Source organism: Fundulus heteroclitus, chromosome 16, assembly GCF_011125445.2.
Source record: "Fundulus heteroclitus isolate FHET01 chromosome 16, MU-UCD_Fhet_4.1, whole genome shotgun sequence".
In the NCBI taxonomy this organism is placed as follows: Eukaryota; Metazoa; Chordata; class Actinopteri; order Cyprinodontiformes; family Fundulidae; genus Fundulus; species Fundulus heteroclitus.
The window spans coordinates 27,529,961-27,594,256 of NC_046376.1; the positions used below are offsets into that span (position 1 = coordinate 27,529,961).

The window sequence follows — 64,296 nt, forward strand, 5'->3', positions numbered from 1 at the left end:
AAGGACAAAAGCTTTGTTTTGTACAGAATTTCTATATGTTGAGGAGACGTAACGTTTCAGGGAAAACCTCACTCACACAAAATCCCTTGAACAGGAAAGGCCCCCGAGCCACACTTTGGACCCCTGTTCTACAAAGTACTGGGACAAGGGGGCTGAATAGCAGATTTTTATTTGCAAAGACTTTTAAGCATGCGTTGTTTTCCTTCCACTTTGCAATGATGTATTGTTATAAACAATTATATTTTCAACAAGAAAGAATGTGGAAAAGCCTAAATACTTATAAACTCCTTCAAACTGTGTTTTCCTGCAAAATAAAAATCGATTGAACTATTTTACTACTTTCTCTCTCTTCACCTCAGAGACCTCCATCAAACAGGAAGGTCGGGAGAAAGCTGATCTTCTACCTTCCTCCAGCCAGTCGGCTGAGAGACCTCAAGCTCCAGCAAAACCTGCCCCGGACAGGACCTCCTCGCTCCCGAAAACTCCTCAGGAAAAGCCTCGTCCTGCGTCCCGGCCAACAATGAGCACGCAGGCGAAATCGGACCGCAAGAACTCTGGAGCTTCCCCCGCAAGCAGCCCCACACTCCCCAGTCCCGTGCCTCGAAAGAGCAGCTCTGCCCAGTCTCCTGTTTCTAAGGCGTCCCGAGCCCTCCCCTCCTCTCTCTATCCATCCACTTATGGGAAGGTTCTGACTGTGGATCTGTACAGCGAGCCCAACCTGAACTCCTACAACAGCCAGCGCAGAGACAGGGAGAGCAGCAGCTCCATCAGTCCCACCGCCAACAGGCCTGTGCCGAGGCCTGCGCTCACCGTCTCATCCTCCTCGCCCAAACCCAACGCTACATCCACACCCAGGCCTGCTTCCGTCTCCTCGTCCAGGATGAAGTCCTCCTCGGATCATCAGAGCAGCTCCAGATCCGGCCTCGGCTCCGGACTGCTCCCCAGCCCCATCTCCAGGCTGGCGACTGGCAAACCCGCCTCTTCTCTGGCACCCAGACCGTCGTCGTCACTTTCACCCACGACCAACTCCAAGCCGAAGCTGAAGATCCCATCAGACCAGATGAGCAGACCCATCTCCAGGCCCAAGTCCATCTCTGGGCAGAGAAAGTCCTCGTCCGCCGAGCCCCTCGTCAAGCTCGACCACGAAGGCGTCACCTCCCCGAAGACTAAAAAGACCAAAGCTTTGATGTTGCTGGAGGGGCAGGGCATCAGGAGAGACCACGCCCCTATCACCACTTCCACAGCCAATCAGAAGCTGCTGAAGGCGAAGATGAGAGCTCCCGAGAGGGTGACCAGTCTGCCTGCCAAGGAGCCTGCCTACAAGAGCCAGATCCTGGCTAAGGACAAGCCGGAGAGTCGAGGAAGCGGAGGCAGAGGACATGAGATGGACACTAGAGACAAGGCAGGAAAAGAGGAACAGAAGGAGTTGTTGGAGAAGAAGGAGGAGAGGAAGATGAAAGAGGAATCTCAGAGTAGCAGCAGCTCAGAGTCAGAGGAAGAGGCGGGAAATGGGAAGGTAAAGAAGAAGAAGAAATGCACCTCTAGCTGCTCCTCCTCTTCGTCATCCTGCTCCGGGTCCTCCTCCTCATCATCTTCTTCGTCATCCTCATCGTCCTCATCCTCGACGGATGACTCCTCCTGCAGTTCAGATGAGGAGAGGACCCATACGCCTCCGCCTGTCCCCATCCAGAAAACCCCAACACAGGACAAACCCAAAGAGGACGTGAAGGAGGAGGAGGAAGCGGAGGAGGAGAAGGAAGCGGAGGAGGAGAAGGATGTGAAGAAGGAGGTAGACGTTAAAGTAGAGGAGGAAGAATTTTCCCCTCGCTCGAGCTCTCCCTCCCCATCAACTCCTCCAGTCACCGCCGCTCCTGCTCCCAGTAAACCAGCAAAACCCACCAGTGGGAAGGGCTCCGGGCAGAGGGGCCGTCCTCCCAAACCAAAACCAAGCGGAGGAGAGGGGAAGGCTGGGAGGCCCAAGAGGAGAGAGGGAGTCCACCTCCCCACGACTAAGGAGCTGGCCAAACGTCAGAGGCTTCCCAGCGTGGAGAACCGGCCCAAGATCTCTGCTTTCCTCCCAGCCAGACAGCTCTGGAAGTGGTTCGGTAAACCCACTCAGGTGAGAAGGAGAACCTCTCAGAAACGAATTAAAGCCCCTCAATCCTCCCTCTTGTATCGATCCGTTTTTCTGTCCTCTGCTGTCGTCCTCCAGAGACGTGGCATGAAGGGGAAGGCTAAGAAACTCTTCTACAAGGCCATCATGCGTGGCCGGGAGATGATCCGCATCGGGGACTGCGCCGTGTTCCTGTCTGCCGGGCGGCCCAACCTGCCCTTCATCGGCCGCATCCAGAGCATGTGGGAGTCCTGGGGCAGCAACATGGTGGTCCGGGTCAACTGGTTCTACCATCCGGAGGAGACCAACCCCGGCAAGAAACTCACCGATAAGAAGGTCAGAATATGCAGAAAACCTGTTTTCTTTCAATCGAAACGAGTGTGACGGATCAGATTTACCGGAAAGTGCTGCGTTTTTAAGAGTTTCATTAAGTGTGGGTTTGTTTTTCCCCAAAGAACTGGGATCAGATGTGCGGTCAGTCTTTACCAGCGGCTCTGCACTCGTCCATCCAGAGGAAAGACTTCATGGAGGTGAGAGGAGGTCAACCCCACTAACTCTTGCAGCGGTATTACTCGTGCCATCATTGTAAAGAAAGCAGAGGAAAAAACCAAACTTCTGACCAGCAGAGCAGGAGAGAGGAGGAGGCAGAGGGTAAAGGGAGCTAAAATAAGAGCAGCGATGGTAGGGCTGGAGCTAATTTCAAGCTAGCGGCTTTAAAAACCCCATAGAGAAATGGTGCAATATTCGCAGGATGGTCAAACTCTGCTTTGTCAGTGAAGAAGACCAGAGATGCTTTGTCTCCCTTCCAAGGAGTAACATGATCTGGTTGATGTTCCAAGAAACCAAAAATGTTACCTATTGCTACATCAGGACAGCAAAGGACATCTGATCAAATTATTATTTCTATATGTGGGAATTTTTCCCCCTCCACTAAATATTCTCAAATTAAAGAATGGATTTTCTATGTTTAGCCTGCAATTAAAGATGCTTTTACTTTAAGACCTTTTTAAAAATCTTTTCCTCAGCTGTTTTATTAACGTGGTGACTGAGCAGCAGGTGAACGCCTCATGTTTTGCCGTCTGTGTCGCAGCGTGCCCTCTACCAGTCGTCCCACAGCGACGAGAACGACGTGCAGACCATCAGTCACAAGTGTCTGGTGGTGAGCGTGGAGGAGTACGAGCAGATGATCCACACCCGCCGCTACGCCGACAGCGAGGACCTGTACTACCTGGCCGGCACCTACGAACCCACGACCGGAATGATCTTCAACACGGACGGCGTCCCGGTCATCTGCTAGAAGAGCTACTGAAACCAAATCACGGCACGACCTCGGCGAGGACCTCGGCCCGGTCTGTGGTCTGATCACTGATCTTGATTGTTTTGAATGCGGACCGTGACTCCATGAACTGAACAGCTCCCACACCACCATACACTTCAGAGAGAGACTGTCGACGACAGCGCTAACTACGGAGACGGGGAGACACTACAGACAGTATTAAGACAGAACCGGTCTCCTGAAGCATTTGCACACACAGACTTCACTATCCCACTCTATTCACGGGGGAAAAAAGGTATAAATACTTCCTATTGTGTGTAAATATCTCCCCAGCGGAAACAGACACATACCGTATGTATGCTCACACGTGCACAAACACGCTGTAAATACTCCCCCCTTATGTAAGAGACGGCGGTATCTATAGGAAAAATCTAAGTGTTTTATTTTCATGTGATAGATTTATGTCAGAGTACTTTTTTTTTTCCGAAGAGGTAAACAGTAAAGAAGCTTTAACAAACTGTGAATGATGAAACAGGAGAGGCACATGCCTGTTCGCCCTACAGGGGGAAAGCTGGTGTGATGTTGTGATTATGATGTTCCCGTGGTGATGTTACAGTCCCGTTACAGTCCTATAAATGTGTGTACAGAACAGCAGGAGCAACAGACGCAAAGAAAGGAACGCACCGAAGAGACAGAGGTAGAATCCTACCGCCGCAATCCAACAGAAAGCACTTAGAAACACTCCCGTTATTTAACCCCCGCCATCCTGACAATCGCAAGTCAGGGCAAAGTGTCCCTGCACTGTTGAAATTTGACTCCCTCGTTAACTCAGGCTAAAGAGAGAGGATGTAATGTCGCATCTTCGGAAGCACTTCTTATTTTGGGATAAATGGGCACCCAAACGCACTATGACAGAAAAACCAGCTGCAGTCGGAGGGACTTCTGTCACCTTCTCCCCGGTTTAGCGCCCAGATTCAGCAACACTTTGCTGTACAGCCATGAGACAGTAGGCATGGGCCGGTATCAGAGTCTCCTGGTTTAACCTTTTTAGTAAAAACACCCAGGGTTTAATTTTATTTACCCAGGAACATGAGCAAAAACCTATTGAACACAATCAAACTGCTTTTATTTAAAGCAGAAAAGCAACAATTATTGCTGCTGTTGCTTAAATAGTCTAATATATATAATAAAACAACGACTTTTCTATGACTTTCATTATTTTGATTTTAAGCAAAAATATAGAATAGGTACCCTCTAAATGTAGCTTTTTAATTGTTATTGCATGCCATTCAGTTCTTTGTAGAGTAAAACAAGTATAAGAATCTGATATTAATGGTTAATAAGTCAGACTGGGTCACTAGCCTGCAGTCTGCTGCTTTACAGGAGCAGCTTGCCAACTGTTGCAGGACCTGTTTAAGAGACACTCCTTTAGTTTCCACACCAGCACTACGTGTTTTTATTACAGGAAATGCTTTTTGTCCTGTTTTCAGACTGGACCCTAATTTGGCAACCATCGTAAACTGTGCGCGTTCTTTTAATCTGACAAATAAGTCCCATCTGCACCCATATTCTGATTTATTGCAAATGACCATACTTGAACTAAGTTGAGGCTTAGGGTGTACCTGAAAATGGGGCACATTTTTTCCATTTCTTTTTGTCGTTAAAAAGTGAAACTAAACATAAATGGAAATTTGTCTACTTGGACAAAAATAAAAAAATAATGTTTTTTTCTTTTCCTTATGAAGAAATCCAAGTACCAAAACAAAATGTCCTCCTTGATGCTGGTAACCGGCCGATGCCTACATGGTGCGGGTGCCTGGAGGCTGTGACAAAGAATTTCTTATTTTCTTTTACGAAGAAGAAAACAGGGCAACATCTTGATCTCAGTGTCTGTGTGGGAACGTTGGGATCAGAAATCCCAGTCAGTGGGAATATTTTAGTTTAATGGTTGCAAACACTGCAGTCAGTCCAAGATTCATCAAGGTCACGGCGCTGATATTCACCACGCAGCTGTTGAAAGTGATCCAATCAGCGTAATTCAATTTTAAACACTCATTTTCCACAGCTTGGCTTCCTTCGTTCTCTCATTGTGTGTGTGCCACCTTCAAATGTCCTGTGGGTTCAGTGTTTTCTCGCTTTCAGCTTCTGCTGTTTTGTGGGAAAGTTTCTTGGCCCTCTTTAATCACATGCTTCCCTCCAAACAATCACAGTTTCCACATGAGTGCACTTTGAACAAGGAGACTCTGAGCCTGGGAGTCTTGTATTGTGTCTTCCTTGAGTATTTACTCCCATCGGACACCCCCCACCCTCCCATTTTACCCCATTGATGCAGGTGAACTAACAAGCGCAGCCACGTCCATCACAACACATTCTGATCGCTGGTTCTTTTAGCTGCCTGAGACTTTTCTTTATCTATGTGCCTCATTCAAGATTTTCCCTCTCTTGTTCTTTTCAGTAAGGCTGCTGAATGTCGTGCTCAGGAACGTGAGTGCTTTAAGCGGCCTTACTTCCCTAGGCCTTATGATGTTTTGCCAAACTCTCGTCTCCCTCTAGTGTCCACACTGTCTTCAGGTCCAGAGGAATAATCCCAAAATTCTTTCCCCAGTCTTTTTGCCTTCTTTGCTATACCGTTTTCTAAAGACTGTCAGATAAATAAATATATATACAGCACGTTACTGGTATGTAACTGCGTTACTTTTTACTGGCCTATCATGACCTGGTATTAGATTCTCACGGTGAGATTAACTTCAGTAAAGAATAAAAAATACACGGTTTCACAATTATTAACACAAAAATTGAAAGACAAAATGTTTAACCCATTTAATTTCAAATGGAAAAGCACAAAACAGTCGGCCAAATTTGTCTTTAATGTCCATGAGAGAAAAGTGTCCGTTTTCTTTCAGCCACCTGACTGGCAGTGCGCAGCAACAGGCAGGGGTGGGATAGATGACGCTCCTTTAGCTTCTACACACAGACTAACCATGATTTTGGTGACTGGAAATATTTCCAGGCTGCCGTGTGTGTGTGTGTGGTAGCCTTCTTTCAGCCAGCTGACCAGTAGTGTGCAGCTGGATTATTTAATGCTACGTGCAGTCAGAGAAACTCCCAGTCACACCAGCACTATTCTTCTCATTTTAAAAGACTCCAAACCTCCTGGATGTCGGAAATCTTGAGCGGATTTGAACCGTAACTTTTTGAAACCTTTGTATACGTTGTTACAGTGAACTGACCCATGCCTACTCGTTCCTTTCTCTCTGCACTGCTGCAGAGTTTGAAGACTGTCTTGTTGATATTCAATAGGTTTTAATATTTTCTACTCTCTTGAGACTTCCTGTTTTTTTTTTTTTGTTTTTTTTTCTCCACATTCGTCTGTTTTTATTTGCCGTTGCTGGCTGCAGAATGTTTTTTCAGGGAAGAACCAATATGCTTTTCTGGCATCTTCCTGTTAAATGAGGCAATTCGGTGCACATTCATGGCTAACCCAGACACGACAGCCTCCCAGTAAAGTTTTTTTTTTTTTTTTTTTTAAACGTGCTGCTAATCTATTCGTATTTAAAACGGTTTAAGCCAGGTACAGAGTTGACTCTATTTGCTGTTTTTTTCCTTTCTTTTGACTTGCTAAAATAATGTATCTGCTAAAGCCACCCCATTTTCCCCGATTATGCTGCTCTTAAGTCCGTTTGAGCGACAGACGGCTCAGATGGATCTCGGTTTGGTATCTGAGCGGCCGGCGTTTGCGGAGTGAACAAGTTTAAAGTGCCCGTTATGAATGTTTGTTTACCCCTGGAGCTGCTGAAGCACTTTTCTCCGTATGTCTGCGTGTGTGTAAGGAGGCTGATAAGACATCACAGTCCTATCTCCTGATAACACACACGTGCACCTACACACCCTGAAAGCCCCTCTTACAGGTGGTCATAATTGCCTTTTTTTTTTTTTTTTTTTTTTTTTTTTTTTTGCCCCCTTATCTCCATTAAAAGCCCAGTCTCCAACCTAAACAGGGTCCGACACTTACACGTTTTTTTACCCTCCACTACGCCTTGATAAATGTGTTTTGTTTCACATGTTGTTTTTAATGTAATGTTTGTTTTGTAATGTTTATTATCAAATTATTTTTGCTGTGCTTATTTTTTGCTTTTTTTTTTTTTTTTAATGTTTGCTTTGCCATTCACCCCCTTCTTCCCCTTTCTGAACAATCGTCCACGCCTCTCAAGCAATACTGCTGACGGGCACTGGGAGCTAGCTGCTAGAAAGAGAGAGAGAGAGAGAAATGGAAGAGCGAGCAAACAAGAGTATGAGAGAGAGAGAGAGAGAGAGAGAGAGAGAGGTGGACTGGAGGCTGGTTCTTCGTCTGCTGTTCCTTCAGTATCGTTATTGTCCTGTTACAGAGAAAAGATTATTTTGAGAATAAACAGAAGAATCATCTAAGTTTTGTAAATGATCCTTCGCTGTCGAGGGAAGAAAACTATCAGAATTTACTTTGTCTAATCTTGTAAAAAAAAAAAATGCAAAATGAATACATTTTAGAGAAATCTGAAGCTACATAGATTCTGTCACCCTATATTAAATGTGTAAGGAACTCTGTTTTTTCCTTTTTTTTACAGAAAGCAACCACGTTTATCAGTGTTTCTTTGAAATTGTTTTAGTAAGTAAATATTTTATAGTTGATCAATAAACAGATGGAACTGTACGTATTTTGTCTTCTGAGTTGTTTCATATATATTCTTTCCATCAGATCTTTCATCTCAAAGGCCTCTGATTTAGACAAGTTATCCATATTTATCCTATCATGCACGACATTTGTTAATAGTTTGTAATATCTTAAAAATTTCTTTTAGACTGTTGTTTTGAACAAAGAACAAGTTAACCAATAAGAAACATAAATTTGCCTATCTTATTGTTATTTCTCATTTATGGGGAAAAAAGGCTTTCCAAGAGGGAACTATCTTTCCATCCATGTCTTGTGTCTTGCTCATCTGAGACAGAGTCACAGACGTATTGGTGATGTGAGACCATGTGACACCACATCTAATTCTGCTGGATCTCAAGGTGCCCAAAAAGGGACATATAGCCCCTCCACTGACTTCTGGATATAGTCTTCTGGTGGGACGTGCCCAGGAATCCTCTAAAAGGAGGCACCAACATTGTATTCTGATCAGAAGGCTGAACCACTTGAAGGACAGTGACTCTCTGGACTCCTCATCTTCACTGATTGAGTCAACTCTACAAAAGAAACTGGTTTCAGTCTTTTGTGTCTGGGTCTCTCTTGTCATGATCCTTTGTCTCTTCACCACAGGTGAAGGTTGGAATGTATACAAACCAGTAAACCAAGAGCGAAATACACAACAACAACAAAATAGTAAAACAAGAAGTGTGTGAAAGGCCAGTAGGTGGCCGTCAAATTGGCATTGCCTTGGTAATGAGTCTGCTTTTTTTCCTCCCTAGTTAATAGTTAAACAGAGACAGTATATTGATTGAAGCTAGACCTGGAAGAAGAAAATTCAATTTCATGAAGAAGGAATCAAGGAATCCCTAAGTAGAAACCTAAGTGACAACGTGACACAGGCTTAAAGATCTCAGAGTGAAACGTCCAGAGCTAAAGAAAGTCAGGAGCAGATCTTAGTCAACAAAGGGTCACAAAGCCATTCTTAAGGCTTTGGGACTCGATCATACCACAGTGAAGCAGTTTCAAGTGAAGACCATCAGAGCAACAGTCTTGGTGCTTTTTTTTTTTGTTTGGTTGTTTTTTTTAGAATCCAGGAAAATTTCTATTATTGATTGAACCATAAATTCTGGATTCTGTGTGGAGTCTGGTCATTGGGACAACGATCCTGCTGTGTTAGTGGGCCAACATTCCTCCACAGTGATGTAAAAGACTCATTTCCAGTTTTCACAAACGCTTGACAGCAGCTGTTCTTGCTGAGGGTGGGGCCTCAGTGATTTTGTTCATGGTTTTTAATGCTTTTATTAGTTATAAAGCTGTTGCCCTACTTATATTATTGTGCGGTTTAAGTCTTTGTGTTGGATGGATTGGATGATTTCTGCCAGATGTCAAACACATACCTCCATCTCAAAGGTGATGGACAATAAAGTTTTCTCATCTTATGGTATTTGGGGCCAAATACTCATTTCAAAACTGCATTTTGTGTTTACGTTCATTTTGTCTCTTAAAATGTCTTGGATCTGAATTTTGTGAAAAAAGCTAAACTGGAGCAAATCTATTAAGGACTATTTTACTGCACTACAGTAGAAACTGAATGACTGGAATGCAAGCCAGAATCTAGTTCATAACTCCACTGATACATAATGGCAGCCATTTATGGATTATGAGGTCAGTTTTTGTGATAGACCTGATTTTTGATATTGGATTTTAAATCTGAAGAGGTTTTAGTTAATTTCTTAATCTTGGGCCTTTAAAGTTCTGACTTTAAAGGGTATAAATGGAGCATTCCAAAGGAAGAATGCTGCTAATGAATACTCAAAATCAGGGTTCCCCTGTCCACTAAACATAGACTTAAATGTGACATAAAATTTGTTTTTATAAGTTCCATCTGTGTTTGCCTCAGATTTCTGGAGGCATGTCATGCGTCCAAATCAACATAGCGATACAGCTCCAAGTCAAAATGGCGCTAAATGGGTACCAAACAGGAAGGGAAAGTGGCACAAAGACTCGAGGGCTCAATCTGAATACATCTAATTATAGTTCTTAGCTCCTGTTCCTTGACCTTCCATGGGGTCAACAGTAAGAACACTATCAGGGGGAAGAATGGAGTTTCTGACTGCTGTGCTGATTTCGGACAGCCTTTAGCTTTGATGTCATTACACGATACAACGCACATGGACGATGCGGGTCAAATCTGGGCCTACAGCCCTCCGAAGAACAACTACAAAGCACACGCTCTCTTCTCTCTGGACATTTTTGTTAATTTCCACGAGGTTAGTTGTGTGGATATGTCACGCAGGCGATTGTGGGATTTCTTATGGCTCCTTAGTGCCGCTAAGATATAATGTGATCTCTCTGTGCTAATGGAACTATGAGAGGAAACATGCAGGCTCCTTTCCCTACATCCTTCTTTACTTACTGCACTATTCGGACAACACTTCTAATGGCAACTGCTGATGCACTTCCACTTTGGCTGAAAAGTCCTTACCAATTAGACCCTTACGAATGCAGCCTTCAGAAAACAACAGCGTGAAGAGATCACTGGTACCAAGAGTTTGGTCATTTATCACCCACACGCCATAAATCAACTGATTTCCATCAAATGCTGTATTCTGTTTGGACCTAAATGTCAGATTTTCTAAGTTCCCATTTCAGAAACAAAAGTTCTCGAGTAGCTTTAGGGTTCAAAATCCAATATGGTTGCAGCGTATGTAGAAAGCAGAAAAAGGGTCCATTCCAATACCCTTATGGAGTGAGGACCCTTTAGCCAAAGCGGAAGTGTCAGCAGTCGCCATAAGTGCTGTCCGAATAGTGCAGTCAGTAAGGAAGGAGGTAGGAAAAGGAGCCTGTATGCTTCCTCTAATGGCTAGTTTAGCATGGGGACCTCATGATGTTCCTTACTGGCGCTAAGGAGCTATAAGGAATCCCACAATCCTTTGCGTAAAATGACATATAAGAACAGCCCACCTCATGGAAATTAACAAAAATGTCTGGAGAAAAGAGATTGTGCACTTTGCAGTTCATTTTCCGAAGGCTGTAGGCTCAGATTTCACTCCCATCATCTATGTGTGTTTCTGTCATGTAATAGTGTTGGAGTTAAAGGCTGTCTGAAATCAGCGCAGTGGTCCAAAACGACTTCCCTCCCCCCTTGATAGAGTTCTTACTGTTGACCCTGTGAAAGGTCAAGGATTAGGAGCTAGGAGCTATAATTAAGGGTATTTGGATGGAGCCAAAGTTACAGGTATAAAATGTTTGTTGTTCTTTGTATCTCATTAAATTTGTGGAATATGCTGTTCTATAAAAATCAATTTGTTAAGATGTCCCTTTAAGATTGACATTACCATTGGAGAGAATTGTTATCAACATGCAAAGTTGGATCAATAACAATCAGCTAAGCCCTCTAGGTTTCTGACCCCGAACTAGAAACAGTGGGCCTCATCAGAGACGACAACGACCAGGACTACAGAGAGGAGGTGGAGCAGCTGGTGGGCTGGTGCAGAGACAACGGCCTGATCCTGAACGTGGAGAAAATGAAGGAGATCATCGTCGACTTCAGGAAGAACCAACCTCACCACGCTCCACTGCTCATCAACATTTCAGCTGTGGAGGTGGTCAGCAGCACCAAGTTCCTGGGGGTGCACATCACGGACAACCTCACCTGGTCTATGAACACCACGTCACTGGTCAAGAGGGCACAGAAGCGCTTGTACTTCCTGCGGAGGATGAGAACAGCACACCTGCCCCCGCCCATCCTCACGACCTTCTACAGAAGCACCATAGAGAGCATTGTGACCAGCTGTCTCTCTGTGTGGCATGGAGGCTGCAGCGCCTCTGACTGGAGGAACGTGAGGAGAGTGGTGAGGACAGCAGAAGGGATCATGGGGGCTCCTCTTCCCTCCATTAAGGACATTTCATCTCAGCACTTCGTGTCCCAAGCCCGTAACATTATCAGAGACCCCTCACACCTCCACCATGGACTGTTCTCCCTGCTGCCCACTGGGAGAACAGGTCCACCAAGTTCTCCAACAGCTTTTTCCCCATTGCCTTCAGACTGTTGAACTATTGAACTCTAAACTGGACTCTGAATCACACATGCACAGAACTGAACTTTATGGCCATTTTGCATCATTAGTTTGAACTGCCAACGTTGCTGAACTTTTATAATCAATTTAAATTTAAAAGTACACAACTGAACGTTTACTGCATTTTTGCACTGCTATTATTTTGCACTGCCGACATTGAACTTTTCAAATTAATGCCTTTTTTCCCCAAATTTTTTCTTTGCACTATAAAACGTGGTTGAACATTCCTCTGCACACTTTTTTAAAAACAGTTTTTCTCCTGCACTGTTACATTCTCATCACTGCTTCACTCTATACTGTCATGTTATTTTATTTCCAGTTGCAATCTCATTACATTGTCGTAAGCTGTATGCAACAAAATTTCATTTTGCACAAAGTGCATAGAAAATTACAATAACGTTTGTTTTACGTCTAAGTTTGTCTAAGAAAACGTGCTGCTCGAGTGTGAATCCAAAGTTTGACCTTTGAAGAAAACTGGGCACCTCAAATTTCTTAGTGAGAAACAACAGTTATTTAGTTTACTTTTTAAAAAATATGACTATGCAGTTAACTAATCTGTGTAATTTTGCCACCTGTCAGAACGTGCATAAAACATAGTGCTCCGAGCCAAAACCTGTGAAGTTGCAGCTCCAAAAACAAGACATTGATATACCAAAATTATCCCATAAGAATCTGCAACAACATGCACAAATAGCTTAATGTCAAAAAACAACCGTTCTGCTGACTCTAAATAACCTGATTTCCTGCAGTTGTCAGTTCCACTGACTGCTCCTTTAATCAGCAGTGGACTCCATCAGACCTCCATTTTGGCAGCCCAATAATGAAGCTGGAGGCTGTGATAAAATGGAGGGAAGTTCAGCTTCCTTTGCAGCTTCCTGTGCGCAACTCACACTGAGAGACCCGATTTCCGCCTCTGACCGTTCATGACTCTGCTCTGTGCTTTCTGAGATGTCCCAAGAGATGCGAGTGTCTTTGGAGCTTTTGTGTGGTCGTGTGTAATTAAATCTGTGCTGACATGAACTAAAGACGTGTTCCTGCAGCAGTCAGGGGTTTGGACACCTCTCAATTTCCTCGAAAGGTTCGCCATCAGCATAACATCTGAGCCTACTGGGAAGCTGCTCTGACACACACAACATACAAATATGCTCGCACACTCCGCCTCCATCATGCCTCAGCATCGCTCCACACATCCTCCTGAGGGTGTGTCAGCCTGCCACACTCTGATTGGATGGTATCCCATGAGCAGAGGCACTCCATTGGCTGAGACTTTATTGCATCCTATATACACAGAAGCCTCAAATGGAAAAAATGTGTGAATGTGTGGGAAGACACGTGTGTATTGGAGCTCGTGTCTTCTGAATTCCCCCAGGTGTGTGTATGTGTGTGTGTGTGTGTGAGAGAAAGAGAGAGAGAGAGAGAGAGAGAGAGAGCACAGTTGGTTTCCTGGGAGACAGGTATCTAGAGTTAGAGGCCGTTTAAATGCATACAGAGCAGCATGAAAGGCTCGTTATTCACCATTTAAGAGCTGTGTTTGTCCTTCAGCTCTCTTTTGTAAGAAAAAAAACACACTTTTCTCTTTCAATCTCTGCTTCTTTCATTCTCAGCTCCTTTCCTCCTAGATTCCTCTCTGAGATATTTCCTGGGGATTCAAGTTAGGCTCACCTCAGAGCTTGTACATAACTGTATTATTTCTAAACGATGCCATACTTTAGCGCTGTATATCAAGTGTTTGCATCCTAAGAAATTAATATTTCAAGCATATGTTTAAAAAAATATAACGAAAGCTATAAAATTCAATGACCCTATTCTGTATATAACTGAGGTCAAACGTTTGTTTTGTGAAACATCAAGTCCTGTCTATGTGTGTGTTATATTTAGCTTGATGTATTGATCTTGAATTGAATTGAATCTTGTTTTGTTTCCATATTTATCACCACACCATCTAGAGCTGAAAGTCTAAATGTCTACATGAATGTCCTCAAATGGTTATATAATTGTTGTTGAATCAAAAAGAAAATAGGTAGGATTGCCCTCCGTTAAAATGGGTTCAAGCATTCGATATGCTGAGGTGAGTGTTTCTTCATTAGTGCTGACAGAGCGTCGGCATAGCTTGGTATTAGACTGAGTATAATTATCAACTTGCCATTTCTCTGGAATTTGAGTTGCATTTAACAAATATTTGTAGCTGTATGGCCCCCGGCTGTACCGATGCCACAGTTTGTTGTAGCTAGAGATCAGATTTTGCTTCAGAAGAAGATATGTAAACAGGCAATGCTGGAGATGTTATTTACTTGCTGCACATCTTTCAACATCAATGCAAAGCAATGCAGATAAGCTAACTTGTGACGGGATAAAACTTGTGTTGTAACAATTTTTACTGTTGGAGGTTTTGGTGTTTAACTTTTTGGTGACTGATTCTTGATTGGCAAGGTAAATACGGTTGGAAAACAAATATGCTGTATAAAAGGAAAGATGTCTAAATATATTTCTTCAGTATTTAGTACAATTGTCTTTTGAACTGTATGACTTGGATCAAATGTTTTGGATTTCCCACTTAGTGGTCACTGAGCGCAGGGATATTAGAATAACTTGTAAACATAAACAGTGAAATACGCTGATGTGAAATAGAAAGTTTCTGTCTCTGAGACTCCGATAAATACTTTTCTCCACCCGCTGTGTCACACTGCCTGCTGAATAGTCTTTCTTTTGCTTACCATCTGATCTGTCCTCGCCCATCGTGCTGTCTCTTTTTCTTTTGAAAGAATTTGAAAGTGAAATGACTGCTGAGCCATACAAATATTAGTTCAGACTGTGATCGCTCATGGAAGTGTGCGTGCTCATGCGGATGAGGTGGTGCATATCAATTAGCCATATATTATTCATGCTGACAACGTAATGAATGAAACATCACTGTCTTTGTGTTTCAGGGATGTTCACTTGCCTCTCTCTCTCTTTCACACACGCACGCACGCACGCACGCACACACTCACACACGCACACACACACACACATATATCCTTGTTTATTGTAGTAGGACCGTAACCTATGGCTTCATCCTAGCACTAGCACTAACCTAAACCTAAATGACACCATAATGCTAAATCCAACCCCTAGACCAGAATGAAAGTGAGGACTGGCAAAAGGTCCTCACTTTACATGAAAGTGCTCAATTTACTAGTAAAATTAGTTAAATGTTCTCACTCTGCTGCAAATACAGGAACACACACACGTTTGTATTTATATGCATATTAGAGCTTTGTATTGACTTCCTTTCTCTTTAGTTCCTTCATTTGTCCCTAACATAAAAAATTATAGCCTGAACAGGGATTTGGTCCTCATAAGGTCTATTAGTCTTCGCAAGGTTTTTAATCACACTGGAAAAGGTCCTAAAAAAACAAGAGAAACCAATAAAACACACACACACACACACACACACACACACAGCTGCTGTGGTGATTATTTAGGCTCTAGAAACAGCGTGAATGAAATCCCATTGTGGATGTGAGGACCTGATGCCCACTGAATATCTGACAGTTGAATACAGCTGAGGACCACCAGCCCCTGCTAATTATGGAGCAAGGGCATAATTTATACTAAGAATAATGAGGACAGGCTCTGAAACCTCTATTAACTGTGTCCTCTATCTGTCCGGGCACAAAAACCCATATAAGAGATGAGCTCTTAAAAGTGTTGATGCACTGGTTCACTCCCATTTGTTATTATGTGCCCATATTTGGAGCAACAGCAGGTGCTTCATGGGTATTTACCCCCTGGGTTTTGCCTAAGAGGCTGTGCATTTTTTTCAGGCTGATGGGCTCTGCTGCTGAGTGCAGATAAAAGTAACTATATGCAATATGAGCTTAAAAGGATTTTACATAAGGCAGTTATGCAATTACAAATATTCTGTGGAGATTAATGCAGTATGGTTGTAACAAGATACTTACATACTTTGCCCCAAAAGTCAAAAAAATATTTTTCCCTCAATGTCTTACATTAAGTCTGAATAAACGTTTACTGTTTTAGGTCAGTAATGGTTACAGAAATGATGTCTGTATAGATTAGATGTAATGTTTTGAAGCGCATAAACTGGGTCCATATACAATTTGAGAGTAATTATTTTATTAGCTGATTCTAGAGAAATTTCAGAATACATTGTAAATTTGATGTATACAAAATGAAGAAAATGTACTGGGGGGATATATGTTTTCCCATTTAAGTCCAATCAGAACACCAAAAATAAAGAATTACTCATTTTCAGTGACATTCCTAAACAGTATGTCGCAAAGTTTGGGAAGATTACATCTGTTATTGTAAGAAACACAACACAAATTTGTGTTAAATGATACCCTGTTCCAAAAAATACCACTAAGTTTCCTCACCTAAAGGATATCTTATTGTTTTATCTAATATGAAAAGATAGATAAGATGTGGAGGGCTTGCAGAATAAATGTGACCAAGAAATATCTTATCTGAAACATGAGGAAGCAGCACTTAATTTATATGCTCCTCAGCTCTGGAACAAACTCCCTGAAAATCTGAGAAGTGCAGAAACTGTTGGCTCTTATAAATCAAGGCAGAGAACTATTTTATTTACTGCAGCTTTTGATCAAAGATTCTGACTAATGAAGTGTTTGTCTGATTAACCGATGGAAGCTTGATTTGATGGATTTGCATATAAAGTGAAAATTAGGTTTAAATCTGCCTTTTAAATCTGCACATTAACACTTGTTTATTTTATTATTTTTTTCTAAGTGTTTTCTAATATATTGAGCTGTTTAGTAAGCAAAGTTTTGAGGTTTTGATGTTCTGTAAAACCCTTTAGATTGTATTATGTTGGCATAATCCTATATAAATAAACTTGCCTTGCCCACAGTCAGGAAAACTGTATAAGTAGCACGTGATTTTATTGGTGTTAGAGAGAATCTGGATTTTCCGCAAAAAGGTTTTTGTGGAAATGACTTTTAAATCGAAAATGAGGGTTATTGGCTGCTGTAGCTCCCTGTAACATTTGACCTGCTCTGTGTGCTGTGCTCAGATATCACAACTGTTTTGTGGAGCAGAACTGAAACACTGGCCAGTTTATTTTACAACTTTCAAAGCAAAGTGTTGTGTTTAGAAGAACCCCCTCCCCCCACCCCAAAAAAATAAAAAATTGGTTTTGTGAAACTTCTATGTGTTGTATTTTTTGATTTCAGCAAAAAATTGGAACTGAGCATCAAAACCTGCAGTGTGAACTTAGCCAATGAGTCATATCAAAACATTGAAGAAACATGCTAATGTTAGCCTAGCACTTGAGCTGACTTCTCCACAGATAAACATTGTCAGTCGCTGCAAGATGTACATTGATTGAAGACTATAGCTACATGTGCTGAATAAGATGCATTGCTTTTCCTTAATTCTTTTTTTGTAAAGACTTCAGCACAAAATAGTATACATAATTCAGAATAAGGTGTGTTTTTTTTTTTTTTTTTTACAAACAAATGATAAAGCTACCAAGTGTTCTAACAGTTTTAATAAAAGACTCTGTAATCAGCATGCCTTGTCCTAACTGAGTCTAAAAGGCATCAGGGACAAAACAATCCTAAAATAAAAAGATAATAAAGATTTTCACCTTGGGCTGATTTAACATAAACAAGTTGAAACAGTGTTTTTTTCATTTGCATATTTTGTATTTGTTAGCAGGGAGTGTTCATAATGGAAAAACTTAATCTTCAACATTTTACTTTCTTTCTAAATAAAGATACTTAATACATATCAGAACATAATGAACTAGGTTATGTGACCCATGCTATTTAGGTGATCAGCCATCCAGTTATAATGAAAAATGTACCTGGATGATAGATCAGAGAGCTCACATACTAACTTCAAATAACATTTAAAAGTCCTCACTTCCATCAGTCTCCCACTTCCTCTTCTATTCTCCGCCACACAAACTGGAAAGTGATGTGAAAGTGCAATTTATGCTTTTTGAAAAAAATAAAAAAAGACGAGAAAGATAATGTCTTGTTGTGTCTGCGTGCTGTGTGTAATTGGCTAAATGTGCATTCGGAGCCAGTGTCTGCCTGAACAAAAATGTCATTATGGTAACACATAATGACATTAGAGATTCTTGATTCTTCAAAGCAATAGAAGGGCAGTTAGTTTATGAAAAGGGCCACACTTATCTAGGAGACTATTGACTTTGATGTCTCCCAGTCCAGAGTGGTCAGTCTAATATTCATTTTATCCATGAGAAGGAGGATTATGTTTATTATCAAACTCAAAACAGCTTTTATTGTGACTCATCCTAGGTGTGTTTATCTTCAGATCTAGATAAGCACAGTGGACGGCAACAACCAAATCCCCTTTTCAGTCTCAGATTTTGTCTCTCTGTCTTCCATCTTGTTTTGCCTCCTCGTCCTCCTCTTTTCATACCTAGATAATGTGGAGCAGAAGGACTAATGACTAGATACTCCATCATTTTCCAGTCTTTCTTTGCCTGCAGCGTCATCCAAAATTAGCACATGGCCACACAAACACATGCACATACGCAAGCCTTATACGCGCATGCGCAGTCGGATACTCTGAGGCGCGCACACACACACACACACGCACACACGCACGCGCGCGCGCGCACGCACGCACACACACACACACACACACACGCGCGCGCGCGCGCACGCACGCACACACACACAGCGTCAGCCTCACTGAAATACTCGGCAGATAATAAAATACATTCAATTCATCCTTACATTCAAGAAATGTGAGACCCTTTATGTTTTTGTTTCCTATTTTAGTTCCCATCTGGGATGGAAACTTTAAAAATAGGATGCATTCCTTTTGATTGAGCATCTTCCTCTCCGCCTCTCACAAACTTCTAGAAATGTGACGATCTTCTCTTCAAGCTTTTTGTTTTCCGAGCTGGAGCTCCCTCTGGTGGATAGAATAGGGAGAGGCAAAATTGGTCTTGGATCTGCGCTATTTCATCCCTTGATCGCGACAGGATCACCACAAACCAGTACATATATTTTAAATTAATAGGTACATATGTGATAGCTGAAATAAAATTGTAAACTATATATAAACTCACACATACATATGTCTGTATGACTCTACATGATATATAGAGTGTTTAATTGTTCAATATTTGTGTAAATATTTAATATTTCACATTCTACAGATCATTACATTTCTGAAGCTCCCAATAAGGCAAGCCTCAACATCTGATTGGTTTAAACTGCACAGCATCTTATTGCAGATCAATCACCTTGTTTTTGCCTGTGTAAGTACCTACTACTGACTTCTACAGGTAAGGCTAACAGAAAAGAAAATCCACGATAAGCAGCAACATAGAACTATGGAATAGTCCTACCTAAAGAAAATAAATACTGAAACATATCCTTTCTACATATAATGCACACAACCTTTGGCTTTCATATTTATTTGTTTAAGAGATATTTATTATTCAAAGTAGGACTTTTATTTAAATGATATGTTTTCAGCAGACAAAAGGAGGGAACCAAATGTTAATTTTCTCTCTCCTAACAAATCCATGTCAACAGCTGAATTGATGTCTACACACGGAGGCAGAGACACATGTAAACAACTTTTATTTTGCGTCACTGATGATACAATCTTAAGCGTAAACACAATGTTATGGGACAGAATCATTAAAAGCAGCATGAGAGAAAACAGCTCAGGTTAGTTGGGTGTTTGCTCAATTACTCATAAAAAAACATGATTTTGTTGAATTAGTCGATGGGCAATTTGACAGGTCGGGCACTAAATAACATAAACAATGAGCCAAACGGACACAATGTGCATCCACATTCACAAGACTTTCTTCAAGTGCTGTAATCAAACAGAACACAATTGTTAGTGTGTGAATATTTTGGTTTTTAACAAAACGGCTGTTTAGACAATGAAACGTCATGCAAATATGGCACCAAGAAACGGGTCACACTGGTACTTGGCACATTCGTCTTTATTTATTCCTTACAGAGAATTTGTAAAACTCTTACATAATTCTTTGTCACAAATATTATCTCTCAAAAATGTTACAGTCCGTCTTTGTACAGTATTTACAGAATATCTGTGTGCGCCACCCTATTAAACCCATTGCTCACAGTGTGCAGTCACATGTTTAGCAGATTTCTGGAGAAACCGCCAGTTCGAGGTGAATAAATCAAAATAGGCCAAATACAATGTTTTACAGACAGGAAACTAAAGGCATAAAATATAAACGATGCGCATTTTTCTTTTGCTTTTCAAAGCAGATAAATGCTGTTTATACACGCTTCCTGGACACAAAAGGAAAGTTTGGAGCCACGGCCCTTAAAAACAGGAAAGAACTGCCACATATGGATGAGGATGGGCCTGGTGGAACTGCAGAGCATTGTACCAACAGTGGTTTATATTCTTGACCAAAAATATCTTTCTCATACAAATACGTCAGATTTTTGTGTGACTTTTCAACAGCAACAAAGTAAATCATGGTGTGAGCACCCTTATGTTGCCCAAAGATCCATATATCAGGGTAAAATGTGTTTTTGTCCTATGATTAAAAAAAAAAAAAATTATTAGAATGTTGGCTTCAGGGACAGAAAACACTTCAAGTGTCAAGAAGACGACACAACACAGTTAATGTTGTGGCTTGGAGAGATAGCTCTGGCAAAATCAGCAGGCAGACTACAGAGGTTGTTGTTTGTGAGCATAACGTCTCTCGGGTCAGAAAATGCATTGTCTTACTTAGTTTTTAGCTTTTTCCCACTATGCTAGTACTAAATGTCTGCTGACATCAACAGATGCATTATTATAGAAATCAATAACTGCACTCTGTTAATGTTTCCTCTGCATGTTGAACCCACGGTAATTAGCTGCAGCCATTATTTTTAATGTCTGAGCCAAAGGACAGATTCTAACTCAGCATTTTGTCCAGCCAACACATGTGCAGCATTAGCTTGCAGTGACTTTTTAGGGCCAAAGACATGGCTCAGTGGGAAAACTGTCATGTGAATGGTAACCTTTGAAGGCCATTTTGACAGCTATGTCATTGTTCTTCAGTTTAATGCTCAAAGTGATGTAGCTAGTGATTATGTGTAGAAAAGTCTGTCATACTTCCATTGACTGATGCTCTGTTTTACACAGCCTTTGATGGCTCGCTAATGTGTGTCTTGGTCATGCAGTTCTTCATATTAAATGGGGGAAACAATGCTGGTCAGAACTGGAGCAGAAGGGATTTTTTATCTTCCACAATTCCTGCTCCTGCACAAAACCCACCAGAATTTCAGTTTTTTTTTCTTTAAAGTTGTCTTAAACTACATGATAAATTATAGGAAAACTGAGCTTATCGGAAAATTGTAAACAAAGTTTTTAACTCTCAGGGCATGATGCCAGTTTGTTGTGTCTTCAAGCTACAACTCTCCGTTAACATTTGTCTTAACTTGCTTGTCCTCACTGACAAAAATAATTAATAAATCTTAAAAGCTTCCTTTCAAGCTGGAGATTTTTCCCTCACTTCTTTGTTCTTTGGAGGCTAAATCGTTCCATGGGGAACAACGTAACTCTTCAGCAACTGTTGGCTGTGTTCTTGGCAGTTCTTCTTACTTTCTTTTATGCTTTTTTTAAATGTATTTGTCAACTTCAGACATGGAAAAAATATTAAAATGAGCGAAAATCCTGAAAACAACTGCAAAGCAAAAGGTATAAAAATTGTGATATATGCCTTTCCAGAACAGACCTAAAACTTATTCTTATGTCATCGCACAAAAGGGTGTAAAAATGAATAAAATCATGCTGGGTCTACAGTTTCAGTTTGCTTGTTTTCTGACTTTCAAATGAAGATTATTTCTTCAGTTTCACACATTTTTTTTGAGAATTTATAAATCTTCTCTACCTGAAGGTTCTTTTTAAATTCACTGTATCCGTTCAATGAGGACAAGTATTTCGGATATGGACATCGCTGCTGACTAGAAGCAAAAGGTATTTCCTTCCAGCATCTTTAAAACTGAAAAGACTGTTTATGTGTTGTTACATCGACTGTGTCCGTTCCCTACAATCTTAGCTTCCTTTCTGGCTTTACAAACAGAAAAATTTTCTTATCCATCTCCTAGCAAGAAATTCACAGTCCTCGAACCGTCGCTGTTAAATCAGTTGAGGTCTTTGTAAAAAATGCTTTTACAACAAAAAGGATTTCCCCTCGCACTCGGTTCTCATTTTCTTTCTCGCGTGAAAGAGACTTTTCATGCCCCTCAACAACACATCTCACTAAAAATAACTAAAGACACCCTGAAACTCAGTTAGAGTAATGAGGTTAGCTCCCAAATGACTACAAACTGTTCTTTAAACCGTGCAGATAATAGGCCAGGTAACACAGTGCACTGATAAGGATTAACTTAAATTTGAGCAAAAGTTGCATTTGAAACAAACAAACAAACAAACAATAGCTATTTATTGTATTGAGTGCATTTCATGTTGTATGATAATAGCTTTACATTCAGGCATATTTTTTTTGGCACCAACTTTTTCCCCCCGCCTTGCTTGTAGAACACATTTTTACGCTGACAACCACAGATAATGTTTCAGGGTCAACGAGGTCACAAACATTAGTCCAGAAAAACAATAACATAATTTACACTCTACCCTGTTTCAAAAGCACAATGGCATATATCTTTTAGTTAGAAGAAAATATCTCGAAAAGACAAACACTTAAAGGTGAACCATTATTTTAACGTGGAGCCGTTCTGCTTTCAGCTCCTTTTTTGGACCTGTGCCTCGGGGGGAATCTACCCCTAGCAGTGATATAAGGGGATTCATTAAAACCAGAGATTCAAAAGGTAATCGGTGCACAGTGAAACGGAGAAAAAATGTGAAAAATGCTAAATTACATCTGTAAATCCGAAAAGTTTGAGCTGAGGGATCTCAGTGTTTCAATGTTAATGGCATCAAGTTGTCTGAAATTCACAGAAGTGAATTAATACTTCTCACAGGGGGGGGGGGGGGTTAATGATAATGCACCTATAAGGTCAGCCACATTTATCCGCATCCCTGGTAAGCATGTGTACAAGCCTTAACATCAATCCAACCCTTACTGAATGAACTCACTCTCAATATTTTTGAAAGTTTCAAATCTGAAAACATTTATTTGGAATAGGAAAAAAAAAATCCTGCCCCCTTTTACTTGCGCAGCAATTTAAACCGCTATATAAGAGAAGCTGTTTGCATGCTAGTGTAAGCACATGTACAGACTTTTCTCTTCTTTTCTGCTCTAAAATATGTCCAGCTGTAGAAACTCTGGGAAGATAAGTATATGATGTTTTTATCTACCTTCTCTTCTGATACACACTCGTTGTGCAGCTCTAATGAGGTAAGTCACTGCCTTAATGGGCTGCAATGTGAAAACAAGCAAAAACAACTCGCTTTTATAAATCAGTTAGAAATATGGATATTTTTACATTTTCCTGTCGTTGATCACTCTTATCAAATCTTTAAGGATGAATGAGAATGAATCATATATGAAGAATGATTCTGGACAACATGCTAACTACATACATTAGAGACACATCCAGGGAGTTTTAGTGGTTAGTTGTAATTATGATGGCTCAAAGTGCCTTCAGTTGTTTAATTTATGCTGACACAAACCTTATAATAGTGTCCACTTCTCATATTAAATCATGTATTATTGTAGAACAAGGACAAATAATGTCAAGTAGTTATTTTACTGCCAATATTTAATACATTTTTGGAAGGATTAAGGAAATTATTCACTATGATTGATCTCCCTGTTTTAAAAGAAGGACCCCCTTAACTCCTGAACTCATTAAAAACAACAAATATAACTGTGACACAAACTCTGCTTTGCTCCTTGCAGTGAAACACAACTTGCCTTTCCACCTTACAAATGTCAGACAATCTGTTCGCTGTCATGCAGACGGTAATTTCATCGAGTGATTCTCAAAGGTCATCCGTGTCGGCCTCAGCCCGCTGCTGGGGGGGGGGGGGGGGGGGGGGGGGGTCTCCAGCTCTGCTCCTCTCTGACAGTTCATCACGCAGGATGAAAATGTTGCTACAACTTTAAATGCTTGCCTCTGCTGCAGATGGGTACGTATATACTTTTGTGTGTATGTGTCGGTGCGTTTGTAGTGTATGTGGACATTCAGTACCCTGTAGCATTGAAAGGTGCGTGTGTGGGGAAGCGCGTGCCGGCAGCCGTGGGGGTGAAGCTGTACGTTGCGTACGCCACAGAGGAGCCCACCATTAAACCCGTCATGTAGGAGACCGTCATCGTGTTTCCTGCAGGGAGAGACAGAGACAGAACAGGAAGTTACCGGGGGAGCTACTGGACGAGAGGGGAAACCAGCTAGTATGCAGGTTAAGCAGTACTTTTACGAATTTTACTAGTGCTCCTCTTTTTTCCCAAATTACATCTGTTGAATATTTTTGAAATTAATGTTTATCAAACATGTACCTTTGTTTTTATGATAAAACAAGGTCAGTCTCCTGATACTTTCAAGAATGATTTTGTTAAGAACTGCCAAGTGCATTCTTATAATACTAGACAAGCTTTGTCTTTTCATTTACCGTTAAGTATTAAAACTCAAGTGCAATTTTCTTTTCGGCATCGTGGTGCAAAATTATGGAATGAATATGGAAAATATTTGGAATCTTCAGAAATAAATGGTAGAAAGTCTTTGAAAAAAATACCGTTATCCAAAAAAGACAGTGATGTATGATTTTACAAATATTGACTCCCTGAAATCTGAAAGCTAAAATGTAAAAATAATGTTACTGTACATGTCTATTCTGTTTTCTCTCTTGAATGAAAGGACTTTCATAATGTGAGCTGCCTGATGTTTTGTTGGTTTAGGGGTGTGGCCTTTGGTATAAGCCCTGAGGGGTTTCTGTCACACTCCATCACATTTTTATTTTTTATTCTATTGATGTATTCTGAGTTTCTATTTTGATCTGTGAAAATAGATAAAATAAATAAATAAATAAAATAAATAAGTGACTAATGAGCAGTGGGTGGAGATAAAAGCGAGATGGTGTATAAAATATTTATGAAATATGTATAGGCTGTGAGATGGACCTGCAGTTTATCTACACTATAGCTTAGTTTAAGGCAGAATTTAACTATATTATTTTTTTTGTTTGTTTTGGGATGATTTGTCATTTTCCTACAAGGCAAGTTTTTAAAGCCACAAAGTTCTAGTTTCAGTCTGCGCTATCAACCTGGAGCCTGGATCTGTAGTCATTGGAGGGGTTTCTAAGATTGGATGAAACTGAAACAAAGACTGATCAGTTGTTGTGCTCCGCTCCGAGTGGAAATGGAAAATTGCTCCAATACTGCAACAAGTTCCTGATTACTTTTGTAAATTCACGAGCATCAAAGTTAGTGCGTCCAATCAGGTGAGATGCTGCAGAGCCTGTGATAAGCAAAGATTTATTTCATGGGAGGAAATAAAAAATAAATTGAATAGATCTTTTAAACACATTTTGGCCAGATGGTGAAAACCCTCTTTCTTACCATTTATGGAGAATCTTGTTAAAGAAGAACAAAACCTACTTTGCCAGCAGCGTGTCATGTATGGCCATGATGCACATAAAATTGTGTTTTTTTGTTAGCTGGCTGTTTGCTTTGCTGGAAATATAACAAAATGTTTCGCTGTTGGTTTTTTTTTCCGGAACCTTAAAGAATAGTGTGAAAATAGACAAACCCATCAGTCTGTCTTATCTCCTGACGACAAAGCCAAACCCTTCTACTTTCTGTGTCAATAAAAGTTTTATTTTAGAGATTCTTCATAAATCAGGGTTAAGCAGGCATGAATGCCGATGGCATGTTTTCAGGCGAAAACAGTTTGTCCTCTAAACAAGCATTAAGGTATAACTCACCCCGACGTAAAAGCTTAACCCCACCCCAGAACCATTTTTAAAAAATTTCACCAAAGTGGGCGGTGCCAAGAGACCCTGAGGGGGCGGGGCTAAGCGTGGTGATGGGTGGTGGGGGTTAAGCGGTCAGGATGAAGGAAAGTGACATGCTGAAACATGAAGAGTGACCAGGCGACATCTGGGAGTTTAGCTACAGATCTGTCTTTTGAGATGTCAAAATCTTATTCTGGGGTCAAAAAAGCACAAAGTACGTAAAAGGTGTGCGTAATAGTGAATTAAAGAGTTAAAGGGGTGCTGCTGCCTATCTCCAGCGGTCATTGTGGAGGAGGGGTCCACCCTGGACAGGTTGCCAGCAGGGCCGCAGTGGTTCACAGAATCTGAAATCTGACACTTTGTGACATTTCCGTCTTTTTCTGAGACTATTTACTTTCTCCCTACTGTTTTGAAATGAAGAATATGAAAAACTATCTAAGCATTCACAGGTCTTAACACAGGTTTCAGTGTGTGTGTTTTGTAATCTCGTTTGTAATTCGATCTAAAAGATTCCTGATTACAACTTCTTCCAAATGTTTCAAAATGATACAGGATGACACGCATCACTAGTTCAACTAAAAAGAAACGATGAGAAATATTTCATTTCGTCAGCTTTAACATCAGACCAAATGGAGACCAAAAAGACAGGAAGCATATCTACTCAACAACGCTCACCTGCCAGCTCCCTCTGCTCGGGCGGCACTTTCCCAGCGGCCTGGATCATCGGCACAGACCCAAAGTAGCCGTTGGTGACTCCCATGAGGAGGGAGAAGAGGCACGGCCAGGCAGGGTGGGACAGCATGGGCGCGCTGACCGGGTACACGCACAGGACAAACAGAGGGATGAAGACCACCCTCAGACAGGAGAAGAAGAGCAGACGGCCCCCAGACCAGTCATAGGGCAGCGCTGCCAGGATCTAAGAAGAAGAGGGGGGGGGGGGACTGATCTGAATGAATCATGGGAGATTAAATGTCTGAAAATACTGAGCTCGAATTATCCAGAACAGCAGGAAAACGTCAAAGGGAGGAAATATTTTCTCCCGCCTAATTTCCTTTATCAAGACTATCGAGGACACGAAATAATCATATCTAAAACAACTTTAGTCAAGCTAAATTTTGTATGGCTTTAAAGCCGCAACTGGAATCTATTGATGTCAATTATGCTTTCATTTCTTTCTAGTTAAAGTATATATTTAAGTGAACCATTTCCACAGTGAATATCTGGTTTTAAGATAGGAAGTGAAATTCTCCGATCCTTTTAACGCTTATGGTTTATTGTAACTTTGTCATTTGACAAGTTGCTCACGTTTTCTTTTTATGAAAAATTCTGCAATACGGAACAATTTGCATACATGTGCTTAGAACTGAAAGTAAGGACATTTGTGATGGTTGGGTGTTTTATCTTTGTTGTAACAGCACCTCTCGGCAGTAAGTCTCATACCGTTAGAAGGTCTGTTTATTTCCCCTTGAGTGGAGCCACATTTGTGAGGAAAATGCATTTGCGGGTTGCACTCATAAAAAAAATAAATAAAAACTCCCAAATCTTGTCAGCTGTGGTGGTGTGGGGTGGTTCCTCCCTCATTGGATAAACAGGGCCGGTCGTCTTCAGAGGCGACCTCAATGCAGAGAGATCTCGAGTTGAGATTTAACAAAAAGTAGCGCCTCCATATCTCCACCCAAACCGAAGCCTATCCTCTAAGGACGACACATGAATGACTGACTGCGGTGATCATAAAACGAACAGAACTTCCAGCTGCTGCTTAAGGTTTAGCAGCCTGCGAAAGCTTTATTGGGATCAAAACAGGAGATTACTCTAGCAAAGGACACCGGAGTTGCTCAGAACTGACTTTCAGAGTTTTGGATCAAAGTTACTGAAACCAACAACAGCTTTAAAAGCTAAATGCAACGTGTACATGGTGTCCATTCTGTTACAGACTTTTAATGCCTGAAACTGTTATTCCAATCACAGTAAAATGGCTATTCTTTTAAACAGATTAATTCAATCTGAAACAACAATTTCTGGGTACCTGCAGCAGATGTACAACCGATCATTTTGGTAAGGTCAGTTTTCTGGCCATGTACTACATACAGGGTCATATCTTCTAAATATGAACATGGAAAAAAGCCTTTTTCACTGCGTCCAACGCCTACTTTTAGAAAGGAGCGCAGGTTCTAAAAGTAGTTTTATTATCAGAGATGTTTGCAGGTAGTTTAACTGATTACAGCTCTGGTCAAACTTAAGCAATAAGCTGCAGATCTTTCTGACAACTTTAAGCGTTTCACTAAAATTGAGCCAATGGCTCAATTTTAGTGAAATGAGCCAGTCAGAGACTGGCTCATGAATGAGCCAGTCTCTGACTCTCTGACTCCCTGCAGCCAAATACATGTAGTTGTTACAGATAAGTAATAATGGAAGATGCAGTTGCTTGATAATTATTTTGTTTTGTTTTGTAAAAAAATCATCAGTTTTGTGGAAATTGGTGGTTAAGGTGTTCTGGTGTGATTTACCTGGACTGTCCAAACCTCATTTGAGCGAACAGTGATATTTCTCTCTAGGGCACCTTTTAGATTAATAAGATAAAACACCTGCATGGTTTCACTGCAACAAATGCCACCCTGCAGAATACTCTACCAGTCAAAGGTTTGGGCTCACCTTTGTCATTCAGTGGCTTCTCCTTATTTTTACGACTTTCTACATTGCAGATACATAATTAAGACATCTGAAGCACACAACTCAAAAGTATATAGAATTAGGTGTCAAACACAAAATTGTAAATTAACTCTAAACATCTTGTATATTTTAGCTTGTTCTAAATACTCCCTCTTTGTTTTTTTCACTGCTTTGGTCATTATTGGCCCTCTCTCCATGAGCTTTATGAGGGTTAGTCACCTGAAACGGTTTTCCAGCTGTCTTGAAAGAGTTCCCCAAGGTAGGAATAAAAAATAAGACAAACCATTGAATGAGAAGGCGAGTCCAAACTTCTGACTCGTGATGTACATGCGATCTGTTTATACTGCTTACAAGTTCCAGAAATTAGAATATTGTGAAAAAATTGAAAGTTTCATAAAGTGAACCCCATTCATTACACAGAGAGTGAAATATTTCTAGTCTTTGTTTCTTGTGACTTTGATGATTATGGCTCACAGATGATGAAAACGTAAAATCCAGTGTCTCTGACCTCTTCTACCAGTACCAGTTCAGAACAGTTCACTACGGGTTGACCCGCTTTTTTGCCTTTTCCATTGGTAATGGTACCATAGAGCAGTTGTTTTAAGCTCTTGCTTTGACGTGGATTCTGTGCCTCTCCTCTCGTCCTCCAGACTCTGGGACCTTTGATTTCCAAATGAAAGGCAGAATTTACTTTCATCTGTAAACAGGACTTTAGACCTGCTTCAGTCTGCTCCTTTTGAAGCTCCCCCAAATTCTTGAATGGATTTTGGTCAACAGTCCTCTCAAGGCTGCAGTGCTGGTGCACCTTTTCCAACCACACTTTTCCCTTCCACTCAACTGTCTATGAATATGCATTGATACAGCGCTATGTGAACAAGCAGCCGTTTTAAAAATCACCATCTCTGCAGCTCTATGGCTTCCCAGCAGCTTAAAGCTATCACTGACCAGAGCTCTGCCTAGCTCCCAATAAAATTAGAGGCTTTATTTCTGAGTTTGCTAACAATCCCTAACACCTCAGCAGCCACTAACCTATTCTCCCTCTCTGCTGTGATCCCAGCCTCAGCAGCTCAGTTTAAAATACGCCTTTAAACCACTTCCTGTGTCTGGCTGAAATCTTGGGTCCTGTCTGGCTCATTACATAAGCAGTCTGTAACCGTGCAGCCTACTGACCCAGACGAAGAGACCATTTGCTGGTGTTTTTTACGTCAATCTGATTAGGACGTGGCCCAGTGACTTTCCGATATTCAACTTTGAATGGAGATTGAATTTTGACTTTTCATTATCTGTAAGCCACAATGAATAAATACACCTTATGAGTGAGTTTCACGTTTTGAAATGAGTGACAAAACCTTTTCACAATATTCAGATGTTTTTAGATTTACCTGTATTGCTGTTTGTTTGTCTCTCACTTGATGCTAAAAAACAGTGGAAATGTCTTGTATTTAACAAACAGAAATATTTTAGATATCTGAATTTCTGCTGTACTCTTCTTCATTGACTATTGAGAAAAAAATTTAAATTTAAATGTAAAAAAATAAACTTCCCCCCCCAAATGTACACTCCTTTTGCATTATTTTATAAACTTTTAAGAGATACCTTGTAATTGCCGACCACTAATTTTTCAGATGAATTAAAATCATTCATCTAAATCTGCCAGGGGTATAATTATTCCTGGCCTTAACTGTACACATTATACGGTTACAGTTTTATAAACCTAAAAGGGCTGCTGACCTTGCCAACAAAGTCGGACATGTTGAAGGTGGCCATGATGAGGATGGGCAGCCATTCGCCTAAGGTGGGGTCCCTTATCTCTGACTCCAGCCCGGGGAAGAGACACAGAGTGATGCTGTAGGTCACAGCGATGGACAGCATGTAGGCCCAGATCACACGTGACACCACGTAACGATGGAAGATCATGTCTGATAGGGGAAACACACACACACACACACATATGCACCAGTAATTAAAAATCAGATGACTCATGGTTTGCTTGTAATGCTCTTCACAAATCCAGCCAGGGGATGGATTTGTCAGAGGGTAATTGGAAAGTGAGCGAGCGAGATTAAAGCAGGAAGTACCGCGAACACCGGGCCAGCTCTTCCTTATCTTGGCTTTCGGAGCGTCAAATCTCACATATGTACCGCCCACAAAGTCCTCATGGCCTTCTTCCGTAGAGGCCGGTGCGGTTCCTCCATTTCCCTGAAGAAACGCACAGCAAGACTTTATCCACACACGTAAAAAACATTTAAATCATCACCAGTTTGCTGCTTATTACTGTAACTAAACACTAGAGGTAGCCAGATCACTGAATTAAAATCATTCTCTATAAGGCAGTGAAGTTTTGTTTTTATTTTTTCGGGATTTTTCTCTTCTAGGTTTTAAATTAGTAATGGTATTTTAGATGCATGAAATCAGCTTTTTATTGCAGCGACTTTTAATGAAGACCGCTGGAAGTGCAACCTCATGTAATGATGTCGGAAAGTATGACTGGACTACAAATTAGCAGAGGAGCAACACGCATATTGGCTTCTTTTCAAGCTTTTTAAAATTTTGCACACATGCACGCACATACAACGTTGTTTAAAATACAAAGTGAGAACCATGCCTTTAGTTCTATTCATTACCCTGAGCCTAATCATTACTAGTATAAACCTAACCCTAACCTAATTGACACCCTAAACCTAACCCCTAACCCAGGAAAACAGTGAGGACCAAAAAGGTCCCCTCTTTACATCAAAATCCTCACTTTACTAGTAAAATGGGGAAAATTTTTTTCTCACTCAGCTACAAGTACAAGTACACACACACGGGCGCGCGCAATAGGACACACAGTTGGACACACTCAGACACAGATCCATTTGCTGATTAGAGAGACATCCAGGCCAAAAGGCATGAGCACTCCTGGTTATCCCATGATGCATAGCATTCGTTTCCCTCGGCAACCTAAATGAAGCGCTGCCAGAACCAGCAACCAACCTAATCAAACTCCCACCCCACAGTGAAACACCAGGAGTTGTCTATTAGATGCTTGACACAGGCTTAATGGCATGCAGGGATTAAAAGACAGTTGGAGGAGCATCAGCTCTGTGCGCTGCTTTAAGCGTGACCGCAGAAGGAATTTGGCTTCTCCTTACTCATTTTCTCTCTTTTTTCTTCATCTTACCATCTTGGCTGCTTTTCTTGGCCTCTCGCCTCACCTTATCTTCATCCTATCCTGTGCAGTGATTTTCAGAAATATTGTCTTTTCTGTGCTGTGCTCGTTCTCTGTCGTTCACAGAAGGCCTAAGTCTCTTTCTCTTTCTCCCTGTTTTCCTTTCATGAACCCAAGTCACGTTCTGTCCTTCATATCACAATCCTAATAATGCAGCTCTCTCTCTCTCTCTTTCTCTCTCTCTCTCGCTCGAAGGTTTGTCTTTTTGAATGGCAGCCAAAAAAGCCGCCCATGAATGACTGTATTTTTAAACCAAGCCAGGGCTCACTGCCTGTACCCAACCGCGCTGATGCGAAAGTCTCCCAGCAGAAATCAACAAGGACGTGACACCATAGTTCAAGTTCCTGGCGTTTCCTCCTGAAATAGCTTTTGCTGTTACATTTATGGAGGGTTTTAGTATTTAAATGTGGTAGCTGGACACTAAAAACGGTCCCTGCTGCTCCACACAGAGAGGAAAATCGACTGTGCCTTGCAAAAGTATTAATTCCCCTGTAACTTTCTCAGTTTGTCACATATCAGCAGCAAACTTTGTTGTGTTGTACAGGGACCTTATGTGTAGACCAACATAGTTGTGAAAAGGAAGGAAAATTATGTTTTTTTAAATTTTTTACCTTTGTAATGTCTATGGTCTGCCTGGTTTTAGAAGTGATCACAGTACTATCACTGCTGCCATGGCTGTGACTAATAATGTCGTTTGATCCCTGGACAGAAAACAGCATTGTGGCCCATTAGTTATAGATCGTTCAAAAGTATTTCATTTAGTTGATCATCAATAACTTCTTTACAACTTCATAAACTCTTTAATGGTTTGAAAACTGTTTTAAAGGTAGGACTCAGTGTGTCCAATCAGAAGCCCATGAATCTGACTTCCTTGAGATAACTAGAGGTGTACCCCAAGGCTCCATCTTGGTCCCCATCCTATTTTCTATATTTATAAATAAAGTAGATAACAATATTTGGGCTAAACTGCATTTATCTGACGACATAATCATCTATACCTCTGCTTACTATGCAGTACAGGTAATAAGGGAACGTCAAACACCATTTCAGGTTTTTACAAGACTTTGAAAAGTCTAAAACTTGCTTAAGTGCACAGAAAACAAAATTTATGATTTTATAAATGGCTCAATCGCAAAATCTTGACAATCTAGGAATCCTCATACAAATAATGGGCAAATGGATTGATGAAAAGCTCACATTTAATGTATATTCTATAAAATTTAGTTAGAAATCTTAAGTAAAGATTGTTTTTTTATTTTAGAAATAAATCATGTTTCAGATTTTCTGCAAAGAAAAAGCTTGTGGAAGCCACCTTCCTGTCTGTTATAGATTGCAGCGATTAAAAAGACTTGTTGCAGTCTATGATGCTCCTATACGTCTTGTTTCGGATGCAAAATCTCTCATTCATCACTGAATTCTTTATGAGTTGGTTGGCTGTTCTTCAAAGATTCCAAATAAGGGCCGCTAAATTGCATGGGCAGAAAAAAAACTGTGCAAGCAATAAGTGGGCGTCTGTAATGGATAAGATGTCCAAAGCGGATCTGGTGCGCCACATTTAAATGAGTAAATTGTGTGCAGTATTGGCAGTTTGGGAGCTGCTGCGAAAGAAAGATGAAGATCAAATCCTTCACATAATCTACCCAGACACCCAGGATGCACAAAATAGTTTTTTATTGAATGAAGAAATCTGCTGTTAAACTTTTTTTTAGAGACAATACTAATTATTATTAAAATATAAAGAAAAAAACTTGTTTTGTCAGCAGAAGTTCCATCTGAAAATCTTTCATTTTATGTCTGAGTGTAATAAGATAATATTACATCTGATTAAGTCAGATTTATCCCTGTTAATCATTATTCCTGTATCAGTCATGGTGGCCATGTCAAACCTGAAGCTTCTCCAGCCCCTGTTGACTGAAACCTCCCTCCAGTCGTTAGAAGTAATGATGACAATAACTATTTAAAAAAATAACAAACAGATCTGTCCAAGGTTTACCCTGCATTAATACAATTATGAATGTTAGTTATTGTGCTCTTTAAGTAAAATAATAAAAAATAACAAAAGTTCAATTCAAAAGATTATATATCAATCATAAAACTCGGAAAAGTTGACTCTGTCTGCTGTCAGCTCCACCCCGACCCCCCTCTGAATCTGGGAAGGAGCGGTATGGTCAGACTTAGAGCGATATTAATCTCTAAACATCTGGATTTACCTCCACCAACACTTCACAGCAACCACTTAAGGCCAAAATATTGAAAACCAAGGTAACCGCAAAATATATTTTAATACAAAATAACTGTGCTTCGATCGCAAATCCATGCAAACCTGCGCGGTATAGATAATGGATGGATGGATAAGGTACATAGCCTGCACTGGAATAATGACAAGAAAAAAAAAAAAAACCCATGCAAGTTATGGATAATTTGTGGACCCGCTATTCTAGAATGACCACAGGTCGCCGTTCTGGGTCATCTGTACCTGTTTAAAAAGTATCCAGATAACTGATTTCACAGTTTTATAAATGAAAGCTACGCCTGAAGTTGCACAACAACAGCAGTAATGGGAGCTTGTTGTTCTGCTGTCAGTGTTAAGCCTGGTTTAAGCTTGTCGCATCTGCAAGGTCTGAACGGCCAAAATACGTCATTGTGGCTGCCACACCCCTCCGTACCGCTAAAAGTTTCTGATCCGCACACCTCGGAAAATTCCTAACTACGCAAACGGTCCCATGTGGAGAAACATGCCGGATGAGCAAGAGCTCCTTCTGGTGGAGGTTCGTAAATATAGACATCTTTATGATTCGGCCCGTAAATGGTAAATGGATTGAACTGATAGAGCGCTTTTCCAGTCATAATCCCCACTCATAAAGATCACCATGATTAACAAATTGTTAACAATTCCTGGACAGAAATCGCCTTCACTTTTAGAAGAAATTAAGAGGCTTTAAAATGTTGGAAACAACAACAAGCATAAACCAGCCTTTACAAACAGAGCAGGAGTAAAATAGACGGCACTGCCCCCCCCCCCCCCCCCCCACACACACACACACACACGTACACATCCTTGTTTAAATAGTTACTGAGGACCATACCTCAACTACCATTGGCTTCCATTCATTTTCAACCATTTCTATGTCTTATATACCTAACCTAAACCTAATTGACACTCTAGTCCTAAAGCTAGCCCAGCCAAAAAAAGTGAGGACCAAAGAAATGTTCCCATGTTACATCAAAGTCCTAAATTTACTAGTAAAATGTGCAAAAAATGCTCTCGCTCAGCTGAAAATACAAGTACAAGCACACAAACCCTGTCAGACCTGCGTAAGCCCTGTCTGTAAATATATTCAGACCACTTAAACTGTGAGGCCTTAATAGGAAAAGATTAATTAACAAAGCGGGGAGGGGTCAGGGGTGGGAGAATCTGTCAACAGCACAGCTAATCAAAGAGTGGCAAGATGAGAACCATTCTTCAAAGAAAGCCTTGTGGGGGATAGAGCAAACACGTGGAAGAAGGTGGTCAGATGAGAACAAAATTGAACTTCGTGGCCTCCCTCCAAAATGTTATGAAAAACCAGTGAAAGGCTTGAGCCTGGGGTGAAGGTTTACCTTCCAGCAGGACAAAGACTCTATATTTACTGCCAGAAAAACAATTGCACGGTTTAGATCAAAGCATATGTAAATGTGTGTGTATCTGTTAGAATGGCCTAGTCAAAGTCCAGACCTAAATCCATTTGAACAACAGGGCATAAAAATGTATGTTTACCAAACCCTCACTCCATCCAGTCTCAGTGATCTTGTGCTATTTTTCAAAATAGACTGGGTAAAAACGTCAGCTCTAGATGTTCATGGCTAGTGGCATACCCCTAAAATCTTTGCTGCTGTAAGTAGACTAAAAGTTGACTCTACAAAGTTATGATTGAGGGAGCGTGAATACAAATGTGCAACACACTGATCAGATTATTTGTGAAAAAAACAATTCAACACCTTTTTTTATTTTCCCTCCACTTCACAATTATCTGTTTTATGTTGGCCTATGACATGAAATCCCAGACAAAGTTCAAGTTAAATCAATATCTTCACAATGCTGTTAACAGACTTACAAAAATGACTTCCTCTGCTGTGACATCGTGATGGACCCTGTACCCGGTGCCGGTGTCTCGTGGATCATGACACTTGACCGGACCTTTGCCCTGGGTGTGGCTGGTGTAGTAGCGGACGAAGCGCGAGCGCCGGACGACAAGGTGGAGCAGAAAGCACAGCATCTCCATGCTGATGGAGATGAGGAAGAAGATCAGGGTGTTCTTCTTCTCGTCAGGGATCAGCAGCTTGGTGAAGATGCGAGACAGCGAGATGATCACGCCGGCCGTGCCTGAAGGGTTTGCATAGAGAAAAGGTCACAAAAAAGATGAACATAAGTGTATATGCAAATATTTTTATCTTTGTGAGAGCACTTACTTTCTCCAGTCATGACTCCCTGGGTATACCGCTTGGGCAGCATCCCCATGTAACCATAGAAACTGGACTGCTGCACTGGGGGAGGGAAGGGGAAGTGGTTATCAATGCAAACAGAGACCTAACGCTGTGACAACACAATTTAAGGAGCCATTTTTCTTCCTGAACCTCTAGAGACCACTTTGGAGAAGATCTTCAGTAATTAAACTGTGACCAGATCAGGTGGAAAGCTCAGCACTCACAATAGGTAAAATGGAGGGAGCTATTTCTAGAGATCCTATGTCTCCTATTTTAGCTTCCCGTCATTGGCTCTTTCTTAAATCCAGAATGGATTTTAAATTTCTCCTCCTCACGTTTAAAGCCCTTTAATGAAGCTCCATCATATATCAGAGCTCTGATTGCCTCATATGTTCCTAACAGAGCACTTCGCTCTCAGACTGCAGGTCTGCTGGTGGTTCCCAGAGTTTTTAAAAGTTAAAATGGGAGGCAGATCTTTCCTTATTAGGCTTCTCTCCTGTGGTTCCAGTCCCTGTCTGCTTTCAAGGTTTAAAATGTCCCTTTAAAAAAAAGCTGACAGTTATCTTTATCTTCGTAATTGTTCTGCTATAGCCACAGGCTGCGGGAACAAAGTCTTATTGGACACTTTTTCTCATTCTCTACTTTCTCCTCCGGCTGTCCAATTCTGCTTCATCTGTGTTTTTTTTTCTGCTATTAATTTTATGTTCTCTCCTGTTTTTTGCTTTTCATATAAGTAACGCTCAGCCTCGCACTTCCATCTTTAGCCGTGACGCTTCTTTGAAGTATGTCCGTTGCTCATGTTTAGCCCTGGTTCCATGTAAGCCAGGTGTATTAGGATAAAGTGTGTAAGATTGACAGGATGCTCCACATGTGGTTATTTTAACTGTGACATCTTTTTATCTTCCATTCTTAATAATCATCTAACCATCTCTGGTTCAACAATATGATCCAATTAGTACGCCAAAAGGGTCAAATCATGTCTAATAAGTATGAATTGAATTATTCAAGAAATAGTTGGGGCTGCCCTACAGTATTAGGCACCCCCAGCATTTGGCATGACAAGGTCAGTATATCATCGTTGGTGCAGAGGGAGCTTCAGCATGGTGTAGCATGAGAATGCTGTGTCTGTTGTGTCTCTAAAGCTGCAGCCACTCTGTGTGATTTTTTTGTCTTTTTTGCCAGATTTTAATCCTGATTACCAGTCAGGGAAAGTCTGTTCACAGAATATTCACCCATCCAAATTCTGACAATATCTTCTAATACCGCCTCTATTGGTATAGTCACATCTTCAAACTGGTACTCATGAGATTTTCCATGAGAGTTAGGTGCCCTAAGTTTAGTTGGTCTGATCAATCCGGGTGTCTGTGATCCAGAAGCAGGCGATGTTATAATGTGTGCTGTTAAGTGTTATATGTTGTTTTCAGAAGTGAAATAAAACCAGGCTGACAGTGTGAGAACTAGTCCTTTGATAATCTATGACAACTGTGAATGTTGTGTGGTGTGTCCCCAGTTTAAGTTGTTACATTTAAACAGTGAACATTTTGTTCAAAATAAATGAATCAGAGGCACCCTGGCTTAGCTGGAGATCAAAATACATCATGCTACTGCATGAAATCTGTAGATATTTGGAGTTGGAGAGTTATTTATTCAAAAATCTATTTGAAAAAACTTTTGTACACACATGCAACAGTGTGATGTGATTATTACAAATGGGTGTTTTACCTCCAAACGTCTGTTTGCCTGTTTCTCTCAGTCAGTCTAGCTTTCTGCTCGGTGCTTTAGATATGACCGATGTGTACTTTTTAATAAAATAAACTTAGTAGAAATAACTTACCTGTGCATCCGAAGGCCACCACACCCACTGACAACAGGTTGATGACGTAAGCCTGCTTGGTGGTGAACTTTTCCAACCAGACGTCAAACACACTGACAAAGATGAGCGGCCCCAGCGCCAAGACGTAACCTGCGGAGGATGGGAAAGGCGGATGGCTGATGCAAACGTGTCACTGCCCTGCATGGTCTATGGTGTGACTCTATCATCATCCATGACAAGTCCAACACAAGCAACATTATCACCTTTCCTTGAGGTAACATCTAATTGTAGAGCTATCGATTTATTAACTCCAGAGCAAAGCTCCCAAGCAAACAGCACACTTCAAAAAGTACTCCCTCATGGGTGCAAGCACAGCTATTTTAGGTTACAAAGAGTGCAGTGGTGAAAATCAGCATGGAGACTCCAAACTCCTCAGATATGCTTTCTAAAGAACTCCTACTTAAAGAAGGTTTTCCTTTCATTTCTGGCCCTGGGGAGCCTTCACAGACCTGTACGTATCTCCAAAATCACAGCTATGAAGTAACTTTTGCACATTATAGACATGAAGGAGTTTTTTTTAAGGCATTTTGATAAATAATTTTGCACCACTGGATAATGTCTTTAGCCCCTTTAAATGGCAAAGTCGCTTGAGAGTTTTCTAAAGAGACATTAATAAATAATCTCTTCTGCAGAAGAGATGGCAAACAGTATTATCTTTTTATAGCTACTCTGTGTGTCTCACCCTGATAACCCCTCGGGAACCTTTCGCTAACAGCTCCAGTCATCCTTACCCACTGTAATCCTGGTGTGCATGCTGAGCCTCTCCACCAGCACGTTGTTGAGGATCACAGCCAGCAGAGCAACCACTATATACGTCAAACTCATGTCAAACACTATGGACGTTCCTGAAACACACAAGAAAGGTGGAAATCCTGAGGCTGTAGGCGCCAAGCGTGTGTATGTGCGCTCTTCAGGGGGATCCAGGCTTGTGTGCGGTTTCTCGTGCACACTCATACCCTGAAACTTGTGATGCAGGTAGTCGACATCAGTGATGAAGCTGTTGTAGGGAAGCAGGAAGCCCACTCCAGCCAGCAGCATCGCAAAGTAGATGCCATGGTAACGGTCATCAGGGATAGGCTGCTCAAAGTCTGACGAGAGAAATGAGAGAGTCAGGGGCTGCAAAATTAAAACAGTGGTGGTAAGATGGACCATGATGAGATTTTACATCTTCTGTACAATTCAACTAAACAGACAGATTTACTAGGGAGGGATAAAGCATTAAAAGATGCAATAACCTGGCTGCACGAGTGTGCAAACTTTTAAAGCGTTGATTCAGTTTCACCATCCATTCTTCTTTCTTTATTTTATTTTTTTCAATTTCTTTGAGCAAAAATGCAAGTAAGATTTACATTGAGATGTCAAGACATTTTAGTAGTTCTCCAAAGGAGTAGGTAGAAGTTCAAGAGCTTATAAGAACCTACCCCCAATTACAATATTCATGTCATGTAACATATGCAGTCTTTTGATAAAAGGAGGCATTACAAATCAAAGCACAGTTACATGAATACAGCGTCTTATTTTGAAAGCAATTGTACAGAAGAAGATATCTAGTAGTACTTATTGAAAATGGTACAAATTATCACATTTAAATGTTTGGGTTACATGCACATTTTTTTAAAGATGACATATTTATACCTGCTTTTAAATTGTCTTAGCGTAATACTCCTTTTTATTTCTATATCTAACCCATTTCCCACCGACCATCAGCTATAGTCTGCCTGATTAACAAATCTAAAAAAAAATTCAGCTGTCCAATATGATTTTACTGATTTTTGTTTGCTTGTATCCCTCAACGAAAGCCATAACGTGCAGAGAGTGTACTAAGAATCACAAGGATCTCCTTGTACAAAGGCATCAGTGACGATTATGAAAAACAATCCACCCTTCAAAATGTACACTATGGCAGAGTGAAGACAGTCATAGATACCTGGAGAAAATATGGGACAAGAGGGACATTAGAAAAGCTGGACATTTCTCATAAAAGGACAACACAGAAACTGGTGAGAAAAATGCAGCTAGGGGGCACCTCTGGAGGACCTGCAGGGATTTCTGCCAAGTACTGCTTGCCTTGTAGGAAGGCATGTCACAGATCTGATAAAAATCTAAATTTCTTTTGTAGCTACAATCCCCAAAGGTCTGTTTGGTACAGAAACAAGAATGAAATTTGCCAAAATCTCACCGTTGCCTAGAGTGAAGCATGGTGGTAGCCGTATCATGATCTGGGCTTACTTTTCCTTATATAAAACTGTTTTGTCCTAATCTTTAACATTACAAATAATTCCTAAAGCTCGGCAGTTCTGACCAAAAATGTTTAGCTTTTGTGAAGAAGAAGGAAAACAACAACTCTGGACTGCAGAGTTTATTTTCCACAACCATGGTGTGTAAAAGCACCAACAAAACAATCTTTGCCGGTGTGAAACATTCTGTTTGCCTTCCAGCTTAATTGCACAGGATAAATGTGACATTAGGGGAGGACACAAAGTTTTGAAATGCTTTATCATGGTCATTATGTCTGGGGTGTGTACACTACTGAGAGCCAGTGGGACTGAAGCCAATGAAGGCAATGTTCAGAGGAGCTAATGAGGATGAAGAGGCTGCTGCGGCAGACAGAGCAACCGGTGCAGTAGAGGTCTGTTCTCCTTTTGTTGGCGAGAGACAGATCAGAGGGGTTGTTGGTCGAGAACTCGCTGTCAGACGGGGGTTCATTTGAAGACTGTTTTGCAGCAGAATTATTTTCATGCATAAAGTGTGATGTGCAGGATCTTTATGGAAGTGCCCATAATCCTTCTCTAATCCTGTAAGCTCACTTTAACCAGCTTTGAATGATTTGGAAGGGAGTAGATTTTACGGCAGACTGAGGAGGGAAAGAACTTCTCACTGTCTAAAGAGATGACTTCAGTATGAGTTAACAGCAGTTGATCTTCTGGAGGACAATTTGCCCTTGGATCGTTGATATTTGACCCCCTTTTACTCGAAAATATTGTTCAGACAACGTCATGGTATTTCTGAGACAGAAAACGTTAAACTGTATTTAGGCTTTCCATGTTCTCCGATTTAAAAAGCATATGTAAACACATTTACCCGACACACAAAGAGACTCAAGAGCTACACCTCTCTAACACAGAAACACATTTGCCATGTCTGGGTAATGATGTGCTATATTGAACTGCAAAGCGCAACCACCTTTTACTGCAAAATTAAACAAAAAAAAAACCCTTTCCAGTAGGAATATTTTGAATGAATGTGTCTCTGCTCTAACACAAAAAGGGGACTACAGAAAACAGAGAAATATCTCTGTTCAAAAGCCTTTTTGCCCATGAAATATAAAACAGATTGCCTGAGGCTAAGACATGAGAGTTAATGGCACATGACAACAGATAGCTTGAGCAGAGTCAGCAGCCAGACCATGGAGGTAACTGCAGTGCTGTTTGAGACAGAAATATATCTCATTCAGCAAAATGTTATTTTTATGTTATCTGTCCAGGCAATATGTCTGTTGACATCCTCAGATTAGTTCATTAAATCTCTCTCTCTCCAAACATTCCTCCTACATGTTTACCCATGATAATTAGCAACAGCTGGCAGATGTTTTTCTCTTTGTGTTACAGCTAAATGTATGACAGGTCGTACATCTGTATTTCCCTTCCCTTCCATCTACAGCATGTGCAGTAGTAGCTGGAGGTGTGGTTTTTAGGACTAGACATATTGATGTAATAAAGCCATTTATATAAATAGTTGTAAATGTGTGACTAACTGTAAAACATTTTAAGGTCTACATTATTGTAGTGTGGTTAAATCTTGTCAAGTAAAACAGGGACATATCAGGTGTAGTAGAGGGAGACTTTTGGCAGCTTCCATTCACTGTTGCTGTTTTTGCAACAACCACTGCATTGTTTGCTCACATAAAGTACTCTGGTGACACAGTTTGGGAGAAATGTGCTGCCACACACATCTGAACACTGGAGAGAAATCAACCGGTTGGAAGGAGCGCAGAATTTGCATTTTGAATTTTTGCATTGGGGGTCGTCCAGCATTGCTGTGTACTACAGAGAAGTTTGAAATTCCTGAGGAGGTTTGATGGTTTAGATTCTGAAAGTGTGCTGAAGTGTACTTTAATTGCTACCAAACATGCAGTTGTGTTCTCACTGGACACGTTTTAACGCATGGCATTACAGATTACCTAACAGACAACCCCTCACGCTTACACCTTCTGCCGATGGAAACTAACAACCATAACCAATTATTCCTGTCTTGTGACTGTGAAAGAAACACTCAGACACAAACACCAGCTGGTTTAAACTCTGAATCCCCAATGGTGAGACTCACTTTGTCACCTTCAAAACATCCCTAGTCACATTTAATCATAGCAACTGATGCATTCATGTTTAGAGTGGGTCTCTTTCAAAGCGAACATTAGTGCCAGGGACTTTTTAATGAGAGAGCCAAGTATGTAGGAGGTAGTTTGGCATCAGGTTGCCAAAATAAGCAACGTCTTATTTGTGACAGCGAGAAATGTTTCTCAAGCTTTATATATTTATCTTTCTGCATTCATAATGTGCTCACAGAACATTTCCTGCACTTGTGCAGATGATGGCTTCTGAATTACAAATAGGCTAAAAGTAGGATATAACGTTTTTAAAGCAGGGCTGCACAGTGGCGCAGTTGGTGCTTCTCTCCAGCGGTCATTGGGCGAGAAACATGGTGCACCCTGGACCGATCGCCGGTCCATCACAGGGAGACACAGAAACACACAGGACAAGCAACCACGGCCCACGCTTACACCTAAAGGGATTTCTAGAAACCAGTTAATCCATCAGTCATGCTTTTGGACTGTAGGAGGAAGCAGGAGAACCTGGAGAAGAACCCACGCATGCACATGGAGAACATGTAAATGCCATGCAGAAAGACCCCAGGCCAGGATTCAAACCCAGGACCTTCTTGCTGAAAGTCAGCAGTGTTTATTGTGACGACACCAGAAAATAGTATGTTTCGAAAATTAAAATATCTGGGCAATCTGTTTTCTGTTTTTGACTTTCAAAGGAAGCTGAAGGTGAATACGGGGAGAGCACAGGAGCCAGCACCGGGAAACAAGAAACAGATGAGTGTCTGGGAGCACAGAAAGGCTATCCAGGGCCCTCGTTGTGAGTCCTTCACTCATGATCTAATTAGTGGCCTTTGTACCACCTGTGTAACCAGGCAACAAAGCAATTATGTGTTAACAGGACTGCCCTCCTTCTTTTACACAATTCACGCTCGTCTCCTCCTCCTGCTCCGGTATCTGGACATGCTCATCAGTCACCTGTATTTGACCCAGACTCATTTCACACAAGAACAAGAAATACTTTTTATATTTTTAAAGTACCATGGGGGTAACCCAGTGACGTAATAATAATAAAAAAAATAACGAGGAAGAATCGATCTGTCCTAACGGCGAGGGAATACCTACAGCACATGTATTGGAGCCTGTGTGGCTCATTTTTTCATCTTAGCACAAGACCAAGGCGGATTTAATTCCCTTGGAAATGCTCATAATTAAAGCCCCAGCCAGTCCCAGGATTACAACAGGGCCTCCAGCCGTGAGTGTGGTTGTTACACGCTGTTCTTTCACGTTTCTAATATCCTGCACCTCCAACTCCTGATATACTACTACATTAAAACCACTTTGTTCCTCTGCCGACTTTTCTGTAAATAGTAACACAGAGAGAGAGAGAGAGAGAGAGAGAGAGAGAGAGAGAGAGAGAGAGTCAGAAGTACTCACCAGGCTCAGACAGAGCTAGCACTCCTCGCTCTGGGGCATCCTTACTGATCTCCTCTTCCTCCAGCTGGTACGAATCGAAGCTGTAGCTCTGCACCACGCCGCTCTCCCTTCCCTCTCTCCAGCCTTCCCTCCCCGCATCCCTCCATCCAGCCGTTCCCCGCTCCCTCCACCCGTCCCATTCCTCGGGCGTCTGGGCCGGCGTGGGCCTTCGGCGCTCCGCTCCCACCGAGCCCACCTCTGCCCTCGAAGAATGCATGGAGACGAAAAGCACGCGAAAGACTCCTCTGAGCTGAAAGGGTGCTACACGCACTCCAGAGCGCGCATGTTAATCAGAATCCCAGTGACACGCCCTGGAAGAGATTCAGGAGACCTTCGGGGGGATGGAGGCTCTGTAGGGAGAAACAAGAGGAGACAGGGCTGAGATGAGAAAGGAACGGCAGAGACTGAAACGGATGATCCGTCAGAGCTTTGCTGAAAATAACTTTAGTGACTCATTAAAAAGCTGTTTGCTTTGGTGTATGTTGACGTGTGAGAGGCATACTCAATGAGGAAGTGACTACGGATGGCTGACAGGAGGGCTAGCCGGGTGAGGGGGAACACAACACGGTAAACGAAGACAACACAAAGCAGGGGGGAGCGGAAACGGAAAAACAAAGTCAATTAATGATTAAGTTGAAAGCAACCAGCTTCTGCGCTCTAAATTAAAGGTTTCCTGTGTTTTTAGGTGAGGGGTTTTAAAAGTGTAATAAGAGAGGTCATCATCAAGTTCCCTCCAAAGGTTCTGCTTAAGACGACAAAAATTATTCACAACCTTTGAACATCTTTACATTTTTTCGAAATTACAGCCACAAATTACGTTATTTTATTTGTATTTTATGACATGCGCTAATGCGAAATAGTAATGAAATGCTTCTCATACATTTGTTGCAAATAGAAAGAAATAGAAAGGTGCGGCATGCGTTTTTATTCAGCCTCCTTTTCTCTGATGCTCATAAATAAAATCCAGTGCCACCAAAGATCTACAGAAGTCACCTAATTAGTAAAAGGAGTCTAGCTGTGTGTCTCAGTCTCAGTCTTTTATCATTTAATAATAATAACGAGGACTGTCATTACTGAAATACTAATGTCCAAAGAATTCACTTTTTGCAGACAAAATCAAAAAGCACAAACCAGACCCGGACCTTCAAACAGCGACAGAATGGCTGACATTTACTGTTTATTTTTATTTATTTTTTATTAAACTCATGTTATCTTTGGTGTCTGTACTTACACCTTTTCTCTTTTACTTTTCATCATAAAAGAATAAACAACATTTAAAAAGAGCTGCAAAACTTATATGGCTTTTAGAAAAAAAATATTTATTATACATAATATCTGTTATATACAACACAAGTCCAAGATAGAAAGATAGAAAGATCTTTTTATTCAGCACTGCCTCAGATACACACTTCAGTGTCACCTACTTGTGCTGCGCAGCAATGCTTTAGCTTTGTTGTCCACAACACAGGAGGTGTGCATTCCCACCGACTGCTCAAACAATTAAAGGAACACTTTAAAAACCAATCAGATTTCAGCTGGAAAAAAATCCTGCTGGATATTCGTACTGATATGAAACGGGTGATGTGTTAGGAACAAAAGTATGTAACATAATTAGTTGAAAATGATCAACCCACAGAGGGCTTAATCCGAAGTCACAGACAAAGCACGCATACTCATCGTACTTATCCGTGAAAGTGCTCGTGAAACGTACTCGTACTTATGTGGGACCAGACAGCAGACTCATGAGGGACACCCAGACTTCCTTCTCCCCAGACACCTCCTGCTCTTCTGGGGGAGGCCTGACTTGATCTCAGGCCTGGAATACTTCCCGAGGGAGAAGTCCAGAGGACATTCGCAACAAATCCCCTAAGCAGTGGCTCTACCCTGAGCCCCTCCTGAATGGCTGGCTCCTCAGCCCATTTCTAAGGGAGTGCCTGGCTACCCGTCCCACTCCATTCTCCCCTCATATGTGAACAAGACCCCAAGAAACTAAAACACACTTTTCATAGGCGAGATGAAAAGGAAATACTAAAGCAGCCGGCTGGTACAATTTGCTGAAATGTGATTGCAGCAACTTGAAATGGTATTCAGTGGGTAGTATGGCCCCACGTGCCTGTATGTGTGCCTGGCAATGTCAGGGCATGCTCCAAATCAGATGAATGGACATCTCCTTGATCCAGAGCAGGGCATCAGAGCTCCTGGACAGTCTAAGGTGCAACCTGGCATTGGATGGACCTGAACAGGATGTCCCAGAGATGTTCTGTTGGATTTAGGCCAGGGAGGCAGAGAGGCCAGTCAACAATACAAATTCCTTCATCCTCCAGGAAATGCCTGCACACTCTTTCCACATGAGGCTTACCATTATCGTGCACCAGGAGGAACCAGGACCCACTACACCAGCGAAGGGTTTAACAATGGGTTTACGGACGTCATCCTGATACCTAATGGCAGTCAGGGCGCCATTGTTAATCCTGCATGTCTCTCCAGGGATGTGCCTCACCAGACCAACATTGACCCACCACCAAACCAATCAAGCTGAGCAATGTTACAGGCAGCATAACGTTCACCACAGCTTCTCCCTTCATGTCTATGAGCGCAGAGCGAACGTGCCCTCAGCTGGGAAAAGGATGCCAACGCCGAACCAGACGATTCTAGTGCTCTCTGGGAAATGCCAGTCACGCTCCACGGCACCAAGCAATGAGCACAGAGCCTATTGAGGATGTCAGGCGCTGAGGCCACCCTCATGAAGTCTTGTTTCCAATGGTTTGGTCAGACACATTCACGCCAGAGGCCCACTGGAGGTCACTCTGCAGGGCTCTGGCAGTATCCTGTTCCTCCTTGCACATACAGACACCGGTCCTGATGATGGGTTAAGGACCTCCAACAGCCCTGCCCAGCTAGAGCAACAGTCTCCTGGAATCTCCTCCATGCTCTTGAGACCATACTGGGAGACACAGCAAACCTTTTGGCAATGATGTTCCACCATGGTGGACTTGGACTGCCTGTGCAACCACTGGTCCGGGTATCGCGTCTTGCTACCAGTAGTGAAGCTAACGCTGGTTCTTTGCAAAACTGCTGAAAAGCAGTAGCTAAAACTGAGGAGGGTAAAATGTCTGTGGCCTCCACATGAAGACCATTCCTTTTTGGAGACTCGTCTCACTCTTGCCCATTTAGTGCACCTGGTGTTGATTACGTTCATTAAAACCAGAAAAGTCAAGGCTGATTAACAGCCAACCTCTACAGCTCCACTGACCAGATTAATAATCCACAAGATTTACTGACTTGTAATTATTCTCTGATTAAAAACTTTGCCTTTGTTTGTTTATGTCAGCAGTTTATCTTTTGCCTCAGGTGGCCCTGGTTTGTCCCCTGAAGGGAAAGCGACATCTGCCAAAAACCATCACTGGGGTGAAGCTTAGTTTAAAATAAATATGCATGTATTGACTCAAATCAACAGGGAATTGGGAGGGATAACCTTGTTATTCAAAGCTTGAACCACTGAAAACAGCTTTCCTTGCAAGCACTGCAAAAAAAAATAAAAAAAAATGAAATGAATAAACAGGGACGCATGCATGCACAGAGGCTAATCTCGCTGTGTGAGCGCACACCACCACCTGTCTGCTAACCTCTAATGCCCTGGTGTGAAGCAAGGATTCATTTGCGCGAAAATCCTATTTTAACCCCCGGGAAAGACAGATGACGTGGGCAGGTGACATCTAAACAGCCCCTGGCTGCAGGATGAATGCATCCAGTGGGAGAAGTGATGTTTGAGTACAGGCTGGCAGTGATGGGTTGAATCCAGCCCGTCCGCTGGTGTGTCACAGCCATGTTCTGCAGAGTTCCCACGTCCGGACTTGGGGCGGCGCTCGCAACCCCTCCTCGGCTAAGTGAAAAGGCTCCAGCCAAAGATAGTAATTGAATTGCAGTTCGTCGCCGCTATTATGCTGCAGCCAGGGGCGGATCCAGGATTTTTCAAAGGGGGGTGCGCACCTCAGGGTCATGGGGTCAAGGGTCATGGGGTCGAGACAATGTGAGGCTAAACGACCAAAGAATGCCATCTTTATTCTTTCACACTACCCTAATTATTCATCTAAGGATTTTTTAATTGATAATAATTTTAATGGATGAACATAAGTGGAATTAGCATGATTACCTTATTGTAATTGAAAATGGGTTTTTAAGTCAAAATCTCGTGCTTTTTACAGCATGCACAAGGTTAAAAAGTAGTTTGAAGAAAAAATTATCCTTATCAACAATTAATCAAACAAAGATTTTCTTTATTTCCAGAAATGATATGTATACAGAAAATGAAATAAAAAGACCCAAGGACTAAAGAACAGTTTGGTATGGTTCAAGTGACAAAAGAGTTTTAAAAATATACATGTATTTTAACAATATATTTTAACCATATAAACTATATTAAGAAAAAAAATACTTAGAAAGACCCAAGGACTTAAGAACAGTTTGGTATAGTTCAAGTGACAAAGGATTTTTTAACACATTTTAACAAGATAAACCATGTTGAGAATTTTTTTTTAAAGTAAGTTAAACCAATGAACATGTACGGTGAAGTTAAGCCATAAGCCTATAATAGAACTGTGAGACTTGACAAAGAATATTGCTCTCTTCTACAACACCTTCAACTTTATGATGATGATGATAATGGGTTTATGAATGTCAACCCTCTAGGATGCTTCTGGGCAAATGTGTGTATGATTTTGTTGATGTCTAAATGAATGTCCTTGTGGACATACATAAGTAGCAAAGCCACAAACCTTTCCTGTCCCATTGTTGACCTCAGCATGTTTTTCAAGGAAAAGGGTTAATCCAACAGTAGATCTTATATTATATGGGCATAAATTGAAACAGGTAAATATCGTAAGGTACCTCGGCGTATGGTTTGATGAAAAACTTTCATTTAAGATACATATACAGAAGATCATTGATAAATGTAAAAAAGGTATTAATATTTTGAGATGTTTGTCAGGGAATGACTGGGGGGCAACTAGTACATCTTTGAAAAGAATATATGATGTTTTAATTCGATATGTGTTGGACTATGGATGTATCGTTTATAAGTCAGCTGCAAATTCTTTGTTATTAGATTTAGATAGAATCCAAGCCAAAGCGCTTAGAATATGTTGTGGTGCTTTTAGAACATCTCTAATTCCTGCTCTTCAGGTGATTACTAGAGTAATTCCACTGGACTTAAGGAGAATGAAACTGTCAATACATTACTGGTTAAATTTATAAGGACATGAGGAAAATCACCCTACTAAACAGATATTCAGAGAATGTTGGGAATATGGCCATCACATAAGGAGTTTTGGATGGGAAGGAAATATTTATGCAGAGTATTCTGGTATAAGTAATATAGCATACTGTAATTACATCTAAAATTGCTCCATGGTTTTTTTGAAATGTCAACAGTAAATTTAGAAACCAAAAAAATAGAACAGTCCTGTGGAGGTTTGTATCAAATTATGCAGCAGTATTTAGTTATAAGGTATAAAAATATGACACAAATATATACAGATGCATCAAAACAGGAAAATGGTAAAACAGGAGTAGCAGTATATATTCTGAAAGAAAAAATTTCTATAAAAAGAAGAACAACAGATAATTTATCAATTTTTTCAGCAGAGATGTTGGCAATTATTATGGCATTACAATGGGTGCTGGAGGTGAAGCATAGAAATGTAGTTATCTGTTCAGATTCATTGTCTTGCCTGACTAGTTTTAAAAGTGGAAAATCTGAAAGCCGTCAAGATCTTCTAGATGAAGTCAGTTATTTAATATATGGTATAAAGCAACAAAAAATAAGTATTCGATTTACATGGGTTCCAGCACATAAAGGAATTTTAGGAAATGAAAAAGTAGATAAATTAGCTAAAGAAGCAGTTAAGGCAAGAGAAATTGAATATGATGTCCCGCTAAGTAGAAAAGAAATAAAAGTAATTATTAAAGATAAAATAAATAATATATGGCAGGAGAGATGGAATTTAGAAGAAAAAGGAAGACATTTATATAAAATACAGAAAGATATTATCATAAGATATAATAGTATAATGAATAGAAGAGAGGAAATATAGATAAACAGGTTGAGGATAGGGCATACTAGTTTAAGTACTGGTTTAAAAATAATAGGGAAACATCCAACAGGCAATTGTTCTTATTGTGGAGAAATCGAAGAAGTAGAACATGTTTTGATTTATTGTAGAAAATATATAAAAGAGAGGAAAGAACTGGAAAGGGTATTGGGGAGTTCAGTAAAGATGGCTGATTTATTAGGGAAGCATCAATCAGATAAAATATTTAAAGCACTTATTAAATATTTAAAAGATACAGAGTTAGCTGGGAGGATTTAGTGTGTATGTGTGTGTGAGTGTGTAAGTATAGATATAATTTAGTTTCATTAAGATATAAAGATATATAGGAAAATATATTTCTAAATTACATCTCCGTCCAGCTGATGGCGGTAATGCACACAGGATGTAAACTGCCAGAAAACACAACAGAAGAAGAAGAAGAAGAAGAAGTAGAAGAAGAACATGCTCGTCACTGCGCGCTATTATCCAACATGGCGACGACCGGTGCGGCAGAGAGTGATTATTTAGCGATAGTGATGGAGTTTCATGGATTTATCATCATCATCTGAGAGCGATTTGGAATATATAGAAGACTTTCTTGACAGCAACCTGATTTTTGACAAAATCCAGCCATACCAGTTTGAGGCAAGGAGACCAAAAAGGAATGATGTGAGTTGAATCTGTCTGCTGCGGCAGCGGTCTCCTTATTTTTGAGATGTTTTTTCCACTTTTACCCGATGTATTGCAACATCAAACCGCCATGCACGTGGGCATTGTTGCTTCAATAATAGCTCTAGAAAATTTCAATGGTGAAGTCCTCTGGGAATCTGAAATAATTGTTGTTTATCACACCTGTGTGAGCGCAGTGCCTCTGCTAAGAAACAACACAGGATGTGACGTCAGGCCGCCATTACTGCCCATATTTGGGCACTAAATGCCGCCGCCAGTATCGGTGATTGCGACGACAATTTATGCCGCGCCGGCGTCACAGTGCGTTCTAAATGACAGGTACTGGCTTTTAATCGTAATTCTATGAAGGATGTTTAAAATTTCGGGCTCTTTAAAAAATACTTTTGGTCTCCAAAAGGGGGGTGCGCGCGCCCCCTGCGCCACCGCCTGAATCCGCGGCAGGCAGCCTCTATTGTGGGTTCAACATAAAGGGAGGTGGGGGTAAATCTAGAGATGAACGTGTTGACTTTAACTCTAATTAGGTTATCTCACGCGTTTTTCTTGTGCGTAAAAAAATGCAATGAACCAAAGGACAAGAGAGAAACAATACAACACAATAGTACGGCTGGTCACTGGGGGATTTATCAACAGAGGATAATCTGAAGTTCTTCCTATAATAACCATAATAAAAACATCCCAATCAAGCCAACAACAGTGTCCGGCCGCTCTTCTTCCTTTATGTTTATTTCTCTATTTGCGCCGCGATTTCTCTGTCGCGCAGAAAACAAGAAACACTGTAACAACAGGTTCTTTTTAATGGCCCCCTGTACCTACCGCGTCTCCCCTTCTCGCCGCTTTCTCCGGCTCTCAGCAGCGGCACTATCCAGAGAGAAGAGCTTTCAGCGAGACCCTGGAGGAGGTGGACTGCGCCGGCCGGACCAGGACCCTGCTCAGCCCGTCTCCATCCGAGAAGAAGAAGATGAAGAAGAAGGGGGGCTCCGGTGCCTTCCTGGGCGCGCTCCCAACGCACCATCCAGCGGGAGAGAAGAAAGGGAGGAGGCGCGGATGAATGGATGGATGGACTGATGAGGGGAGGGAGGGGGAGGCGGAGGAGAAGAGAGGAGGATGAGGAGGGGGCGGGGTGAGTCGCCTCTGGCTGTTGCTTTTTTTTTGCAATCTTTAGGAAAGCACTGCTAGAGTCGGAGATGAATACATCCTAATTCATGTTTAACAAGATGTTTCATGCTCACTGCAATCCGGGTTTTATTTATAGACGGCTGAATGAGAGAAGAGAAAATCCCTCACAGCTCTCTCTCTCTCTCTCTCTCTCTCTCTCTCTCTCTCTCTCTCTCACACACACACACACACACACACACACATATATATATATATATATATATATATATATATATATATATATATATATATATATATATATATATATATATATGCATTTTGGTAATTAGAGTTTTGATGAACAAGCTAATTACGTATTCTAAAACACACAGATTGATACATTTCAAGCATTTATTCTGATAATTTTGATCATTATGGCTTACAAACAAAATTCAGGTTCTTGGGATCTCAAATAATACATTTGGGGATTCACGACAAGTGTAAACCACAAAAGGCCTTTTGCTAAGGAAGCTGGCTGTTCGCTGGCTGCTGTTTCCAAGCATTTCAATGGAAAGTTGAGTGGAAGGAAACACTTAGGTGGGAAAAAAAGGTGCACAAGCAACAGGATGGTGAAGCAAAGCCTTTCCAAGAGTTTGTTGGAGATTCACAAGGCGTGCGGCTGGGATCAGCGATTCAAGAGCCACAGACGTGTAAGACATGGCCGCCAGGATTTGCATTCCTTACGCCAAGCCACTCCTGAACCAGAGGCGATTTCAGAAGTGTCTTGAGATAAGAGAAAAGCCATGACTCAGTGGGTCTAAGTCTTCTCTTTAGAAGACAATACGTCTTCTGTTCGAAAATGTATTTATTCAGTATCTGAAAGTAGAGTGTAGAGAGCCTTGTCCCAGGTTGCTTGAGTTTACCTTGTGAAGTTCCCACCGTCAGTGGTGATCTGGAGAGCCATTTTATCTGCTTCTGTGGGTCTGATGAGTTTTATCAAGTCCAAATTCAGCACAGCTAGCAGCCAGCATCTCGAGTCGGATTTCATTTTCCAGCAGGCCTTGGTTCCCATCTGGAGTGCCAAACTGGCCTGACCTGAACCCAACAGAGAATTTATGGACTCTTATAGAGAAAGTGACGAGAGACACCAGAGCCAACAATAAAGATGAGCTGAATGCCTCTAATAAAGCAACGTTGGCTTCCTGAACACCTCAGCAGACCCACAGGCTGATCTCCAGCACTGCTTTAATGCAGGAATTCATGCAGTGGGACCCCAAACCCAGTATTGAGTTTAGTACATGGACATTATTTTGACTAGCCGGACATTTATGTTTTATAATAACCTAATATAACGCATAGTTTTATTGAGAAAATAAGTCTTGGTTTATTTGTTTGTACAAATTGGTGTAACTGTTTCAAGTTTGTTTCATTTTATGGTTATTCAGATTAATTGTTTGTGTCACTGAAATACATAGACTCAACGCTCCGACCCGGCCCACTGCAGAGGAGAGTTCTCAAAAAACAAAAACAATAAGAAAGGATGGAGAAGTATGAAAACGTGAGGGTGAATTCATGTATATTGTGACATCAGGTGCGAAAAATGTATTTTGGTCAATGGTAAAAACCAAAGTATTAGCACCCCCGGCTTTGTTACACAGTTTTAAAGGACAAGTGAAATGCTGCACCCAAATACCTGAATTTGTTCCACTATCATTTTTGCTTTTTCTATAAACCTTTGCCTAGGTAACATCAAGCTGGCTAGGGACCACAGGTGGAATTTGCCATTTCTTTTCCTTTTTCCTTTGTTAAAGTCAATGAAATGTTGGGCACTGTCTCTGTAAGCTAAAAACCGTCCTATCATATCATAACCAAACACGTAATCTACCCAGCTATCTTGGACAAGAATCACCTCTAATTCTGAGAAATCTACGACACTCCCAGCAGCTGGAGCCAACTGGAGCTGGGCTCAACAAAATCCACCCATCCATTGTTTATGCCCACTTATCCTTGCAGTCTTACAGCGTTTTCTGGTAATTTAATCATTTTTTTTGTTTGGTTTCTTTAGCTATGATTTATAAGTGTTGTGCAGCCAGACTCACTAACACAATGCTGGCACCAGCACCCCCCCTGTGACTGACAGCTTTATCAGTTCAGTTCAATATGCTAATGCTTTGTTATTGGCAGGACTTCCATCATATTTCCCACCCACTGCTGTTGCCACACAGGAGCCAAGCCTGACGGGAATTAGCTAAATGGCTGCTTGGCTGTCTTGTCAGGTGTACGTGTGCTGTCTGCAAAGCACAGCAGATCCTGGAGCTGCTGCTGCGGCTCTCATGCACAATGAGAAGTCGTGGCTTTGAATCCCTCGGCGAGACAGAGAGTGTTTATTCAAAACCGTTGAATTTGCTCTTTGATGACCAGACAACTGATCTTCTAAAAGACTTTGAACGAGCAGAACTACTGCTTTGGTTTAATGTGATCTTCTGTATTTATATTCTTTCATTTTTGTCATGTGCTATGCTTTGAAAACTAGAATGAACACAAATTATAAAGAGATTTTGAAGACTACAAATAAAAGAGAGAAAAATTAAGCAAGTGTATTCATGTTGGTTTATTTCTACAAGTATTTAAGTGATGTAGATAGGAAGTGTTTCCTGACATCAGTTTCACCTTAAATGAATTGCAGGTTGCAGCCCAAAACAACAACAGATTTGCCATTTGCTGATAAGAAAGAAATTAATTATAAATAACTAGATTAATGTAGGGGCCTGAGTTACATGATTATTTTAAGGCAGCTTGATGAAAAAAAAGCACAGCTTGCAGTATGAGTGACTCTTTGAAGGATTGTCACTCTGTGTGGGCTAACCCCTGGTGGTTCTGGTGTAATGGTGCTGTGGGCGGGCCCTTCCTTCTGCAGAGCACACAGTACACAAATGGGTTTATGGAATTTAGGATTGAACAGATTTTAGCAATATTTTTGAGAAAACCAAGACTTTTTTTTTTTTTTTTTGGTTTATACAGTCAGAGTTAAGGTGTTTCAAAGAATATGAAGTTAAAAACTATTCAATCTCATTATCACAGCTTTCTTTTTTCAACTTAATCTAAAGTGGTTCTTATCCCAAGCAGTATGAAAATGTTTAATGTGTTTGCACAAATGGAGCAAAGGTTTCATAAAACCTTAGCAGCAGCTCGATGGCTAGCGGTTCGTTTTAAGATTGATTCTAATATTATTTCAGTGGCTTTTAAATGTCTTCATGGCCTTGCCCCTCAGTATCTGTCCGACCTGTTTTATCTGTCGGCTCCTTCTCGCTCGCTCAAAATCGGTAGATGAGTTTTTAACAGTCGTGACAAAGACACCAAAATGATGCAACAAATTACCTTTAGACTCATTTTCTGCTTTTAAATCTTGTATTTTTTTCTCTCTGGTTTTTAACCCAGTTTGAGATGTTGGCTTTTGAGTGTTTTTTATTTGTTCTTATGGATCCCACTCTCTTTTGCTTTTATTTTTGTTATATTTTAAATGATCAACTTTCTGGGGTGTGTAAAGCACTTTGCCTCACTTAGTTGCGTTTTAATGTGTTCTAGAAATAAACCTGAGTTAAGAGTGTTTTAAAAAAAATCTGTTTAGTGTAAAATTATTCAGGTTTCCCTACTATTTTAGTTTTTGAACTAAAGATGATCAAATATTCTCATATTAATCTGAAAAACAGGAGAACACCCCTTTAGTTTAGCCCCACATTTAAAGCTCCTAACATGATATAAGCAATATATAATATATAAAAATAATATTTTATATATTTTTCTTCTTTCTTAGATCCCTCATGCCACCCTGTTATGATATGGCTCTGTGGCTGGTGAGCCACATCACCTACAGGTATATCATTAACCATCCCTGGTGCAAACAATGCAGGAGATTGTAAAAGAACCAAGAATGAATCACAGAGCGACTCAGGCCCTTAGCTGTGCTGCATCAACCCCTTTAGACTCAATATAACACATTTTATTTCCACCTTTCTATGCAATGCAACATTTTATTTGCTCCTTGCATTGGGGAAAAAGGTTTATGGGGGAATAGGGTTTTACTTCATATTGCTGGTTTATGGCAGAGGATTAAGGACCTCCTCAAGGTTTTCTATGACCCTCTTGATGAAGACGTTTGTGAATGGGTGAAAAACCACACAAGGAAGCTGTTGAAGCATCAACCAGGAATGGACTGAAGAAAAGAAACATACAAAGTATTGTGTCCTTTTCAAAAAGGCCTTAAATGACTATGACAATTATGCATTTTCAGATATTGTGCTTAGTTGTGCAGAAGTACTAAACCGTTCACTCTAAGGGAAGATTAATAATTATACAGCTCAATGTGGCTCACATCAAACTTTAATTAAGGTTTAAATGTTTTGGACATTGTTGCCTTACTACCTGCACTCAAGACTGCTAAACATCCTCAGAAACATTTACCTAAACCTTATGGGTCTTCTAAGGACACATTTAATCTGTTAAAGATGCAGTAAAACTGATGTTATGGTTGCCATGCCCCTAAACCTTTACTCTTTGGTACGTTGATGAAATATAACTCGACTCCATTTATCAAGGCATCCTGAATTCACCCTTATTTGTTCCTCATCATGAATTTCTACAGAACCAAATGTGCTCACAGTGGGTTCAATACACTGTTCCAGTAGTTTTGCATTATTTATGAATACATTATTGCAGAAGCGCTGCAACAGAAGATGTATCTAATGTGTTATGTCCTAAAGCCTGAGGGAACCAAACTGGCTTTTGTTGCAGAAAGAAACATGAGAGGCTTGGTGGCACGGTAATGAATTAATAGCCTGCGGCCACTTAATAAACCGCATTTGCTTTACCGACTGGTCTCTGGTATGGGGACCCCCTAAATAAGTAATGTTAAACTATATTTTATGCAAAAGGTAGATGGAGCTGTGCTGTCACCCGCTGGTATAATGAAGTCCTGTTTATGAACATTTGAGCTCAGCGTGGAGCAGGTGCACCGTCTTGGATGTTTTAGGCATGAAAGGGCCACGTGTGATATTCTGACCCTTGAGTCAATTAATGTCACCTATTCCACGTTTTGTCACCGTGCAACCAATTCAATTCAATTCAATTCAATTCAATTCAATTCAATTCAATTCAATTAGATTTTATCTATATAGCGCCAATTCATGAAACATGTAATTTCAAGGCACTTCAAATTCAATCAGATTATACAGATTTCCCAGAAAAAATTCCTATCTAACCCAGCTGATTGCATCAAAGTCCCGACAAGCAGCATTCACTCCTCCTGAAGAAGCGTAGAGCCACAGGGACAGCCATCTGCATTGTCCATGGCTTTGCAGCAATCCCTCATACCAAGCAACCACAAATTTAAGTGGAAGGGAAAATAATGCACTGTTTTCATAAACTTTTTCAAATGATATTTGAGACCTTGGAGTTCACCGGGTCCCCTGGTACCTGTCCAAAAGTGAATGGCTGGAGGACTCCAGGTGATAGAGGCAGTGCAGGCCTAGGGCTGTATTGTTTCAGAAGAATAACTGTATTCTCAAAAATACTTGTATGACTTTTCTTGAGAGTAAACCAATTCTAATTGAAGACAAGAGTGAAAGATCCAAGGAAGACAAAATACACAAACCTAATTACAATGAGGAAGAAACTGAAACTCCCAAACCATTATTGGAGTTTTCCCAAACACAGTATCTTGGCCACAAAAATCACAAAATGGCTGAAGCGAAGCCAAGACATTAGAAAAAAGGCCAACAAAGCAACCAAACAATAGCATCCTGGACATGAAGGCCAGCAGCCCTGACTTAACGGTAGGGCTGGCTTTTGAACCTCCCTGGCAGTCATCTGGCCTCCTGATTGGCCAGTTTGCAACTGAAGACATCTTGATAGGAGCAAACTTCCTCTATGGAAAGGCAGTAAAAAAGAAGAAAGAAAACCATGAGAGGATGGAGGCAGCACAGGCATTTGGCTGTAAGGGGATGTGGAGATTTATGGCTGAGGTGGGATAATTTACTGACAGGACAACCATAGGTCTGACACACATCCCCACCATGAAACATTGTGGTGACAGCATCATGCTGTGGGAAGGCCTTTCTCCTGAAGAAACAAGGAAGCTGATTAGAGCAAATGGAAGGATGGATGGGAGAGCAGACGTGACAATACTGGAAGAAAATGCAAAATTATTAAAGACCCGGGCAGGGTGAAACAACTATCTTTATCAAAGAATGTGCATTATCTAGAATGGCATAGTCAAAGTCCAGACCTGATCTTAGAAAGATTTTAAAATTGATGCTCACAGCAAAACTGTAGAAAAAAAACATGTTTGAATGAGCCCCAATAGGTTGCAGCTGTACCTGCAGGGGAAGATTGTCCTTCAGCACCTTGGGTGTCCTCTCTGAATAAAGGTTTGTTTGTTTGATTGATTGATTCTGCTATGTATGAACTACTGTGTATGAAAAAAAGTGATGCCATAATTTCAGATTTATGTTTTTGAAAGAAAATGTTTTGCTGTACATGTTTCCAAGTTGGAAATGTACGTTTATACTTAAAGATGTTTCTGCTTTGCCTCTATTTGATCATCCTGTGGTACAGCGGGTGTTTTTAAGGCCTCTGCTTCTCTTCCTGCTTCTCTCTGGATTACACCATTTCTGCCTCTGGTTGGGTTTCTCCCAAGCCTCCATTTTTACCCCAGCCAGCCCCCACCCCCCACCCCCCTGCAGCCGGTGAGGAAGCCCTCAGCTCTGGATCTTTTGAATAGTAATGCTTCGTCGTGTAGCTTTTGCCTGTCGGCGGTTTGTCTAGAAAAAAAAGTGAGTTCCTGTCAATTTGCCAGCGTTAGTGTGCAGATGTGTGTTGTGTGCAGCAGAGTGTGTCCCATAAATATTTGCCTCAGCCGCTCTCTGTCATAAACATGTAAAAAGGCCAGGCCATGCCTCTCATATGGAGTATATATATCTATATATAGATATATATATAGATATTTTATTTGCTTTTGCAACAGACTCTGGCGCTGTACTGAAAGAAGTGGGACTGATCAGTGTTGTTTATGTTTTATGATACTGCCTCACAGCTGTATGCAAATGTGTGTCTATCCCTCCACCCCTCTTTTGAGTATGGATGGGGCAAAAAAAAAGATGCTGAGCCTGAACAGTGTCTATATTTAGCTCCTGGTTCAATCAGTGACGCCACAGCAACAGCGCCATGACTCTGCATACTGAGAGTACTACTGCCTATCACCTCCTCTGCTCGCCTCTGGAGAACGAGATACGTTAGGGAAGACTGGCTAAAGTAGAAAAAGGACGACAAATGAGGAACAAAGCGGCAAAACAAAGAGAAAAAAGAGCAAGAGAGAAATGCAGGTTTAATCCCGTCACACAGATAGAGGCGTATGAGGCAGAGCGGGAGAAACGGGGGACTGAATGGGGGGAGGGAAGGAGGGATGCAGGCAGGTGATGAAGGGGAGAGATGAAAGGAAAGAGGCAGGTGTAAATACAGAGGTGGGGGGGGGGGTCGAGGGATGGAGACAGATGGGGAGAGAAGGCTAAAAGCAGAGGAGATTAGCTGGAGATCCAAAGACGAAGGGGAAAAGAGGCATCTGCAGATGGCAGGTGGAGTTTGCACAAACTGGATGGGTTTTCTAAAAGAAGAGATGAGAGCTTTTTGCTGTTTGGAACGCAGCAGCCCGGTTTATTTGAAGGAATATGACAGCGCAGAGAAATGTGGAGGAGGAAGGAAGCAGGTAGGCTGGGGAAGGATGACTCCGACAGCTTCTATAAAAGTACTTCAGTGGAGGAAAAAAAACAAACAAACATTGGGCTGCCACCAGAAATGCGGTGCAACATTGTGGACTTGTCAGAAGCTGGCTCTGATTCCCTTCTCGTCAGTGAGATGTCGAACGCCGTGTTCCTCCACAAACTGTGACCATGACTGAGAAATTCAGCTTCCAAAGCGCTTTGTGCATTCCTACTTGTCGCTATAGGAGAACATCCGATCAGACCTACAAAGCAAAATATACCAAACGTCAAACTAAACCCTGATTCAGAGCCTCAAGACTAAATTACATCTGGCTAAACCATCACAGATGTTGCTCTTACTGTAGGGCTCCTTTTAAAGAGGAACCACTTGTTTGGATTGACCCAAGAATCCCTGAACTATAAAAACTAGTACCCCTAAGTTCCTTTTTGTCCCATGGCTCCTTACTTTCAAACCAGGTTTGGTTAAAATATTAACTATTTACTAATAGTACCCTCTTTCAACAGAGCAGCACATCATCAGCTGTCAATGATTTCTTTTTACATCTTTTTGTGTTTTTATGTTTTACAAACGTCATTGTAAGTGGATGAAGAAAGTTGTTGCTGAAAGAAAGCCTTAAATAATCCTGTTTGCAGTGAACTATTTGTGGTTAAGGAGTCACTGGTGTTTACTGGTTGGAGGACATCAAAATCCAGCTGTTTATTACTCACATGCAAAACACCATCTGTAGGGGAAAACCTAAAGGTGCACATCACCATAAACCAACAATCCCGACAGTAAAACATTGTGGTGGTAGAAGCATGCTGGGGGGGTTCCTCTCTTCAGCAGGGAAGTAGGTCAGAGTTGACGAGGAGATGGACGGAGGTAAATACAGAGCAATCCTGGAGGACTGGGATGGAGGTTCACCTTCCAGCAGGAAAACAATCTTAAACATACAGCCAGAACTGCAATGGACTGGCTATGGTTCAAAACTTTGGTTCAAAGCATATTTGTGCCAAGAATTGGAAACTGAGGTTCAGGGATGCTCTCCATCTTGTCTGGCTGAGCTTTAGCTGTTCTGCCAAGTAGAATCAGCAAAAACGTCAGGCTCCAGATGTTGAAACCTGCCCAAAAAGTTATGCTAATGTCACTGCAGCCAAACCTGGTTCTACAAAGTGTTAGCTAAGGTGCCCGAATAAAGATTCACAACATACTTTTTATTATAAAAAAATGTAGAAAACATCAGTTTTCATTCACTCAGTAATTAAGCACTTCTTTGTGTGATTCTATCACATTAAACCACAATAAACACATTTAAGTCTGTGGTTGCAATGTGGCAATGTGTATGAAGAGGTTCAAAGGGAGTTTAAGCCTTGCGTGGCTCTGTACATTTTGGACCACCGGGTCCACAAAATGTGGGTGTAGCACCGATGTTATAAATGAGATTTCCCAGAAAGCCTTTAAAAACATAAATAAGCCTGAGTAGGAGGTATCCCAAGAGAAAGAGACCAAAATCTCTGCTGAGGACATGAATGCTCCACAGACAGATTCTGCACATAACAAAAAGCTGTTTGCTCTTTTATTTGCATTCAGTCATCCAGAAATCCTTAATTGTTCCAGAGCCGTATTTAGACATTTTATTTATGTATGTATTTTACTACCTAAGTGACATTTCCATCATTCTTTACTTATCAAAACTATATTTTACAACACAAAATAAAAAATAATAAAAAAACAAACACTTCAAAAATAAAATGTATACATTTTCTAATTCAAATAAGAAAATGAGATTCTGGACAACAAAACTAAACTAACAAGAAGGTTTTAACACTGTTAACAACAACAAAAAAGAACAAACCAAGAAAATCATGATTACAATAAGTTTGCATTATTAAATACTTACATGGATATCATGAGGTATTGAAAAGGAGGACCAGACAAAAAAAAGATAGATTTCAGATTTGTTCAAAGGATATGTAATCCATTGTTAAATATTTCCAGAGTGACAGGTGGATATTTGACCTTGATTTCCAGTTCATTAGAATTTTTTTTCTTTTCTTTTTTGACAACGGCTAGTGCACTAAGCAAAATCCTACTTTGGTTTTTATTGAAACGTATTGTTGATAAATCTCCTAAAAGACAAAGGGCGGGGGAGGCTGGTATGCTACGACCCAAATCTGTGAAGAGGGATCGTAACATTGTTATCCAAAAGGAATTAATGGGAGTGCAACACCAGAGAGCGTGGATGTATGTATCAGGTTTATCCTGGGTACAGTGTGAACATGTGTTGGAAGTGAAGCCCATTTTAAATAACCTATGTCCCGTATAGTGACATGAATGGGTGGCTTTGTACCGAATCCACTGAAGGCTGGGATTTCTTGTCATTAAAAAAATGTTTTTACAAATTTGTTGCCTGTGATCTAGAGTGAAAGAAGTTGATAAATATGATAGCCATTTTAATAATGGGATTGCTATTGATTGGTCAAGTGATGAAATTACTTTGGAAAACACTTTAGTTGACAGGTTAATTGTGAGAATGTTTTAGATTTGAGCATGGATATCTGGGTTATAGGGGGTGTTAATTAACTTGGTTTGAAGACAGGATTTAATATGAAAGTTTTCCACATCATTTTATTGTCTATAAGGCTCGCCAAGAAGGGCTACCTGTACTGAGTTTTGAACTAAAAGGAGTCAGAGTTCACCTCAACCTTATGTAAAATAAACACATTTTTCAAGCTGCGTATAGATATTTTTAAATCTATATAAATGCAAGTGTGAATAAACAGGAAGGGTAAAGGAGAATAAAATATAGTTTTAGATGTAGCTCACTTTTTTTTATGAACAGGCTTGTGGGCGCCACATTTGGTCCTCGGGGGCTACTTGGTGCCCGCGGGCCCCATGTTGGTGACCCCTGGTCTAGATTATATGCTTGAACAAGATTAGAAAAGGATAAAATTGTGTCCTAACTACAGATGTGCTTTAAATGAGTTATACCTCTACTGGCTCAGGACTTAAAATGAAAAGTGGTTTTATTAATTTTTAAATCAGGATTGTTCCCGATGGTACTGTTAGTTGATGGTGCCATGATATTGTTAGTCATGTGATACATTTTCCACCGGGCTATCAGAGCTCCAGATATTGTTGCCTTAAAACAGGGGTGGTGTTTTACTAATTCACTCCAAAAAGGTAAGTCTGAAATCGATAGGTTATTGCTTAAAGATTGTTCCATATCTAGCCAGATAATGTCATGAGATTGAGGATGTATCCATTTTAGTATGTACTGAATTTGATGTGCTACTGAGTAATACGCTTCCCAAGTTTTTTGATTCTGTTAATGTTGTGAGTTTAATGTTAGGCTGCTTATTTTTCCAGTAGAATTTTGAAATTAATGAATTGAGAGACTGAAACCCGGATATAGTGGGATGGGTTGGAATCATTCCAAATAAGTAATTTATTCTGGGAAGGGTAGTCATTTTAACAACTGCAATTCTAGCGGTCAGAGAAAATGGAAGGGTCATCCAGTGTTGAAGATCATTATTCATCCCATGGAGTAATGGAGTAAAATTTCATTTGATGACCTCTGACAGCCTGGAGAAAACTTTTATGCCCAAATATGTAATGTAGGTAGTGCTGGGAGGAATTGGAAAGGACAAGTCAGCCACATTCCAGCTGTTATGCAAAGGAAGAATAGCTGATTTGCATAATTTTTTGTGAATGAATCAGTGAGTTTAAAGGTTTCTTGAAAGTTGTAGGAATCCTGAAGGAAAAGAAGTATGTCACCTGCGTATAGACTTATTTTGTGATTAACAGAAGAGATTTGGATATCTTTAATATTACTATTCTGTCGGATTGCTGCTGCTAGCGGTTCAATGATGATTGTGAATAGACCTGAAGTGAGTGGACACCCCTGTCAAGTCCCCTTGTGTAAAATGCATCTTGGTAAAGTTAGTCCGTAATAACTGTAGCTGAAGGTGAACGTTTTAACTGACACCAAAGTAGTCAACATTTTGATTCAAGGAAAAGTAAAAAAAAAAATCCTTTAAAACTTAAATTTCCGTCTGAAACACCATGAGGGTTTTAATATATATGTATCCCAGTTAAACCCAGCAGGACACAATGGAAATATTTGTTTTGGGTGAAAAAAAAGTCAAAAATGAGTCTTTGTGAGCGTTTAATAGTTTGAAGACAATCAGGTTTGAAGTTGCAAAAATAAAGTGCAGCATTAGTGTAAGAGCTCCACAAACACGTTTAACAGAAACAAAGTCATGAAGGATCTGAAGGAATGATGTTTGGCTGCAGATTCAAACTGAGCCCCCGTATGCATGGAGGAAGCTTTCACCCATTTAAGTCAGGGAATTATAGTACTTAATTCATCATGACAAAACAAAATATCAAGTCAGTATATTGTTGTGGGTCTCTTCTGTCAAGAGTGAGAAAAATTCAGTTTAGTAAACCAAAGGACACCCACCCAGATGGCGAAAAGCAAAACGATCTGCTCTGGTACATGCATGCTCTCAGATGGTTTGCATCTGCTCCTGCTAGGATCTGCACAAATCACACCTGAATATTTCATTATCTCTGAGCAGGAACAAAACATAAAACAAACAAACCCAGAGTACGCC

At 40.9% G+C, this 64,296-nt stretch overlaps 2 protein-coding genes across 4 annotated transcripts in view; one reads left to right on the plus strand and one right to left on the minus strand.

The window, feature by feature from the left end:
- The window catches only part of tnrc18 (trinucleotide repeat containing 18), a 68,500-nt gene extending 60,424 nt beyond the window's left edge, over window positions 1-8,076 (plus strand). For all 3 annotated transcript variants that reach the window (XM_036148337.1, XM_036148338.1, XM_036148339.1), the window contains exons 27-30: window positions 360-2,119; window positions 2,213-2,449; window positions 2,569-2,643; window positions 3,204-8,076. In XM_036148337.1, the coding sequence (XP_036004230.1) occupies window positions 360-2,119; window positions 2,213-2,449; window positions 2,569-2,643; window positions 3,204-3,410 (2,279 nt within the window). In that variant the 3' untranslated portion in view covers window positions 3,411-8,076. The remainder of the gene's footprint in view (window positions 1-359; window positions 2,120-2,212; window positions 2,450-2,568; window positions 2,644-3,203) is intronic.
- Window positions 8,077-23,117: 15,041 nt separating this feature from the next.
- On the minus strand, window positions 23,118-51,906 carry slc29a4 (solute carrier family 29 member 4). The gene is made up of 11 exons (XM_021309436.2): window positions 51,641-51,906; window positions 44,010-44,398; window positions 39,208-39,339; window positions 38,983-39,096; window positions 38,213-38,341; window positions 36,364-36,438; window positions 36,009-36,277; window positions 30,782-30,902; window positions 30,435-30,622; window positions 26,709-26,949; window positions 23,118-24,404 (listed from the first exon to the last, which is right to left on the minus strand). The coding sequence occupies exons 2-11, from the start codon at window positions 44,263-44,265 to the stop codon at window positions 24,268-24,270; spliced, it is 1,662 nt and encodes a 553-aa protein (XP_021165111.1). The 5' UTR covers window positions 44,266-44,398; window positions 51,641-51,906; the 3' UTR covers window positions 23,118-24,267.
- Window positions 51,907-64,296: the final 12,390 nt, after the last annotated feature.

Bases quoted from the DNA above. Each gene is read 5' to 3' on its own strand.
- slc29a4 (XM_021309436.2), bottom strand. From the start codon at position 44,265: ATGCATTCTTCGAGGGCAGAGGTGGGCTCGGTGGGAGCGGAGCGCCGA. The intron at 26,950-30,434 runs GTCAGCAGCCCT...TCTTCTTCTTAG, and splicing joins TGTCCGACTTTGTTGGCAAG to ATCCTGGCAGCGCTGCCCTA. The intron at 24,405-26,708 runs GTGAGCGTTGTT...CTCTCCCTGCAG, and splicing joins CGAGCAGAGGGAGCTGGCAG to GAAACACGATGACGGTCTCC.